General features: G+C 47.9%; 1 protein-coding gene and 1 pseudogene across 5 annotated transcripts; one reads left to right on the plus strand and one right to left on the minus strand.

The window, feature by feature from the left end:
* Nucleotides 1–1130: 1130 nt before the first annotated feature.
* Nucleotides 1131–56829, minus strand: STEAP3 (STEAP3 metalloreductase). 5 transcript variants are annotated; one of them, XM_060177993.1, is made up of 6 exons: nt 56660–56737; nt 42302–42388; nt 26539–27038; nt 22976–23503; nt 13250–13414; nt 1131–3976 (listed from the first exon to the last, which is right to left on the minus strand). In XM_060177993.1, exons 2-6 carry the CDS (start codon nt 42360–42362, stop codon nt 3695–3697), a joined length of 1536 nt encoding a protein of 511 aa, XP_060033976.1. In that variant the 5' UTR covers nt 42363–42388; nt 56660–56737; the 3' UTR covers nt 1131–3694. The 5 variants fall into 5 exon arrangements, with proteins under 5 accessions (XP_060033976.1, XP_016044375.1, XP_007524819.2 ...); XM_016188889.2 differs by lacking the exon at nt 56660–56737 and adding an exon at nt 51066–51149; XM_007524757.3 differs by lacking the exon at nt 42302–42388 and having other exon boundaries at nt 56660–56829.
* Nucleotides 13706–13806, plus strand: LOC132534496 (U6 spliceosomal RNA; annotated as a pseudogene).
* Nucleotides 56830–71008: the final 14179 nt, after the last annotated feature.

The raw sequence follows: 71008 nt of genomic DNA on the forward strand, positions 1-71008 counted from the left end.
GTCTATGGAAGTAACTATTCCTGCTGCCCTTGACTGCTCTCCTTCTCCTCAGGACCCAGCATGCTGCTTCTCTCAGCACCTGAACACATGTAGCCAAGCTCTGGTAACTAGCTTAGACTCAAGGCCCAGCCATCACGACTTTGCCCCTTTGCCTATTTTGCATACTTAACTAACCACTATGTGATAAACCTTCCATTTGTTTAACCCCCAGCTCAAAGCCGTAAGCACTGTGGCAGGCTGTGGATCCCATGGGTTCTGTTCTCCCTCTGCACTGTGGGCAATTTGGAGAGGACGCACAAGGAGCCAGGGACCTGGGCAGGACTCACTTTACTGTTGGCATGTAGTCTACAGCAGCAAAGACCAACACAGCCTTCTAGCCCCTTCATCCTTGGAGTGTACAGAGATGAACGCCATCTGTGTCTCCTATTAGCAATGTGGAGTCAGACTTCACCCCAGACCCATATTTTAGAATTTTTTTTATAATTTCTTTTTGCTTTTTAAAAAATATTTATTTCCTTTTTGTTGCCCTTGTTGTTTTTATTGTTGTTGTAGTTATTGTTGTTGTTGATGTCGTCATTGTTGGATAGGACAGAGAGAAATGGAAAGAGGAGGGGAAGACAGAGAGGGGGAGAGAAAGATAGACACCTGCAGACCTGCTTCACCACCTGTGAAGCAACTCCCCTGCAGGTGGGGAGCCGGGGGCTTGAACCGGGATCCTTACGCTGGTCCTTGCACTTGGCTACCGCCCAACTCCCCAGACCCATATTTTAGAAATCAAGTTTTAGAAGCTTTGCACTCACTTATACTCAAGGTCACAGCCTCCTTCAGACTACAGAGCAACCACCACCTCCCTCTCAGGCCTTCCAGGCCCTCTATGCACCTGGGGTTGGCTTTCCTCCCCCCGCCCCCCAGATGCCTGAATTCCGCTCTCCCCCACCCCCATGCCTGAACCTTCTCTCTAGTCCTCTCTGGCCTGTTGGTGCAACTGCCCTTTCTCATAGGTGAGTACTAGTCTGGACCATCCTGTGCCTCCTCCATTCACCCTGACACTATGGGCTCCATTCAGAAAGTTCATGGAGCCAGTGCCCGGTAGGCAGGTGACTGGCACAACCAAAATTAAGAGTCAGGCATTTGTGGTAGTCTTGGTGTTTATTTTCATTGCTTTCTAGATGAGTATTACACAGTAAAAACAAAATGCACAGAAAGGCTCTTTCAATGGCATGAGTTCTTTTTTTTTTTAGTACTATTTTTTTATTAGGGAATTAATGTTTTACATTCAACAGTAAGTACAATAGTTTGTACATGCATAACATTCCCCAGATTCCCATCAATGGCATGAGTTCTAAACACTGACCTCAGATGGTGGCATTTAGGATTTCCAGAGCATGTTGGCTCTTAGGCACTTTTGTAGCCAAGGCACGGAGCATTTACTGGGCTAGAGGGAAGAGATTCACTCTGGCAGGGGCACTGCTGCCAGCCACCTGGTGAGGTAGGAAGAGCAACAGCAAACACTGGGTCAAGGCAGCACATGTCTCATCCACTGCCCATCCAGTTGCCAGGCCCTCTGCTTTCCCTGCCTGCTCCTGTCATCCACCTCTCAATCCTTCCCCTCTGGAGATGCGCCTGCAACAGGAGGTATGTGGGGGAGAGGGTGGAGCGGGGCGGGTTGGCATGCATCCTGGACTTTGTGTGTCAGCATCTTTGGTACAGAGCCATCCCCGGGCCCAGGGAATGGTGGAGAAAAAGAGCAGCCAATATCAACTGGGGTGTTGACCTTTAATGGGTCCTGGTTGTCTATGTTCTGTTTCCTACCAGCCAGAAAGGGAGGAACACTCATTTTCCCCAAGCAAATGCTAAAGACTCTGCCTTGCTAGCCTCTCTGAGGTCCAATTTAGGAGCCAGAATTCTGCACTCAGCTTCGGAGGATGGTCGGAAAACATCACCAGGAAGCTCAGACATATGCCTGCACTTCCTTGCCCTCCACCAGCCACTGGCCTAATGGGATATTCTTACACTGCCCTCCCCATCACCCCGCTCCTTTCTTTCTCACTAAAAGACCCAAATGTGCTCTGCAGACATGAGCTCATGAAGAGCTGGACGAGCCCTGCTAGTCTCGCCATCAAGTCCACCCTCGCCAGGTCACTCTTCTGTTCTGTCCTGAGGTGCCCTATCATCCCGGTGCTCTAAGAAATGGGTGTGGTCAGCACCTTTGTGTCCCCTGAGGCCTTCTTTTCAGAGGAGCTTCACCCCCGGAGTTGAGAGCAGCTTCCTGTGTGTGAGGATGATCACTCACTCCAGTTCCAGAGCCAGGGACTGGGGGGGCTCAGTCCCAACTATTTCTCACGGGGGAAGTAAGAGCTGGGTCCACAGGAGGTGGTGAGGGGTGGCCACGTGGCCCAGGATGCATGTGCTGGACCCTGGCTGGAGGCCAGCTTCCTGTGCTTTGGGGTGGCAGCAATTCAGGTTTCTGGCTTTAGCAGGAAAGACCCTCCCAGCTATTTTGAAGCCTAACCCTTGGTTAGGAGCCTGGAGCCAGAAAGACAGGTTCTCTGCCCAGGGACAGCAGAGGACTCTGGGAGAGGTGTCCAGTGCTCTTCCACAGGGCCAGCTTAGTGGAGACAGTCCTCTAGTCACCCCCCCGGAGGCCCCCAGAGGGTCTGCTGTGAGGCTGTGTGTGCATTGGGTCCTGCTGACTTTCAGAGGCTCTGCTCCAGGCTTTTCAGGGAGACACTCAAACTAATGATGTAAAAAGGTGAGAAGGCACCGTGGTTTCAAGGACGGTCACCACCAACTTAAAGGAGGGAAAGAAAGTGCCCTTGTTCTCTACACAGGTTCATTAGTAACTCCTCAGAGGAGGTAACTTCACACTCCTCCTGCCAGAGGATCAATTTGCAGCTGCCTCGGAGACTTCTTGCTTTCAGGGAAAAACAGTCTCCAGGCTCAGGGAGGATTAGGGGAGGAACTGCAGCCCACACCCTCCCCCCAAACATGGTAAGCACATACTGTTAGTTGTCCTTTACTCTGCCTGACCTCCTACTGCTGAAGATGGACAGGGGGAGGGGGCTGCACCTGCTGCTCACTGGGGACCCTGCAATCTCAGGTACCCCTAAAGGGAGCTCCAGGAAGAGCTGTTGTCCCCTACCACCTTACAACCCAGCTCAGCTGGGGAAAGTGGCAGGAAAGGACGGGTATGCACAAAAGAAGTAGCTAAGGGACAAGCCTCTTACTGCCTTTTCTTTTGATGATGTGGGAATTGAACCTGAGACTTTAGAGCCTCAGGCATGAGACTATGTTTGCATAACCATTATGCTATCTACCCCCACCCTCTCACTGCCTTTGCTGTGCAAACAGTGGGTGTCTGTTTCTGCAAAAGCTCCAGTCCTGTGGGTGCTGTTCTCCCAACACCTGGGACTGGCTTGTATATCTGTAATCTGAAATCTCGGGGACCCAACTTCTTAAGGGCAAATCCTGTTAGAGACAGGAACATACATGGACATACACATTACACACACACACACACACACACACACACACACACACACACACACGCCATTCCAAAAGGCACAGCGGACTCTTGTGTCTCAGGCGTTGGGATATTAAAGAGCCCATGTGCACGCAGTCACAGCACACTGCGTGACCAGGACAAGACACCTGTCTGCTCCAGTTTGCAGGGCAGGCTTAGACCCTGCCTTCCTCACACGTGACTTGTCTTCTGAGCCAGGGCCTGGCTGGCTGGCAGTGTGAACTTGACATCACCGTCTTTCTCCCAGCCCCTCCGGATCTTGGAGAGTCTCCGGCTGAAGCAGGGCAGGAAGAACAGGGCTTTAGCCAGGATGATGGTGCAGGGCACCAGCAGCGTAAGTGTGAAGGTGGGAGGCAGGTAGAATTTGTAGCGGCTCTCCTCAAAGGCACGGGTCCAGCCATAGGTGAGTGTGTGCAGCGTGCTCAGCACCAGCGCCACGAAGCCCAGAGTGGACTGCGGGAGAGAAGGATGCAGTGAGGGCCAGTGTGATCACAGCTGGACACAGTGGTTCGAGCTGACACTCCTCTCTGCTGGCTTGGCTGAGGGGAAAGGGGGTGGGGGACAACTTTATTTAGTCTTCAGGGCTCTGAGCTCAAATGGCAGTCCTAGCTCCACTATCTCTCACTCTCTTTTATTTTTTTTATTGGATAGAGACAGAGAGAAATTGAGAGAGGAAGGGGGATAGAGAGATAACTGCAGCCCTGTTCCTCCACTCATGAAGCTTCCCCCCTGCAGGTGGCGACCCCAGGGGCTTGAACCTAGGTCCTTGCACACTGTCATGTGAGCACTTAACCCTGTGTGCCACCGCCTGGCTCCTCACCACTGTCTCCATGACCCTATTACTCACTACTCAACTTCTCTGAGCTCAGTCTCAAGAGAAAAATAGGAAGACAGCTTCTCCTACCCTAAAGGTGGATAAAGACTGATTGATGGGGCCAGGGAGATAGCACAGAGGTAGTGCCTGAAGTCCCAGAGGTCCCCGGTTCAATCCTTAGAACCTACCATAAGTCAGAGCCCTGGTCTGTTTCTTCCTTTCATGAAGATAAATGAAAACTAGTTTGATTCATGAAGACTTGATAAAATAACAGTGCTTTTCCCTTCAAACATTCATACCTCTAGTGACTGACAGATGACTTTATTTATTTTTGAAAGATTGATTTGCTTATGAGATGACGGGAAGGCAGAAAGGAAGAGAGGTCAGAACATGGCTTTAGAATATGCATTGCTGGGGATCAAACCAGGGTCCTTACTCATGCAAGTTTTACATTCTGCCCACTGAGCAGAGTGCTGGCTACTGCTTGAGGACTTTAGATGACACTAAATTCAAAATTCTTTAAGTGGCCTGGCAAGAGGTGCAGTAGCTAAGGTATTGGAGCCTTAAGCATGAGATCCTGAATTCAGGTCCTGGGATGGTACGTGGCAGAGGGGCACTCTGGTGCTCCCCCCACTTTAGTTAATAAATAGACACCCCCCTTTTTAAAGAAAGTAGTTTAAAACCAATTTACTAAGTCTGTGTATGTTGTAATATATATTACAGTCACAAGTGCCTCCAAGAAAACTTAATTCATAATTTCAGAGAATATTTGTCCACAAACCTGATTGAAAAAAAATGAGTTGGGACCAGGCAGTGGTGCACCTGGCTAAGAGCTCACATCACAGTGTAAAAGGACCCAGGCTCAAGCCCCCAGTCCCCACCTGCAGGGGGAAAGCCTCACAAGTAGTGAAGCAGGGCTGAAGGTAACTGTCTCTCTCCTCTCTCAATTTCTGGCTGTCTCTATCCAATAAGTAAAGATAATTAGAATAATAATAACAGGTCTTTTAAAGTTTTTTAAAAAATGAGTTGATTTAAAGAATCTGAATACAGAGAAGGCCAGAAAAAAAAATACCTTACTTGCATAGTGTGATGCTTTATTTTGTGTGAGACTCAGCTTTGAGCCTGACCCCCACGTATGGGAGGGTGCTTTAGTGTTTTGGTCTCTGTACCTTTCTGTGTCTTTGTCTTTATCTAAATAATAATAATAATGATCACAGAGTGAAAGGTTACAAAGCTTACTTGGTATGTGGATTTGGCACTCACAGTGAAGGTGACTGGAAAGGTCTTTATGAGATACCTGCACACACACTCTGAGTTGTCAACACCTTAGATGGAAATCTGACCAGGATTACTCTCCCACTTAGAAGGAGATTAATGGGATTGGGTGGTGGCACACCTGTCTGAGTACACATGTTACCATATGCAAGAACCCAGGACAAGCCCCTGCCCCCAGCTGCAGGGGAGAAACTTCACAAACGGTGAAGCAGAGCTGCAGGTGTCTCTCCCTTCTTTTCCCCTCTCAATTCCTCTTTGCCCTGTCATATTAAAAAAAAAAAAAAGAGGAAAAAAAACACATAACTTTCAGTGGAAACTGAGACAAGAAATTAGTTGGGAAGCACTACTTTGAGAAGCTCCAGAGTTCTTTACATAGAAGGTGTGGTGGGAGTCAGGCGATAGCGCAGTGGGTTAAGCGCAAGTGGTGCAAAGCGCAAGGACTGGCATAAGGATCCTAGTTCAAGCCCCCGGCTCCCCACCTGTAAGGAGTCACTTCACAAGAGGTGAAGCAGGTCTGCAGGTGTCTATCTTTCTCTCCCCCTCTGTCTTCCCCTTCTCTCTCCATTTCTCTCTGTCCTATCTAACAATAACAACAATAAATCTCTCTGTCCTATCTAACAACAATAACAACAATAAAAAAGGCAACAAAAGGGAAAATAAATAATTAAAAAACTACTAAAAAAAAAAGAAGAAGAAGAAGGTATGGTGTGGATGAGGAGTGAGGCATTCCAGAGCCCAGAGTGGGTGCTAGTCTCCACTGACACTGTGATCTTGGGCCAGTGCCTCTTCAGTCTCCTGAGAAGTAAGCGATTCCAAAAGCTGAAGCTAGAGACTGGAGGAAGAGCTGCCTTAGACTAGCCTGCTCCACACCCCAGACAGGGAAGATGGAGAACAGAGGGTGCCCAGGGCCGGGGCTCTATGGGGAGAAAAGGATTGTGGGAAGTTTGGACTGAATTCTATAAGGACCAGGAGTCACTCCCTGAGAGCGACAACCCATGGCACAATGAACATGTAGGCATTTCTCCAAAGGGACATGGAAAGAGCTGAGTTTCAGAGGTTGGATTTGAACTTTCCACAGAAAGCCTGCAGTTGGGCCTCCTGGATTCCCTTTTGTCCCAGCTTGTCAGCATCCATCCTGGGGCTTAGCTGGAAGAAGCCGGCTCCCCTAAGACGTGTTTTCTAAATGGATCTTGCTCTGCCACTCAGGGTACCTTGCTCGTACCCATTCGAGCACAAACACCAGGACAATGAACCTCACCAAAAGCTTCCAGAAAACTGAACAGAACTTCCAGTAAACCATGGGAGAATATGATCTGTAAGAACTGCTTATAATACTTAAAAACAAAAATAGAAAAGCAACACTAAGAAGCATTTTCCCTTCCTTCCTTCCTTCTCCTTCCTTCCTTCCTTCCTTCCTTCCTTCCTTCCTTCCTTCCTTCCTTCCTTCTCCTTCCTTCCTTCCTTCCTTCCTTCCTTCCTTCCTTCCTTCCTTCCTTCCTTCCTTCCTTTCCCACCAGGGTGATTATTGCTGGGGCTCGGTGCCTGCACGACAAACCCACCACTTCCAGAGGGCATTTTTTCACTTTTTGTTCCTTTCTATTTTTATTTGACAGGACAGAGAGAGAGATTGAGAGGGGAAAGAGAGAGAGATAGATAGATAGATAGATAGATAAAGGTAGACACTTGTAGCCCTGCTTTACCACTTGCTTTCCCCTTGCAGGTGGGGACCAGGGGCTTGAACCTTGGTCTTTGTGCATTGTAACACGTGCGCTCAATCAGATGCGCTGCCACTCATCCCTGGGAAGCTTCTTTAGCGTTTGTCTACCTACCTGAAATAATGGTAGAGGAAGCTCAGACCCTAGTCTGTTCTTTTTTTTTTTTTTTTGGTACTTTTTAAAAAAAATTATTTATTCTCTTTTGTTGCCCATGCTTTATTGTTGTAGTTAATGATGTCGTTGTTGTTGGATAGGACAGTGAGAAATGGAGAGAGGAGGGGAAGACAGAGTGGAGAAGAGAAAGACAGACACCTGCAGACCTACTTTACCACCTGTGAAGCGACTCCCCTACAGGTGGGGAGCTGGGGTCTCGAACCCGGATCCTTACGCTGGTCCTTGTGCTTTGTGCCACCTATGCTTAACCTGCTGTGCTACCTCCCGACTCCCCCTAGTTTGTTTTTAAGATTTAATTATTAGTTAAAGAGGGAGTGAGAAAAGGAGAGAAAAATCAGAGTATAACTCTGGCACATTGGAGGCTGAGGATTGAACACAGAACCTCATGCTTGTAAGTCCATCCTTCTAGCTCCTGTGCCACCCCCTAGCTTTCTGTGACTCCAGATTTGAAAGCAAAGGTCCACAACCTCTTTTTGACACAGTAATTGAACCTTAGTAGAGGTCACAATAACCTAGCTGGTTTTTGTTTGTTTTGTTTTTGTTTTTACCAGAGCATCACTCAGCTCTGGTTTATGGTGGTGTGGGAGATCGAACCTGGAAACTTTGGAGCCTCAGTCAGGAGAACCTCTTTGTATAACCATTATGCTATCTACCCCTTACTGTTTCATTCATTCATTCATTCATTCATTCATTCATTCATTCACTCATTCATTCACTCATTCTTCCTTCCTTTCTTCTTTCTTTCTTTCTTTCTTTCTCTCTTTCCTTTTTTTCCCCCCTAACAAACCTGTATATGATAAAAAGGATTCTAGCCTAGGGGGAGGGGGCCCAGAAGGAGCAGAGTCCCTTTTCCTCTGGTCTCCTTTAGCTACTGTGGGCTTTTTATTATTATTTTTTTTTTAATTGTCCTGCAGGAGAGAGGGTTTTAGGAAAACAACCTCATTGGAATCATTCATGCTTCTGCTGGGATGGAAAAGTCACAGGCCCTTCATTTGCAACTGGTCTTTGGCTGTCAGCCCTGTCTGGGAGCCATGAACCCCAGCTGGAGGCCTCTGCAAAGGATGAGGGTCTCAGGCTGAGAGCAGCATCTCCAGGCTCTCCTGGTGCAAGCCCCACACACCCTACTATCCTGGGGACAGCAGCCCAGATCTGTGAGTCAGATACTGGAGTCTCAGGGCATGTCACTGACAACTGTGCCAAGGCATTCTGGAGCCACCAGGACTGGGTTCCTGGCCCAAGCAGGTTCTCATAACTACAGGAGCTGGGAATGTCCCCTGAAACCCACTGAGCCCCCCTCAGTGGGGTTTTGTTCAAGAAATGGAGGTCCAAGTCCACTCTGTATGAATAGCCTGGGCAGAGAGGCCTAAGCACTTACTTTTCCAGCTGCATTTAGAATGTTCTGGGTCTGCTCACTAGAGGCTGTATGTATGTATCAACGATGGACTTCTAGACACTATCATGTGTCCCTCCCTACCCCAAACCAAATTATCCATGTTTCTGGGGTGCTGATATTTTTCCATGCTTCCCAAGTGACTGTAAGGGCTTGGCAGACTTGAAAGTCACCATCCCAGACTGATAAACTTTCAGGAATGAAAGACAGTCCAATCATTTCAGCAAACTCCTGGAAATCCATCTAAGTAGGAGGAGCAATGGATGGAGCAGGGCAGCTGGTTGGAGACATCAGGATGGTTATCAGCCTTGTGAATGTTTTTTCCTGGGGGCTGAGAGTTAGGGAGTCCAGGAGACTGCACACTTTATTGTGCACAAAGACTCAGGTTCGAGTCCCTTGACACCACATGGGAGCACCTGTGTGGGAAAGCTTCATAAGCTCTGTCTATCATTTTTCCCTCTCTGTCCCTCACCCTCTATCAAAAAAGGGGATCCCACAGATGCAGAACCCCAATATAACCCTGGGGGCAAAATTATTGATGATTAATTAGTGACAAGGAACTTCCCCCTCGTTTTTCTTGTATTGTGTCAACGAACATATTTTATCTTCTTTGACTGTTGCTCAGTACATGCTTCCATGATCCTAAGTATAAGTGTAATGAGTTCAGTCCTCCCTTCAGGGTCCTTTTTCCTCTTGAAAAATTAAAACTCTATACCCATTAAACAACAAGTCCCCCCCTCTCCCCCAGCCCCAGAACATAGCATCCCACCTTCTGTCTATGCATTTGATCATCTGGGTACTTCATACAGGTGGGATCTTACAATATCGTATAGTATCCTATGGTGACTGTACTATTTCACTTAGCACAATGCCCTCAAGGTCCATTTGTGTATGCCAAAATTTCCTTCATTTTTTAAAAATGTATTTGTTAGTGAGACAGAGAAAGAGTGAGATTGACAGCATTACTGTGGTAGGTTCAATGCCAGGGATTGAACTCAGAACCTCATGCTTGCAAGTACAACATTCTGTACCACCTGCACCACCTCTTGGGCTACTAGAATTTCCTGCCTCCTTAGCTGAATAATCCTTTGTTATGTGGCTATGTTGGTCATTCATATGTTGATGCACACTTGTTTTGCTTCCATGTTTTAGCTATGGTGAAGGGTGCTGGTATGAACATGGGTGTAAAAATACCTCAGGAACCTTTTTTCAGTCCTTTTGGGGATGTGCCCAGAAATCATATCTCTGGGACATATGGAAGTTTGTTGTCTTTTTAATGGACCAAGGAACTGTTTTCCATAGCAGCTTCTCCATTTTACATCCCCACTCATAGTACACTGGGGACTCAGTCCCTCCTCATCCTTACCAGCGCCTGTTTTTTTCTGTGTTTCTATGATTGTACCTCATTATTGTTCTGATTTCACCTTCCTGACGACTGGTGATGTTTATGACCTTTTTGTTGACCATTCATATCTTCTGAGAAGTTTTTATTAAGGTGGAGCAGGGCTGCAGGTGTCTCCCTGTCTTTATCCCTCTTGATCTCCCCTCCCTCTGGCTTTCTCTCTGTCTCTCTCCAATTAACTGATTAAAATAAATAAACTATTAAAAAGAAGTAGTATAGAGGTGAAAGACAACTCTCAAATGGTTTCGCTTATTTACGGAACATAGGTAACTGAAACACATGAACTTAAAAAAAAAAAAAAAAAGGTAAGTATTTTCTTTTTACAAAGATGGTCATGGCGCCGGTGGTAGTGCACCTGGTTGAATGCACATTGTGCAAGGACCCAAGTTCGAGCCCCTTGGTCCCCACCTGAAGGGGGATAGCTTTGCAGTATTGCAGGTGTCTCTCTTGCCCTCTATCTCCCCCTACCCTCTCAAGTCCTACTCAGACTGATATCAAGCTCCAGCAATGAGTACCCACTGCCACCAGCATGCCCTACCCTAGACCATTCTGGTGCCCGAGGTTGGTGTCCGGAGCTCTCTGGCTGCCGCCTGCCAAGTTCAGAGATGGGGGGGTTGGCAGCATATTTGGAGAAAGTAGGAAAATGCTGTCATAGCCTCAGAACCCTACAGTGCTTTTCACAATCTTTCACGTGGGTCATGGCACCCTGGCAGAGCATCAGCTCCCTTTCACAGGGGTGTAAGGTGAGGCTTGGGGAGCTGCTTAGATCTGCTCTGGGTTATAGAGCAGGGGGTCGGTCCGGGGAGGGTGAGCGGGGGTGGGGTATCCCCCCACCCTTCTCAGTTCCTCCTCCTTCTCAGCACTCTGGGAAGATTCAACATTTGCTTTTGTGGACAGAATGCGGGTACTTGACTTCCACAAGTAAAACCCTGACTTTCCACCTACTTTGCACCTTCCTTCTCCCCCCCCCCCCAGCTTGCAGTGCAAAAGGACTTTCATATTTGTATTTCAGCTCTTCAGTATGCAAAGCAGAGCACGGCTCTGATGGCCCAGCCAGCTTTTGCTAACAAAATCAAATCCTCAGGCTTTCCCAGGGCGGCCAGAGCTGGCTTGTAATCTACCGCTGCTTAAGGGGGCAACTTTCCGGTGAGGGGAGCAACCTGCGGCCCGTTTTAATTGAGGATAAACCATGCACCCCAAGATACTCCAGACAGAACAGAAAAACCCTAGATTTGGATGTGTGACACAGGAGGCTTAGTGGCAGATAAATAAACTTCTCTTTCTCCCCCTCTGCTGCTGCTGTGTGTCAGCCCTGAGTCTCCTCTGGAATGAGCGGGGCCCTGAGAGTCAGGTCCACTTAAACAGACGAGACGCAACCTGACTGTGTCACTGTAAGGCATGGAAGTGTTGCCAATCAGGAGCAATTAATTTGGATTACATAAAGTGTGCTGCTTTGTCCCTGTCCCTCTTCGCATGCTGTGCCGCGTCTGCATTCACAGAGAAGACAGACAAGGGTTTTCGTTGACAGTGGGGGTGGAGGTGATGGCTGTTCTCTGCCTGAATCCAACATCCACAGCTGAACCCAGTGAGTCAGCAACCAGCCAGGGAGATGATTCAACCCGCCAACTCGGGGGGCTGACCACATCCTCTGTGCCAACAACAGTGGGAGATGCCAAAGGAAAGTGACAAATGTGCCTGTCTTCCTTGTCCTTCCCTTTGACATATGACTCTGTCCCTGTGACATCACAGGGCCTGGCACAATGTCTGGCACATAGCAAGTGCTTAATAAATACTCACTGAACTAATAAATGCAAAAAGAATCCCCCCCCACACACACACATATACTAGTAGCATTTCTGGATTTTTTTTTTTTCCACCAGGGACTAGGACTCAGTGGCAGCACTACAAATCTCCCCCCCTTTTTTAAAGACAAGACGGAGAGAAATTGAGAGAGGAGAAGATACAGATAGGGGAGAGAAAGATAGACACCTGCAGACCTGCTTCACACTTGTGAAGTGAACCCCCTGAAGGTGGGGAGCCGGGGCTCGAACCAGGATCCTTGAACTGGTCCCTGCACTTCACACTATGTGCAATTAATGCCACTGCCCGATCCTCCAGTTGCGTTTCCCTAAGTGTTTTCCATGGGGCATAGACAGCTGTTATATGGTGTGTTCTGACTAGCCTGGAAAACACCATCATTTTGTTAGAGGCCTCATTAGACTTGCTGATGTGCCAAAGTGTATTAGGACTCTCCTTAAAGACAGCAGACCTCTCCTCAAGTTCATTTAACTATAGACTCCCTAGAGATTACCATTTCATCCCCTGTAAGCTGGCAAACCTTGTGCTCTTGTGAATCAGTGTTAAAGGAAGCAACAAAGTCAAGGTGGGGAGGCAGGTGCTAGGGGCTGGCAGGCCTACCGGCTCCTCAGCTGATGCCCAGTGAGATGCCCCGGGGCTGGACACTAGCGTTTTGTGTGGAAAGCTCAAGAATTGGAGAAACAGAACACTTCGTACAGGCTCCCATTCTCTCTCTCTTCCTTTCTTTTTCTCTCTCTTTTTTAACTTGATTTTAAAAAAATTACCTTTATTTATTTATTGGATACAGACAACCAGAAATTGAGAGGGAAGGGGAGATAGAGAGGGAGAGAGACAGAGAGACACCTGCAGCCCTGCTTCACCACTCGCAAAGCTCCCCACCTACAGGTGAGGACTGTGGGAGTGAACCCGGGTCCTTGTCCATATTAACACGTGGGCTCAACCAGGTGCTCCACCAGCCGGCCCCCAGGTTCCCATTTTCTCATGTGCCCATAGCTGGCTTCCCCCCATGTCAGGAGGACTAGCTTGTCCCCAGGCAGCTCCTGGATCAGGAGCCGAGGGCCAGTTCACAGAGGGGACAGTGGTTGCCCAGGCGAGGGGGTCAGGCCAAGCCGAGGCTGCCAGCTGACAGGCCTCTTACCTGCACAAAGCTGAACTCCTTCCAGTTGAGCGAATTGGCAATGGATGGCAGGGAGGTGACAGCCAGCAGGGACAACGTGCCAAAGGCCAGCAAGCCCAGGGAGATGTAGATCTCCATCCGCCAGACTTCCTCCTCGACCCAGAGGTGACTGTTGTTGGCCAAGACCTGACACGGGTAGAAAGGAAGCCATGAATATGGTCCTTGGCCAAGGTGGGTGCCTGTGGTGTGGCTGAGTGACTTCTAGGATATGTGAAACATGGTACTGATTATGTCTCAGGCTCATTTGAAGTATTTGTCAAGTATCAGCTCATGGGCAGTCCTGGGAGTGGCACAGAGGTAGAATTTCTGACTTAGAAGCATGAAGCTCCAAGTTTGGTCCCTGGCATTGCATGTTCTCTCTCTTGAAAAAATAAAGTAAATTTCTTTCTTTCTTTTTAAGAAAATATTTTAGCTTTAGTACTCACTTTGGCAGCACATATACTAAAATTGGAACGATACAGAGAAGATTAGCATGGGCCCTGTGCAAGGATGAAATTCGTGAAGCGTTCCATATTTTTTGTTCCAGTGTTATTTTTAGATGTCATGGACCAGTTATATACCCAAAGTTAATAAAATGATACCAGAAAAAATATATTAGCTTTATTTTTTATATAAAAAATAGAAATTGAGAGGGAAGGGGGATAGAGGGGAGAGAGAGAGAGAGAAAGAGAGAGAGGGAGATCTGCAATACTACTTCACCACTCATGAAGCTTCCTCCTCCCTGAAGATGGGGACCAGGGGCTTGAACCTGGGTCCTTGTGCTTGATAACACATGCACTTAACCAGGTGCACCACAGCCCAGCCCCTAAAAATAAAATACATTTCTTTTACCTGGGGGTAGGATGCTGTAAAAGGACCTCGGTTGCAGGTAAGCATCCTGCAGAGAACTTTCATAGGGAGATGAGAAATTGCACCCATGTGGGGGCCAGGCGGTGACGCACCTGCTTGAGTGCACACATTACAGTGAGCAAGGACCCGGGTTCAAGCTCTTGGTCCCCACCTACAGGGAGGAAGCTTCGAGAGTGGTAAAGCAGGGCTGCAGGTGTCTCTCTCCCTCTCTCTCTCCTCCTCCTCTTTCCACCTCTCTATGCCTCTATCCAATAATCAGTAAATGAAAATGAAAAGATAATTGCACCCATGTGTCAATGACTACACTGTAAACCATTAACCCTCTAATAAAAAGGAAGATAAAAAAATAAATCTCTTACATCATTATTATTATTATTAACCAAAGCACTGTTCAGCTCTGGCTTATGGTGATGCTGGGAATTGAAACTCTGGCAGACATGTATCAGCTCTTCTAATCCTAACCACCCCTTGAATTCAAGAAGACAAGGCTCTGGTCTCCGATATATATATGCAGGAAGCGAGGTGCACAGATCAGGTCAAGCCCCCTCCACACACACACAGTCGCACAGAGCCATACATGTCAATGGCAGAGCCAGCGGATAGGCTCCAAGTGGTCAGACCCCCAGGGCACAGGCTCACAAATCTGCACGGTCAGTCAACAGGCATGGTCACGTGAGAGTATGGCGGTTGAGAAGTCAACAAGACGTTTATTTTCTCATTGTGTTTGATATATATTTTTTTAATGAGTTCACTGCTCAGCTCTGGCTAATGGTGGTACCAGGGATTGAACCTGGGACATCAGAGCCTCAGGCATGAAAGCTTTTTGTGTTAGGTTTGGTGATATCTCCCCAAGCTTTATAAGCTCTTTGACCTCGTCGCAAAGGCTTATAAAGGTCTCCACATTTGGAAAAGGGGAATCGCTCTCCTAACTCAGAGGCCCTTCAGCTGAGGGGCTTGTCCTTCTGCCTCCCCATTCGAGCCTGTCTCACCTGCTTCTTTGCCCCTCTGGGCCCCCAAACTACCCTGTCACTGGCTCACACTGGTGATAGATAGCCATGCACAAACACTGACCCCTCAGCATCTCCTGATTCAACGTCCTCAGAGTGAGTCTTGCCACTCTGCTCTCCATTTCAGTTTGAAACATACAGCTTTGCTCAAGCAGACACTGACAGCCATCCGCTCCCCAAGGGGGATCAGCAAGCATCTGCAAAACACCTACTGAGTGTGAGGCCCTGGACTGCAGAAAGCAAAAACCCCTGCCCTCACAGAGCTCATGGATGTCCCCCACGCTGAGCTTCAGGGGGACTCCTAAGTCCAGGAGCCCCTGTGAACCAGAAGTTTCTACCCCTTCACTCCCATCTGGAGTATCTGCCACTGAGTCCACCCCCCGCCTCCCTTCCCTGGCACACACGCAGAAAGAACTCTTATCACGTCCTTCCATTAGCATCACCATTTCCTAATTAGAGCAGGAAGTGGACTTCCTGGAAGTCAAGGTGTTCTCTGAGAAGTGCCATGCAATGCGGCACTCTAATTCTTTGTGCAGAACAAGGAGTGGCATTTCCATTAGGGAATGTGACTGTGCTTTCGTAGGCAGGTCTCTACCTCACAAAACAGAATGACTCATATAGGGTTTTGAAAACAATTTCAGCAGGAAAAAAAATAACACTAATAACCCAAGCCTGATTACCAGATATGATAGGTAATCAAAGTGAATCTCTATGGGCTGAGCAAAAATGGTCGAAAAGCTTATACAAACTCAGAGAAACTGAGAAAATGCTGCCCATTGGAAATTTGGCCTACAATTTGAGGGAAATGACACCTCCTTCCCATCTGAAGCCGAGAGACTCCCTCTTATGTCTTGGCATCATAACAGGAGCAGGGGAGGCTGGAGGTTAGCTTGTTCACTCAGCTGAGCTCACCCTTGGCCAGAGCAGGGTTCAGATCCCCAGCTACCACAAGGGGGAGGTGTGCAGTGGTATCTCTTTTCTCTCCCTTTTTTTTTTCTTACTCCCTCTCGAGGGAAAAAAAAGTTCAATCAGACCCTAAGATCATACAGAAATAAAGCCGCAATGAAGCCCTGGTGACAAAAAAGAAAAAAAAAAAAAGAAAAAGTCACAAAAGGACCAGGGATCTGAGGACATTGATGTATAATTGTTAATAGCTCCAACCTTGGGCCTCCATTTCTCCATCAAGAGAGATGGATGAGACCCTGACTCAGACCTGGGGTTTTTGCTTGCTGACCAAGCCAATGTCAGCATTAACTAGGAAGGTGCAACCCTGCACAAGACAGAGGTGTCCTGCCTGCATAACTGAGCCCAAAGAAGTCTTACACCCTCGCAGTGTTCACAACGGCTGCTAAATAAGTCCTCTTCTTGCTGCAAGGGGTTTGTTGTTCAAATACATTTAATTAGTCATTCCTTTTTTTTAAATTTTAAATCTTTATTTAGTTATTTATTATTGAATAGAGCTTGAGAGAGAGCTTTAGAAGGAGAGAGAGAGGGAAGAGAGAGAGAGAGAGACACCTGCAGCCCTGCTTCACCACTTGTGAAGCTTTCCCCCTGCAGGTGGGGACCAGGGGCTTGAACTGGGGTCCTTGCACACTGTAGTGTATGCACTTAACCAGGTGCACCACTGCCTAGCCCCCACTTCATTAGTCATTCCTATCTGTACTTGGTTCCGATCAGGCACTTAAGGTTACAAGCCAGAGTTTGGATGATGATATACACATGCCACGTTTGCTTGCAAAATGTCTCTGTTTTTTTCCCCTTTAAGATTCCCACCTGCAGTGATGCTGGAAGGGTTGGAGGTGAGGTGAGGGGTTGGAGTGAGGTTCAGAGGCATGTGTGCCAGAAGCTGGCTGCTGGCCAGTTTTGATAGCCTGTGAGACTCTTGCTTAAGTGAACAAAACACAGGGCTATGCTCAGGGCTCCCCAGTGACCAGTGGGACGCAGGGTGAATTGGGCCTTAGGTCTGACAGCTCTGCTGCCGCAGCAGGTACCTTAAGGAAAAGGGGGTGGGGGTGCATCACAGGGGATGGGCTTTGACATTCCTGGGTGGGACTCCCTCCCTCCCTCCCCCTGTAGCTTGCAGGCTAGACACTGAAGAACCCAGGGACACTGGCCTTTCTACGTGCATGAGATGAGTTCAGGTGGACCAAACCCAGAGGAGGCAGCAGGCTGTGCAGGGGGCAGTCTGGCTTTGGTGCAGTGAGACAAGGACCCTGAGGAAGGAGACTGATGCTGGGAAGGGGGAGGGAGAAGGGTCCTGGTACAAAATGGTGAAGTGAACCTAAATTGGGCTGAGAGTGTATTGCAGACACCTGTTGTGGGGAGATGAGAAACCGTACCCAGGTGCCAGCACTGTGCTGTGAACTATTAACCCCCCAATAAAATGATTAGATAAAAAGGGGGGAGGGGGCTTGCAGTGGGCCTGATAATGCCACAAGGAGGCGGTCATGAGCCCTTGGGCGGTCCCTTCCCTGGTTAATAGCATGTCCCCATTTATCTCTATTTATTTGCTTATTTATTTACCTATTCTAATCATTTTATTGGCGGCAATAAAGGCTTACAGGTGAGTTGCTGACACATGGGTACAATTTCTATCTCTCCGTGAGGTGTCTGCAGGACTCTCATCACCAACTTAAGGCCTGAAATAAGGAGCATGTGACTAGAACCCAGTAGGTGGTCGATATAATAGATGATCATTACTGTGTATTTTTTTTAGCTCATTATATTTTTTGAAAGGCTATTTTATGAAAGATAGAGAAAGAAAGATCAGAGCACACTCAATTCTAATATATGTGGGGTTGGCAGTTGAACCTGGGGTGGCATACATGCAAGTCATAGGATGTACTGCTATCTTCCCAGCTCTGGTGCCGGAGTTCTGAGGGGCATTTCTTGCCCCCCAGTTCATCCTCTTAAGAAATGCTTGAAGGGAGTCAGGCAGTAGCGCAGTGGGTTAAGTGCAGGTGGCGCAAAGTGCAAGGACCGGCAGAAGGATCCTGGTTTGAGCCCCCAGCTCCCCACCTGCAGGGGAGTCACTTCATAAGGGGTGAAGCAGGTCTGCAGGTGTCTATCTTTCTCTCACCCTCTCTGTCTTCCCCTCCTCTCTCCATTTCTCTGTCCTATCCAACAATGACATCAATAACAACAACAATAGAACAAGGGCAACAAAAGGGAATAAATACATAAATAAATAAATATTAAAATAATCTTTAAAAAATAAATGCTTCAGATTGGCTGTGTGGAGGTCAATTTAAGGGCAGGGGGGTAGATAGCATAATGGTTATGCAAAGAGACTCTCATGCCTGAGACTCCAAAGTCCCAGGTTCAACCCCTACACCACCATAAACCAGAGCTGAGCAGTGCTTTGGTAAAAAGAAAAGAATTAGTCACTAAATGTGAATTGACCTGGAAAGACAGCATAATGGTTATGCAAAAGACTTTCATGCCTGAGGCTCTGAGGTCCCCAGCTCAATTCGCTGCACTACTGTAAAGCAGAGCTGAGGTACTTTGGTCTCTGTATTTCTTTCTCTCACTAAAATAATTTTTTTTTATTACAAAAAAGAAAGAAAGACTATGAACTGGGAGTCTATATTAGGCACTATAGACTTCAAAGGGCAGGATAGATCAATTTATGAATGTCTCAAAACAGACAGAATACAAATGAGTGATTACAAAGAAATAAATGAGAAAAATTCTGAAAGAACAGAAAAAACACAATAGATTCAAGAGACAGAAAAGGCAGACCTGGTAGTGGGCTAGGGATATAGGCTGGGGGAACTTGCCACAGGAGAGGTTTTGAGGAAGCAGTAGTAGAGCTTGGCATGCTGTGAGGGTGTCTGGGTGAAGAATCTGGGCTGAGGTGAACGGGCTCTACCTATTCAGAGGTCAGTATGGGCGTGGAGTGTGTCAGGAGAAGTGGGTGGATGAAGCTACGGAGAGATGGTGGGGGGGAATGATTAGCCGGAAGATGCTGAAGAGTCACAAAATAAATACTTGTCAGCAGTGGCCTATGACCAGGTGGGATATTTAGCTTGGACAGCCAGGACTAGACATGGAATGGGCCAGTGAAGTAAGTCACTTGGACTGTGTGCATGTGACCCAGGTCTCCAGTCCTCTCTGCGTTGAAAGAAGCTTCAGTGCTCTGGTTACTCAAATCTCTCTGTCTCTCTGTCTCTATTAAAAGAAAGACTAGATACGGAGTATGGGTGGAGAAAAGTGGATGGGGGTTAAACACTGCCTTTGATCTTGGTCTTTGGCTTTGAAATATTTTTGTAGCCATCTACACGAGCAACTTAGAAAGTGGTCTATACTAGGGGCCAGGAGGTGGCGCACCTGGTTAAGCGCACACATTACAGTGCACAAGGACCCAGCATCAAGCCCCTGCAGGAGGAAAGCTTCATGAGTGGTGAAGCAGGGCTGCAGGTGTCTCTCTGTGTCCCTCCCTCTCTACCTGTCCCTCCCATCTCAATTTCTCTCTGTCTCTACCCAATAATAATAAATAAATAAAAGAAAGTGGTATACAAGTATCAGTTAACTGCTGGTAACAACAAACATGGTTTTTAGGTTTTCTCTCTAGCCAGGGCATAACTCTGTCTCCATATCTGTGGACTCAAGGGGTTGAAGGAAACCTTGGAGAACTTTCTGTGCCCAGGCTGATGTGGTCTCTTTCCCAAAGACCCAGCAGAGTGGTGAGTCCTGCTTGCCTGGAGTCTGGCTGGGAAAGCACATGGCAGGCCCAGCCAATAGGGTCTGAATGAAGACACAGTTCAGATGTCCAGTTTCAGAATCCAAGGCTGTGGCTGGCCCATGAACATCTGCTTGATTGCCTCTAGCTTTGGACAACTCATCCCCTCTGGGATGCTGTGCTCTGTACTGCCACCTTCTAACCAACCTGGGCTCCAACAGACCCATGTCCTCCTGGCTGTGCCCTCCAGAACTCAGCAGAACACACCAAAGCCCCTTTGTCTGAAGCCTCTCACTGACAGTGATTCCTCCTGAGGGAGTGATGGTTGCCTGGCAACCTCCACTGGGCCAGCAGCCCTGAAGGGCTTTGGCACACAGGGAAAATTAACTACCCACACCCCTCTGTGCCCTCTCTTAGATTTGCATAGTGGTGAAGGTGGGTTAACAAAACACTGAGGAGATCCTCAGTAGGGCAGAGAATGTGGAGAAAGGTGGTCGGAGCCTGGGAGGGTGGTAAGGAGGGTTCTGTTGGCACAGGGTCTTGCCTGAGCTCTAGCGGGGAGGGGGCACCTCCTTCCTCCTGCCCACTGTCTGAAATATCTACCACCCAGATCTACCACCTCCTGGGCAGCAAACATTGCTTGAGTTCCTGAGGAGCCATGCTGATGCCCCTGCTGAACAGGCTGACTCAGCTTAGAAGGAAATAGCATCAAAGAGCATCAAAAACATGAATGCTGTAAGAGAGACCTTGACAGACACCTCAGTGTCCTAAAAGCAAGAAGGGCTGTGATTTGTTGCAAGTCAAAGTCTTTTAGGGCTCAGTGCTGGAGGACAAAAGTGAGGTCAACACAACAGCTAGAGGATAAGACTGTCTCAGTTCTCCTGTGGCTCCTGGGCCTGGCAGACTAGGTAGTCAGTGAACAGGCGACCTGAGAGGTCTGGGGTCATTAACTCACATCAGGACAGGAGGTCTCGAAACTTTACATCAGGCTCAACCTGACGCTGTTGACTGGCTACGGAAGAAGGGCAAACGCTAGAAGAAGAAGGACTTGCTTCCTTGTAGAAAGCATATGGGGGGGGGGGTAGGTAGCTTAATAGTTATGCAAATAGACTCTAATGCCTGAGGCTCCAAGGTTCCAGGTTCAATCCCCTAAATGCTTTAACAACAACAACAACAATGAAAGAAAGAAAGAAAGAAAGAAAGAAAGAAAGAAAGAAAGAAAGAAAGAAAGGAAGGAAGGAAGGAAGGAAGAATATGGGTGTGAGCACAGAGAGCACCCAGCAAGGGTTCCCCTGGCCACCCTTTAAGCTACACCCCTGGAACTAGGGAATCCGCATAATGGTTGTGCAAAAGACTTTTCTGCCTGAAGGTGGGTTAACAAAACACTGAGGAGATCCTCAGTAGGGCAGGTTCCGAGGTCCCAGGTTCAAGCTCCAGCATCACCATAAGTCACAGCTGAGCAGTGGGGAACCGGCAGTGGTACACCCGGTTAAGCACAATAGTGCAAGGCTCAAGGACCCTTGTAAGGATTCGGGTCCAAGCCCCCAGCTCCCCAACTGTAGAGGGGACACCTCACAAGCAGTGAAGCAGGTCTGCAGGTATTTTTTTCTTTCCCCCACTCTGTCCTCCTCCTCTTTCAATTTCTCTGCCCTTTCCAATAAAATGGGAAAAAATGGCCTCCGGGAGCAGTGGGGCACCCAGCACCAGCCATAACCCTGGAAGCAAAAAAAAAAAAAAAAGATAAAGCATTGGGGAGCTTGCCAGAGTGTGGTACTTGCTTCTTCAGAGCTGAGCAGTGCTTTACTTTAAAAAAAAAAAAAAAAAAAAAGCAGCGTGTTAAGCACAGGTGGCAAGCACAAGGACCTGCGTAAGAATCCTGGTTCGAGCTCTGGCTCCCCACCTGTAGCGGAGTCGCTTCACAAGTGGTGAAGCAGGTCTGCAGGTGTCTATAATTCTTTACCCCTCTCTGTCTTCCCCTCCTCTCTCCATTTCTCTCTGTCCTATCCAACAACAACAATAAAACAACAAGGGCAACAAAAGGGAATAAGTAAAATAAATACTTAAAAAAATAATTAAGTGAGGGTGGGATTGGGGTAGCGGTAGTGCATCCAATTAAGTGCACATATCATCATGTGCAAAGATCCTAGTTCAAGGCCCCATGTCCCACCTGCAGGTGAAGCAGGTCTGCAGGTGTCTATCTTTTTCTCCCTCTGTCCCCTCTCCTGTTAATTTCTGTCAAATAAGAAATAGAAAGAAAGAGAAATAAGGGAGTCCGGCAGTAGTGCAATGGGTTAAGTGCAGGTGGCGCAAAGCACAAGGACCGGCGTAAGAATCCCGGTACAAGCCCCTGGCTCCCCACCTGCAGGGGAGTCACTTCACAGGTGGTGAAGCAGGTCTACAGGTGTCTGTCTTTCTCTCCCCTTCTCTGTCTTTCCCTCCTCTCTCCATTTCTCTCTGTCCTATCCAACAACGACATCAATAACAACAACAATAATAACTACAACAATAAAACAACAAAGGCTACAAAAGGGAATAAATAAATTAATAAATATTTTTTTAAAAAGAGAAATAAATAAGTGGATTGGCAAAATAGCTCACTTAGTGCAGTGCTTTGCCATATGTGCTATGCAGTTTGAGCCTGGCCCTCTCTGCACTGAAGGAAGTTTTGGTTCTGTAGTGTCTCTCTCTCTCTCTCTCTTTTTAATTAAGATTTTTTAATTCTCATTATTTATTGGATAGCTAGAAATCAAGAGGAAAGAGGGTGATAGAGAGGGAGAGAGACAGAGCCCTGCTTCACCACTCACAAAGTTTTCCCCCTGCAGGTGGGGACCAAAGGCTCAAACCACGGGTCCTTGTGCACTGTGACATGTGCGCTCAACCAGGTGTGTCACCACCTGGCCCTGGTCTCTTTCACTCTCTTTCTAAATGAATAAACAAACCTGTACCCCACTGCTTTATTTTATTTCTTTATTTATTTCTGCTTAGTACTCCCAGCCAACTAAATACTCCCTCTTAGTCCTGTTTGGCGAAGTCTCCCAGGCCTAGATTGTGGCCTTTTTTGTGCCCTTTCATTTATTTAAATTGTGGACAGCAGCACCTGGGCTGCCCCCACACACTGTCCAGTGCCTGGGGTGCTGAGCTGGCTCTTACCTGCTTGACGGCGAGGTTGACCAGGTCGTAGCGGTGTGAGCGGCGCAGCGGCAGGCAGAGGCTGTAGAGGACATGCAGGGCCGCGCAGAAGAAGCTGAGCAGGCCGATCTGCTTGCGGTGCTGCAACCAGTGGTCCAGCCAGTCCGGGAAGCGTCTGTACTTGGTACCCCGCTGCAGCTGCAGGGCGGCGGCCAGCACGCCGGGCAGGTAGACCAGTGACAACAGCACGAAGGCCACGCATGGCAGCGAGGTGTTGACCACGGACACCGGGAGCTTGTAGAACTTGTTCTTGTTCTCCTGCACATAGGGCTGTAGCACGTCCCGAGTGAAGTTGTAGGCATAGAAGAAGACGAACAGCCCTAGAGCCAGGAGAGCCGGCACCTTCCAGTCCGGAAGCAGGCGCAGCGGCATGGCCTCCACCTCCCGGGCCGAGGCTAAGGACCCCATATCCACCGGCGTGAATCCCATGCTGCGGGCCATCAGCGAGATAGTGTGCTTGGCTTCTGGATGGTTACTGCAGATGGGCACCTGGTGGGGGATGGAGGACAGGGGGGAGCTTTGAGGCAGCACAGGTAGGCAGATCCTCAAGGGTGACATTACTCATGGAGCCACAGTAGAGACTGAGGTACAGTGAGCTGCCACTTAGTCGTCTGGGGTGGGGGTGGGGGGAGCAGAAAGTGGTCCTGACTCCCAGGATGGGGGGGTCTTACTGGGGCCCTCCCCGGCATGCCAGGCAAGGCCCACCACCCAAGGAGAGTGTTAAGAGGCCTAGCCCTACCGTAAACCAAGACAGACACAGACAGAGTAACTGTTCAGAGATTGAATCACACAAGACACACACACACACACACACACACACACACACACACACACACACACACACGGAATCTCAGTGCTGAGAGGTTCACTAGCTGGGACCGCTCCCTGAGCTAGGAACCCCGGGCAACTCTGAGTCCCTCGATTTTATATTCTCAAGGGATGGGGGTTAACCAAGCAAGATGTACACTTTAATCTTTAAGGAAAACAGATGCACATTACATTCTAATCTTTTTAGCTTGAGCAGAGCAAAGGGCACATTCCACCCTAATCTTTATCTAAACCATACATTCCAATCTCTAGCTATGGTGACAGTCCTTTATCTCAGAAAAGCAGGTATACAGAAGCAAAATGAGTGGGTAAAGTTGAGCGGGTATTTTAAAAATTCAAGCAGTCACATAAACACTTATTTTGTAATATTATTCTTGCAGGTTCAAACAAGTTATCTATGGCTGCCCAGATGGCTTGGGCATCTTTTCTAGGGAAACTTCCACTATCTCCTTTCTTGGTAAGCAAGTCCCTGAGGAAAAGAGAGTGGGGGCTCTCGCAGTGGAAGAGCTCCTGCTCTCAGAGAGCACCCTGGGGCTCACCTAACAGTGGTTCATCTCCCTCAGGCTCCACAATCAGGATACCCCCACCCCCACCCAGGCAATCCTCAGGGGCCCTGGAGTCCATGCTTGAAGGACTGGGAGCTCTCTTGTCCCAATTGCTGGAGGTCACTGAGTTTTGCACAGGACCCTGAATGTGCTGCTCAGCCCTCGAAGGCTCTCAGCCAACATGTGTGACCTCGCATCAGCCAGCACCAGCCCTGTAGTCCACACCTCCCCACCGTGTGCCTCCCCGCAGGCCACAGTGTGATCTCTGGATGTTCCACAGGCCTTGCTGTCCTGCAAGGCTGGTTATCACCTGGCATACACTGGGTTTCTCTCATGTGATCACCTGGCCCTGGCACAAGCCAGATGGCACATCTAGTGTCCCAATTTTTCCAGTGAGGAAGCCAAGGTCTTGGAGCATTGTTTCTCACCTCTGTGCCTCTAGAGGCATGCTGTTTGTCCTCTCACTCCGGGCTGTCCTATAACTCCCTGTGCCTGACAAGAGGCAGAGCTGGGCCAAGACTGACTGACGTCAGGATCCTCCTCAGTCAGCCAGCACTTACCCACGACTCCTGGCCTGTCCACACACAGGAGTCCCATGGGGAAGGCTGCACAGAATGTCTTGTCTAAGAGAAAAACTAACTACCTGCACTCTCCTATGCCCTCAGCAGCCCACACCTGCTTGGTATGAAACTGATCAGAGGCAGCGTCTGGGCTGGAATCCTTTCTTCAGGCACAGGCAGGAGGCTCCTTGGCACACTGTCTTGGTAAAACAAAACAAAATAAAACAAAACAACAACAAAACAAGAAAAACAACTTCTTCAGCCAAGGAACCAAGTGAGGAGATAGCACAAAGGTGTGTGCAACAGACTTTCATGCCAGAGACTCAGAGGTCCCAGGTTCAGTTCCTGGCACCACCATAAGCCAGAGCTGAACAGTGCTCTGGTTAAACTAAACACGCAATTGGGAGTTGAGCGGTAGTGTAGCAGGTTAAGCACAGGTGTTGTGAAGTGCAAGGGCCAGCGTAAGGATCCCGGTTCGAGCCCCCAGCTCCTACCCGCAAGGGAGCCGCTTCACAGGCGGTGTCTGTCTTTCTCTCCCCCTCTGCCTTCCCCTCCTCTCTCCATTTCTCTCTGTCCTATCCAACAACAACGACATCAACAACAACAATAATAACAACAGTAAAACAACAAGTTCTTGGAGTGAATGGGATAAAGGTCAAGATATATCTCCTTCCTCAGGGTTTGACTCATAATTGTGTTCCCTCTCCCTCTCTCTCTCTCTCCCTCCTCTCTCTCTCTCTCTCTCCCTCCTCTCTCTCTCTCTCCTCTCTCCCCTCTCTCTCCTCTCTCTCCCCTCTCTCTCCTCTCTCCCCTCTCTCCCCTCTCTCCCCTCTCTCCCCTCTCTCCTCTCTCTCTCTCTCTCTCTCTCTCCCTCTCTCTCTCTCTCATTTTTGCTTTTGTTCCAGTACTCTTGTTTCCAGAGTACTGCTCAGCTCTGGCTTAAGGTGGAACAGGGAATTGAACCAGGAAACTTCAAGAGCCTTAGGCACGAAAGCAGTTTGCATAACCATTATGCTGTCTACCCAGCCCAACCTTCCTCTTTCTAAGTCTCATTCTGAAAATCACTGTCTTTCCTCCACTTAAGTCCAGTTAGTTCCAGCAGTCCATCAACCTTTTCCTCCCTGCCCTCCTCAGACACCAAGTCACCATAGAAGAAGGTGGATTTTACATTCCTATGAACTGTACTGAAATCCTAGTTTAGTGGCTGTGATTTCCTTGCTGTGAATAACTGGACGGAAAGGTTCTTAGTGTCCTGCTCTGTGAGATGGGGCTTTGTGAAGCCATGAGAGAAGCTGTGATAGCACATACAGAGCCCAGCACTTGGAAAGCACATGTGTAATTGAGCCATTTATTTTATTTTAACATTATTTTGACAGAATAGAGAGACATTGAGAGGGGGGAGATAGAGAGAGAAAGACAGAGAGAGACACCTGCACTTGTGAAGCTTTCCCCCTGCAGGTGGGGACTGGGGGCTTGAACCTGGATCACTGTGCATGCTAATACAAGTACTTAACCAGGTGCGCCACCATCCGGCCCCTAAGTGAGCCATTTGCATGTATTGTTGTGATCCTTGTTGAGCTGGGGCACCTACCTGCCTGTTCCCATCCCTTGGGCCAGACTGCATGGTCCAGGCGGAGATGACATTGAAGGCCTTGACCACAGTGGAGGTGGGGAAGAGGGAGGCCAGGTACTCAGCATTGGACTGGTGGTACTGCAAGTGTTCCTGTTCAGTGGGGTTGCTCACATCCACCAGGATCTTGCCGGTGAGCTGGTCCCTGAGGCTGCACAGCGAGGAGTAGTGCTCTCTGAACATGGCCACCAAGATGACCTCAGGGCAGGCCACCGCCTCCTCCTGCGAGGTGACTTGTGCCGCTGCGGGGAAGAGCCCGGCTGTGCGTTTGGGGTTTCGGCTTCCCACCAGCACACAGAAGCCGGAACCCACCAGACGAGTGGCTAAGGAGTGGGCGAAGTCCCCACTGCCCAGGATGCCCACTTTGGGGGCCTCACTGGGGACCTCAGCTAAGCTGTAGTTGCTGTCCACCAGGTGGTGGCTGATGAGCGGCTTGTCCATCTCTCCTGGCATCTTGGCGACTAGAAGAGAAGACAGGAATCCCATCAGTGCAGGCTCTTGGGCTGCCTGGTGCCGCTGCCTCCCTCCCTCTTTTCTTATAGCTGCATGAGAGTGGACATCCATCCAGCTGCCCTGAGGCTTCTGAACTGTGCCAGTACAGAGGGTGGGGAGGTGGCGAGAGTAAGCCCAGTAGTGAGACCCAATCCCTTCTTGGGGAGCACAAGGATTCAGAAAGCTGAGGGAGAGGGTGTGGGGTAGATAGCACAATGGTTATGCAAAGAGACTCATGACTGAGGCTCCAGAGTCCCAGGTTCTGTCCCCTGAACCATAGTGCCCTGTGGTGTGGGACGCTTGTTTTCAGAAGGATTTAGTCAACAGGCAGAGTTAAGAGTTCAGGGGTGACCATTCAGCCCCAGCCTCACAGTCACCTCACTGGCTGTGGTTATTATTCTCTGCTGATTGGGAAGGGTGGCGGAGTCCCTGCTACTGTGTGCTTTCACATTTTAGCCTGCAGCCTCTGATGCTCTTCCTGGCAGGGATGCCGAGGGGTCTCCTCCCAGATGACTTTGGATCTCACCATCCATCCCACAGCCCCAACAGGGCTGTTGCTTGGTGCTGACCAGGTGAAGGAACACTAAGATCCTCCTGTCATGGCAGGGCTGGAACGAGACATGACAGTGTGTAGGGCACTGAGATAGGACAGACACTCTGGGATCTTCTTCCCAGGCCTGAGATGTGAATGGACATAGACGACACCCTGGATGTGGGCCAGGAGTTGATAGGAAACTGTGATGGAAAAGGTTATGGAGCTGGAGTGCAGAGTCCCCTTATCTTCATCGGATCATTTCTCCCCCGCTGGGAGTATGGATCAAAGTTGTTTATGGGAAGCGGAAGTTAGGAGTTCTGGCTTCTGTAGCTGCTTCTTCACTGAGCATGGGCATTGACAGGTGGATCCATAACCCCAGCCGGAAACAGCAAATCTCTGTTACAAGTTGGTGACCATTTAAATAGAAGCTTTTCACAACTGGAGGTCATGCCACAGCTAGAGCTGAGATCCTGAGCTCAATCCCTGGCATCACATGTGCCAAAGTCTCCATCAGCACCCAGAGAGAGAGAAGGAAAAGGAGGGGGCATATGGAGGTAGCTACGATGTTTTAAGTGGCTTACAGGGGAAGAGAGGATTGAATCAGAAAAAAAGGGGGGGCGACTATGTATAAATGTGGACAGATAGTTGTAGAGAAGATGGTTGGCCCATGTCTACAACTTCAGGGGAACTGTGGTGGACTGCAGTGGAGAGAGTGAAGATTCAGAACTCTGGTGGTGGGAATGGTGTGGATTCAAACCCCTGTCGATATGTAATTCTGTAATAAAAATAAATAAAAGAGATTTGCTGTTTCCTTCAAACGGGAGCATGAACAACAGGCCACAGTAGCACTGGTAGTGCGGGGGAGCTGGCACTGGTGATGACTGTCATCATCCTGCACACACTTAACTCTGAAAGAGTTCTCTAGATGCTATTTAAATTCATTATTGAAACAATGGTCGGCAGCCTCTGGATCTAAATATACAGAATGAACGTGAACAGTTGCGAAGGAGAGAAAGACTGCAATCCAATCAGGAGAGGGGACTTGGAGATCCTGCTTTCAAAATGAATAGATCATCGCAACTGAAAACAGACAGCAATACAATACCAGAGAGGAACTTCTATGCCCACTTTCAACAATGCATGAATCATTCAGACAGAAAGTCAGTACAGAAACATCGGACTTGAAGTGCGTGTTAGACCAGAGGAATCCAGCAGACTCACACCAACCAAACCCCCCCACCAGCAGAAGTATATACCTTCTCCCCATCTGTGTGGAACTTTCTCCAGGACAGACCACATGCTGCATCACAAACTTAAGATTAAAATCCCATTGTGTGTCTATTTTGGCCTCAATGCTGTGAAACTGGAAATCTATTACAGAGGAAAACTGGAAAATATACAAATACTTGAAAAAAATTAATTATCTTTATTTATTGGATAGACAACTAGAAATCAAGAGGGGAGGGGGAGATAGAGAGGCACAGAGAAAGAGAGACACCTACAGCCCTGCTTCACCACTTGTGAAGCTTCCCCCTGCAGGTGGGGACCAGGGGCTCAAACCTGGGTCCTTGACCACTGTAACATGTGTGCCCAACTATGTTACACCAATCAGCCCTGAAATATTTTTTAAATTATCTTTATTTATTTATTGGATAGAGACAGCTAGAAATAGAAAGGGGAGGGAGGAAATAAGGAACGGCTGGGGGGAGGGGTTGGGCTGATTAAGTTCAGGTGGCGCAAAGCGCAAGGACCAGCGTTAAGTATCCTGGTTCGAGCCCCTGGCTCCCTACCTGCAGAGGCGTCGTTTCACAAGTGGTGAAGCAGGTCTGCAGGTGTCTATCTTTCTGTCCCCTCTCTGTCTTCCCCTCCTCTCTCCATTTCTCTCTGTCCTATCCAGCAACAACGACATCAATAACAACAATAATAATAACCACACCAATGATAGAAACAACAAGGGCAAAAAAAAGGAAAATAAATAAATAAATATTTTTTTTAAAAAAGAGGGGCCAGGCAGCGGCACACCTGGATAAGCGCATACATTACAATGTGTAAGGACCCGGGTTCAAGTCCCTGGTCCCCATGTGCAGGGGGGAAGTGCAATCATGACAGTGCACAAGGGCCTAGGTTCAAGCCTCTGGTCCCCACCTGCAGGGGGAAAGCTTTATGAGTGGTGAAGCGGGGCTGCGGGTGTTTCTCTGTTTTTTTCCCCTCTATCTCTCCCGCCTCTCTCGATTTCTGTCTCTATCTAATAATAAGTAGATGATGAAATAAGGAGATACCAAGGGTTGAGCTATCTCAGCAGGTAAAGGAGCTGCCTTGCGATGTGCCTGGCCCGGGTGTGGATCGCAGCACCACCAGGGAGGACTGTCGCACTGGGGAAGCTCTGGCGCTGCTAGCTAGCTTCCCCTTTTTCTCTGTCTCTCCTGAATGATAAAGTTGGCTTGGGAATGGTGGGATCTCACATGAGTGAGGCCCAGGCTGCCTCAAAACAAAATAAGAAAAAAAAAAAAAGGAAGCAAAAAGCATGTTAAAACAAATGAAAATAGAAATAACACACCACAGTTTCTCTCTCTCTCCTTCTCTCTCTGTAGACATAGTCCTAAGCAGTTCTTGGGCAGTGTTCACATCTCAAAATCCTGCCCTCTCAGGGCCCAGGACAAGGCCTGCTGTGGGTCTGGAGGGCAGACGTGCCCCTGCTGCCCTTCTGTCCTCAGGGCCTGCGGTGAGAGAGAACTAACCCACACGCAGCAGCTCAACAGACTATCTGGCTGCACACGGACCCCTCCATCTCCTCCTGCCAAACGGTGGTCAGAATGACCATAGGCTGGTGTGCAGGAACTGGCATATAGCATGGGTCCTGGTGGCCTCTGGGTTTCTGCCCAGGCTCACTTACCACCTGCCCTGCAGGCTGTGGCATGGGCCATGACGGTGGCTGGGAGCCACGCCTGGCTAAGGGCCTTCCTGCCGGCTCTCGCCGGCTCAGGTCACTAATGTTGAGGAGCTGGTCACCGTCCAGACCCAAGCATCCCGGGCAAGTTAAGGTCATGGAAGGCTCACTGTGGGAGTCGGGTATGAGGAGGGGCTGGCTGTATGGAGCAGGGACAAGCTATAGGCTCCCTGGGCGGGGGTGTCTTTTACCTCCACATGCAGAGAGAGACTGAGCTGAGGATTCTGGCCTAAGCTGACTTTGGAGACTGGCACACTTACCTTAGACATTTTAGCTTGAACATTTTTTTAAAAAAGATTTTTCTTTTTCTTTTTTTTTTTTTTTTTAATATTTATTTTATTTATTCCCTTTTGTTGCCCTTGTTGTTTTATTGTTGTAGTTATTATTGTTGTTGTCGTTGTTGGATAGGACAGAGAGAAATGGAGAGAGGAGGGGAAGACAGAGAGGAGGAGAGAAAGATAGACACCTGCAGACCTGCTTCACCGCCTGTGAAGCGACTCCCCTGCAGGTGGGGAGCCGGGGCTCGAACCGGGATCCTTATGCCGGTCCTTGTGCTTTGCGCCACCTGCGCTTAGCCCGCTGCACTACAGCCCGACTCCCTAAAAAAGATTTTTCTCATGTGTTATATATGAGAAAGAAATAGAATTTGTCACGTGACAGAGACGAGCCAGAGAATCACTCCAGTGCATGTGGCATGTGGGATCACACCGGCAGCCACAGGCATGACGTTATGATGCTCTACTAATTGAGCTATTTCCCCGGGTGCTTTATCCTGAAATTTCATCCAGCCAGTAAAATTAAATGGAGGGGTGGGGGGTGGAGCTCCTGTTACTATACTTTCATCTATAGGTTGAAGACTTGACAGTGTAATCTGACCCTAAAGCCATAGAATAGATTACATATAAGCAAATTGAGTGTAAATTGATAAGGTTGAAACTTAAATGCAAAAAGAAAGCCAAAATATTTTTATTATTTCTTTCTTTATTAATTTTTAAAAATTAAAAAAATATTTATTTATTTATTTTCCTTTTTGTTGCCCTTGTTGTTATATCAACAAAATGTTATGGTTATTATTATTGTTGTTATTAATGTCATTGTTGCCGGATAGGACAGAGAGAAATGGAGAGAGGAGGAGAAGACAGAGAGGGGGAGAGAAAGATAGACACCTGCAGACCTGCTTCACCACTTATGAAGTGACCCCCCTCAGGTGGGGAGCCGGGGACTCAAACCAGGATCCTTATGCTGGTCCTTGATCCTCAAGTTTTGAGCTGTGTGCACTTAACCTACTGCGCTACAGCCCGACCCCCCTATTTATTAATTTTTATCAAAATGCTTAGCTCTGGTTTACAGTGGTACTGGGAATTGAACATGAAACGTTTGGTGCCTCAGGCATGGGAGTCTTTTTGCATAACCACCATGCCATCCCTGGGCAGGCCCATTCCCACCCTAAGACCTGTGCCCAAAGGGAATGACAGGCCCAAAGTATCCTCAGAAGCAGGTGCTAACCTCAGACAGGGACAGCCGGGCAGTTTCACGCAGGAGACACTTGAGATGAGCCTTGAAGGATGTGAGTGAGTGAATGAATAAATGAATAAATAAGTAAGGCCGTAAGGTGGCACACTGGGTAGACCACAAAACTTGCATGCTTGAGGTCCTGAATTTGAACCATCGAGTATGCCAGAGTGATGCCCTAGTGTTCTCATTCTCTCTCTCTCTCTCCATCATATACATATGGTGAAGGATGTGAGAGTGACCAGGAAAAGGCAACACAACAGGAAGGACAGACTGAGTGAAGGTGTGAGGATTTGAAAGAGTATAATGTACCCCTGGGAAAGTCCACCAGGGCTTAGCAAGCTCCAAAAAAAAATTCTAATTCGGGAGTCGGGCTGTAGCGCAGCGGGTTAAGCGCAGGTGGCGCAAAGCACAAGGACCGGCATAAGGATCCCGGTTCGAACCCCGGCTCCCCACCTGCAGGGGAGTCCCTTCACAGGCGGTGAAGCAGGTCTGCAGGTGTCTATCTTTCTCTCTTCCTCTCTGTCTTCCCCTCCTCTCTCCATTTCTCTCTGTCCTATCCAACAACGACATCAACAATAATAACTACAACAACAAAAAAACAAGGGCAACAAAAGGGAACAAATAAATAAAATAAATAAAAATTAAAAAAAAAACTCAAATTCAGGAGTCAGGCGGTAGCACAGTGGGTTAAGCGCACGTGGAGCGAAGCTCAAGGACCAAAGCTCAAGGTTCAAGCCCCCAGCTCCCCACCTGCAGCGGAGTTGCTTCACAGGTGGTGAAAAGCAGGTCTGTAGGTGTCTATCTTTCTCACTCCCTTTCTGTCTTCCCCTCCTCTCTCCATTTCTCTCTGTCCTATCTAACAACAACAACATCAATCACAACAACAACAATAACTACAACAATAAAACAATAAGGGCAACAAAAGGAAATATAAATAAGTAAATAAACAAAATCTTTAAAAAAATTCCAATTCTTGCATAGGGCTGGGGAAAATAGCTCAGCTTGTTAGCGCACCATGTTAGTATGTCTGAGGCCTCAGCATCCCAGGTTCAATCCTTAGCACCACCATATGTCAGAGCTGAGCAGTGCTCTGGTCTGTCATTAAAATAAATAAATCATGAAAAATAGTCTTGCACAGAACTCTTTTAGCAATCCTATGAAATGGATAGGCAGGAAGAATACAGCTAGGGCTGAGTAGTGCTCTGGTAAAACAAACAACCCAACCAACCTTAAGTACTGACATAGGGCCACAAAAGTTTCACACACTGCTGAAGGGACTGTGAAAGGATGAGGCCATTATGGGAAAGGCATCAGTAGCAACTCAAAGGGTTAGATGCATTGTCCAAGTAAGTGCCCAGCCATCCCACTTTAAGGTATAGACAAAAAGAAACACGTGTGTCTGCACAGAAACATATACCTCAATGTCTCCAGTATTCTCATTCATAGTACTCTCAAAGTGGCAACAGCCCAAATGTCCAGTCAGTGACACATGGATAGGACAAAGGTGGTATATCCATATATTGGAGTATTACTTAACAATAGGCATAAATAAAGTGCCACAGCATGAACTTCAAAAGCATCATATTGGGGCCAGGTTGTGGCACACCTGGTTGAGTGCACATGTTACAGTGCACAAGGACCCAGGTATGAGCCTCTGGTCCCCACCTGCAGGGGAAGCTTTATGAGCGGTGAAGCAGGGCTGCAGGTGTTTCTGTCACTTTCCTTCTCTATCTTCCCCTTCCCTCTCGATTTCTGACTTTTCTCTAGCCAATAAATAAATACATAAAGTTAACAATTTTATTTTATTTTTTAAGTATTTTATTTACTTTATTCTTGAGAGAGATGCAGAAAGAGAAAGACACAGAGGCAAATTCCAGAGCACTGCATAGATAACAATTTTTAAAAAGCACCATATTGAGTAGGAAAAGCCAGTATATAGACCTTGGCAGCCTGTGACTGCTTGCCTGGCATGGAGACTGGGAAAGCAGCTATGCCAGCAAAAGCTACAGGACCCATGGGGAAGGGAAGAAGAGGCTGGTGAGATAGTCCACCAGACAGTGAGCGTGCTTTGCCATGCACTGCCCAGCACTGCATGGGGACCACGATGTTAGGATAGTGGGGCACTAAAGGCCCAGAGGGAGAGGCTGCATCCATAGCCACTAAATATGGCGCAAAGTATGTCGGGAAATTGTGAGGATGTGGTTGAGCTTGTCAGGGTTTGACCTGAGGAGTGCATGTATCCTGTCAGTCTCTTTCTCTACCGAGAGGTTGAGTAAGAAGGCACAGGAGTAACCCCAAAGGTGTGCCTCGTCTTATCAGACTCCCTGCCTTACAAAGCACCCCCATTCCTGATATTATAGCCATTAGATAAAAAGAAAGGGGGAGATGTTGGGAAATTGTGAGGAGCCTCACAAAACATCCAGCATTCCTGATACTACGGCCTATCTACATAATCATTGTTTTGCCTGAAAGATCCCCACCCATTCCATTCCTTTGATCTATCTTCTTTCTACCCGCAAGACCCTTCCTGCCTGCAGGGTATTATTAATTCTACCAGTTAAAACTCTCACAACAGTTGCTAAGGAAGTTTCTACCCTTGCAGGCCCCTTTTGCCTTTCTCCGCCCCTTACCTAGTGATTTCTGTTTCCGACTTGCCACTTCTGGGTCTGCCCTTTAAAAAGCAATATATACATTGCATTGCCTCATGCCACGTGTTTGGTTCCTGAGTCATCTCCCTCATGTCACTGAGTGAGTAGCAGCCCAGGCTGGCTCCAGTCACATTCTCTCCAGACCAGAGAGTATGCTCCCAAGAAGAGGCACCCCCATGCTAGCCTGGAAAAGTAAGGCAAGTAAAGTCAGGAGCACAAAGGAACGTTTAATGTAGCAGCCAGGGAGAAGCCAGGGAGAAACCCCAGTTAGGACAGAGAGCCCGTCTTGGGGGAGCTAAGAAGCCCAAGGTGACTAATCCTCCCCAGTACTCTGCCCCACTAGAGAAAGAAAGAGACAGGCCGGGAGTATGGATCAACTTGCCAACGCCCATGTTCATCAGAGAAGCAATTACAGAAGCAAGATCTTCCACCTTCTGCACCCCACAATGTTCCTGGGTCCATACTCCCAGAGGGATAAAGAATAGGAAAGCTATTAAGGGAAGGGATTGGATATGGAGCTCTGGGGGGTGGGCATTGTGTGGAAATGTACCTCTCTTATCCTATAGTCTTGTCAATATTTCCATTTTATAAATAAAAAATTAAAATAATAAAAAATAATTTAAAAAAAAGAAGCTCAAGGTGGGATCAGTCCTTATATAAGGACATGTGGCTGAAGACGAACACAGCTGCCAGGTTCCTAGGTGGGGCACTGAGTTCAATTCAATCCCCTTTTGTCCACCAAACACATCCTGTTCTTAAGTAGACAGAGGATGAGTCTTGGGAGCTCGCCCGGCTAGGCCAGGCCACTGCAGCTCCCTGAGGATAGCCACCAGAATGTGGACAAATCTGAATTTACTCAGGATCCATGACCTTAATTAAGCACTTGTTAGGCCAGCTAAAATGCAGGGTTGGAGGTAGCCAGTGTCACATCACACTTCATTCATGCTATTGTCTTACTGAATTTCCTTGGCAAGGACATTTCCTCCCAGAGCAATGGAATGGAATTGCTCTTTAAAAAAATTAATTGGGAGTCGAGCTGTAGCACAGCGGGTTAAGCGCAGGTGGCGCAAAGCACAAGGACCGGCATAAGGATCCCGGTTCGAACCCCGGCTCCCCACCTGCAGGGGAGTCGCTTCACAGGCGGTGAAGCAGGTCTGCAGGTGTCTCTCTTTCTCTCCTCCTCTCTGTCTTCCCCTCCTCTCTCCATTTCTCTCTGTCCTATCCAACAACGACAACAACAATAATAACTACAACAATAAAACAACAAGGGCAACAAAAGGGAATAAATAAATATTAAAAAATTAATTAACCAAGGCTGGGAGAGATAGCATAATGGTTATGCAAAAGACTTTCATGCCCCAGACTCAGAAGTAATAAGTTCAGTCCTCCACACTACTATAAGCCAGAGCTGAACAGTGGTCTGGTATAAAAACCAAACCAAAACAAAACAAAAATATAATTAATGAGAGAGAGAGAGAGAGGGAGAGAGAGAGAGAGAGATGGAGAGAGAGAACATCACTCTGGCACACGTTATTGGGGATTGAACTCAGGACCCCATGGTTTAGCCACTGGATCATCCCCCAGGCTGCTGGAGTGGAGTTACTTTGATAACAGGTGGTAAGGATTATGAGATAAGCAGCTGGCCACATCTACACCTGCTAAATTCTTTCAATTTTCATTTTGTTCCTTTCTGTCTAGGATTAAAAAAAAAAAATCTTTTGTCTGTTTTTCAAAACAGCAATTGACATTGAAATGTTTCTGTAAACAGAAGTAGATGTAAAGCAGAAATAGATGGGCAGCTAAATCAATACCCAGTGTTATAGGCTGAATGGAAAAATCCTGAAAATGTTGTAAAATGTATTGTGGTAATGGCCTGAAGACATATATACATTTCCCACAATGGGAGATTGTGGGAAACAATGGGAGAAAAAGATGCCTGGGGACTCTGGGAGTGGGGAGAAGCAGTGGGTGGTGGAGCAGGGAGTGGGGTTAGCAGGAAGAGACTGGCAGTAGTGTTGCCACCAGGGTGATTAGGGGCTGGGGCAGTGGTTTCCCTGAGCCCTGTGGCTGCTGACATCCAGCCCCCTGCCAGGACAGGCCTCATGTTGGGGTCTCCAGGTCACTTTTCTTCCCCAGGCGCCCTGCCCTCTGGATCAGACCTTCTCCACCACCCCTCCAACAGTGTCCTCCTACCTGCTGATGGTACAGTGGACCCCTGCCCCAGGGGCTTAGGGCACTGACCCCTCAGCACAATCAAAAATCCTACACTGGCTGAATGTATGAAAATTGAACTTGTGGCTGAAAAAAGAAAAAAAAAAAAAAAACCCTGCCAAGTTCATACCCAGACTGTTTGTGGGTTAATTATTGTCTCTCTTTCCTCTCTCTCTCTCTCTCTCTCTCTCTCTCTTTTCTGGACTCTAAGTTCCTCAAGGGTGAGAACCACGTCAAACACACTTTTGCAATCCCGGCACTCATCAGGTGAGCCTTGAGCTGAGTCTGAATCATCTAAAGAACTTATGAAGACACATTACTAGGCGCTGCCCACCAGAGTCGCAGATGCTGCCACACTCTGGAAACCACGGGAGCGGCTGCTTTGAAACAGCCTGCACAAGGGAGACGAGAGTAAACAGATCTCTTCCATGGTAGAACTCCAGAACTCCAAGGGAGCTCCCTCCAACTCGAGGGAGCCCTGATATCGGTGCTCCTGCCCTTGTGCTCCTCTTGGTCTTGAGGTTGGGAACACTTGCCCCACCCCTGTGCTCACCTTAGCTGCCCTGAAGTGGAACCTGGTGAAAGAGTATTCAAGATAGTTGGCAAAATAGCTCCCTTGGACAGCGGGCTGCTTTGCTGTGTGTTCAGCCCATATTCGAATCCAGCCCCAAGCACATTGAAGGAAGCTGTGGTTACTTTCCCACTGTCTGTCTGTCTGTCAGATATATATTCTAATCTAGCTTTCTAGTCCTATTCTTAACTCTGACACCATCTTCCCAGACAATATTTTCAGTCCACCTGCATGCTAACTCTCAGGCTCAGGCAAAAAATTACTAAAAAGTCAAAGGCCACTTGGAAAATACCTTTTTAAAATTCCCAGCTTCCTCCCACAAGAAGACCCCTAATTTCATTTGTCACTTCCCACCTTTGGGTGCCTGTTTATTGAACAACTTGCTTTATATCTTACCACCTTGCAGCCACCAAGTTGCAGACACTACTACTATGACCCCATCCTGACTTCCCTGGGCAGATGACCTCAACAATGTGTCCTGGAACCTCACCTCTCCAGAGCCCTGCCCCACTAGGGAAAGAGAGGAACATGCTGGGGGTATGGGTATGCCAAAGTCCATGTTCAACATAGAAGCAATTACAGAAGCCAGACCTCCCACCTTCTGCACACCCAAAAAATCCTTGGTCCATACTCCTGAGAGATAAAGAATAAGTAAGTGTGGTCTGGGAGGTAGTGCAGTGGATAAAGCACTAGACTCTCAAGCATGAGGTTCTGAGTTCAAGCCCCAGCAGCACATATACCAGAGTGACGTCTGGTTCTCTCTCTCTTTCTCTCTCTCTCTCCTCTTATCTTTCTCATTAATAATTAAAAAAAATAAAAATAAATAGGGAAGCTTCCAATGGAGGGGATAGGACACCGAATTCTGATGTTAGGAACTGTGTGGAATTGTAGCCCTATTATCGGACAATTTTGTTAATCACTATTAAATCACTAATAAAAAATAGAAAAAAACAAAGAAGCAAACAAAAAATAAAATAAATGTATGTAATAATAAAATAAAAATAAAACAAACAGAAAAAGTGGGCAGGACCATGGCAGCATTGTTGACTTAGTCAGTGGGGGAAAAGAAGGTGACTCTTTGTGACCCTTCTGCTCCTGCCTGTGTCACCCATGGTGGGGGGGGGGTCCCCAAGAGCCTCCAGCACCTGCCAGGGGACCCAGAGAAACCCAGCTTTCTGGATGACCAGGCATTTCAGATGCCCAGCTGTACATATGGGACTCGTGGTTATCACATGTTGACTGCCAGATTCAGAGGAACCACTCACCGCAGCCTCCTATAATGCACGTGGGCAGAGAGGTGGTCATTGGTGCTTCAGAATCAGCACCCAGGCGGGGCCTTGAAGCAGGGAAAACACCCAAGTATGGGGTTGCAAGGTTGCACAACTTCAGGAGGCACCATTTCCAGGGCCATGCATGTGACGAGTGCCCCCCAGAGCTGTGCAGTATGCAAACCTGCATGGTCTCAAAGGATGCTTGGCCCTGGTTTAGGCTCCTCTCAGAAATGTGGGGCCAGGGGGTGGCACACATGGTTGAGTGCACACACTACAGTGCACAAAGACCTGAGCTCAAGGCCCTGGTCCCCACCTGCAGAGGGAAAGCTTCACAAGTGGTGAAGCAGTATTACAGATATCTCTCTCTCTCTCTCCCTCTCCCTCTCCCTCTCCCTCTCCCTCTCCCTCTCCCTCTCCCTCTCCCTCTCCCTCTCCCTCTCCCTCTCCCTCTCCCTCTCCCTCTCTTTCTCCTCCCTGACCCCCATCTCCCCCTCCCTATCAATTTCTCTCTGTCCTTATCCAAAATAAATAGGAATAAAAATAAAAAGGAATGACCTCATTTGCTAGTGCCTGAGTCCCTACTGTGTACCCAGCATGGAGCAAGGCACTGAGGCTATGAAGGTGGCCCAAATGCAGCCTGGCTTGGGCAAGGGGGGGGGTGTCTTAAATTTAAAAAAAAAAAACTTTATTCATTGATTCAAGAGTCAGAAATCGAGAGGGTAGGGGGGTTGGGGGAGATAGTGAGGAAGAGAGAGAGAGACAGAGCACCAGCGGCTAAGCACTGCTTTACCACTCACAAAGCTTTCCCCCTGCAGGTGGGGACTGGGGGCTGGAACACCACCTTAGTGCATTATTATAATGTGCACTCAACCAGGTGCACCACTACTGGGTCCCCTTTGGAGGGTTTCTGAAAGGAAAAAGGCTGGTTATATCTTGCAGCAAGGAGAAAGTGCTCAGGAGAGGGCATACCCAGGCAGTGGAAGAGCCACAGAGGGCAAGGAGCTGGCTGGAGGCTGCCAGTTTGGTCTGCAGCCTCAGCATCTGGGGCTGAGTGACATCTTGCTTCCCAGGGACAGGATCTGCAAATCTCAGGACCAGGTAGAACCCATGGGCTGGGGTAGCACCCCTACCACACACACACACACACACACACACACACACACATACACACACACACACACACACACACACACACACATCCTTATCATGATGTAGGTTTGCACACTCAAGAGATGGGCCTCCCTACTCCTGGGCAGAGGAAGAGACAGAGGCAGCTCTGGCCAAAGCTTTCAATCTGCCTCATGTGACCTGACTCCCAGGCTCAGGGCCACATTTCCCCCTGCTTTGCCCAGATTTCTTTTCCAGGAAACTGCTCATGTGGGCGGTGCTCTACTGTACTGAAGGACGCTTTGATGCTGTGGTCTCTTCCTCTCTCTGCCTCTCTTTATTAAAAATAAAATTAAATAAATAAGCTCTTTCCTTCTAAAATTCAAGGTTTAGACAAAAAGCACACCTCCTCTTTGAAGCCCTCACCCTACTCATGATTAATCTCTCTCCTCCAGCACTCCCCCCCCCCCAAGCTTTCTGGAACTAGCGCACAGGCAGGCTTCTCCCCTTAGACGTCCAAGAGGTTGGTTGCAGTGTTATCCCTAGTTCCTCCCATGCCCCCATAATCTCTATTACTTCACCCCACAAGTTGACTTTATTATTAAAATTAACACCCTTAGCCATGAATAACTTGCATTTCTCAGCAAAATAAAATGAGTAAAAAGTTCTGTGAAATTGCCCATTTTGTGGATCTGAAAGAGGCAGTTGAAATGACAAAGCATGCCAGCTGTAATGCAAACAGAAGTGGCTAGCAGGAAGCCTCCTAATTCCCCTTCTTCCAGCCAGTTGCAGGCCTCCAGAAGCCAAGCCCTTGAGAAAGCCTGGCCTTCCCTGCAGAGAGTGCTGGGAAGCAGCTGCCCAGCTTGGGCAAGTCCAACAGTCAGTAGTCAAGTGAAGAGATGCCACTGCCAGGTGAGGTCAGCCTCACGCAGTGGGCAGATTCTCTCACCGTGAGTGTGTGACGTGTGGACGCTGACTGCTTGCACTGTGCAGATGAGAAAACTAAGGTCCAGACAGGTTAGGACTTCTCTCAGACCCTTGCCTTGGGCCTCATGTCCTGCTCATCTTGTGCTGAGGCTGTCTCCAGGGTGGGAAGGGCAGCTATTCTGCTGTGAGGAATAGTGGTCACCTGGCCTGCTTCCTCCTTCTGGGCTCTCTCCCACAACCCCCTGGATGAGCCAAACTCAAACTTTCCAGGAGCTCATTCTCAGCTGCCCCTGCAAATTGGAGGTTAACCTCTATCCAACATCTTAAGCCACAGCACCAGAGTACCCAGGCCCTTCTCCCTCTTCTCAACCAAGGGGTACAGGGGGCGGGCAGAAGCGATTCCCTGCCCCTCTTACACACACACACACACACACACACACACACACACACACACACACACATACTTGACCTGAAGGGAGACAAGATAAAGAAAGTCCTCTTCAAATCAGAGTTTAAAAGCTTGGCTAGAGCTACACACGTCTTAATGGGCGCATTGCTCATCTCTCTGTGAATATTTTCCTTTTCTGATGGACTCTTAGAAACATTTTACTGTTACTTTTTTTTTTATATAAGACTGCCTGGAACTGTTATTTAGCCATCATAAAAAATCATTATATTTTTAAAAGGGAGGCTGAGAATTTTCTACAAAAGAGAGTATAACAATCCAGACATACACACAAACATGCCCAAGCCAGTGGGCACACACAGTGGAGCAGACATAAAAGAGGCATTTATCATCACACTGCTTTGCAAAATAGAAGGGAACAAATAATTTACAGGTTGTTTGTTTATTTGTTTTTTAAAAAGCTAGATTTTTCCAAGCCTCCTAGAAAAATCCAGTTTGATGGTTGATGACAATTCTACGATCAGGCATCCCAGAAGTGACTAAAAAAAAAACCAGAAATAAATAAAATTTAAACTGCCCATGGCCTGCCTTCCACTGAAATAGACATGAGCATCTTAAAAACAAACAAAACAAGGGGCCAGGGGCTGGTGCACCTGGTTAAACACACACTTCAGAGTGCACAAGGACCCAGGTTCAAGCTCCTGGACCCCACCTGCAGGGGGGAAGCTTCACAAGTGGTGAAGCAGGTTATTTCTCTGTGTCTTTCTTCTCTCTTCCTGCTCCCCTCTCAATTTTTTCCTGTCTCTATCCAATAATTAAAGAAAGAAAGAAAGGGAAAAAGAAAGCCCAGAGCCCACAAAGCTGTTACTCTAACTGAATACACAGTGTGATAAATAATTGAACCTTTCCCACTTAACATGCAGATATTAATATCTGGGCAAGAATTCATCATTCTGGGCTTTTGGTTGCTGGTTCCCAAACTGAGGTGGTACACCTTGGGTCCTTCCTCCCCCACCCCTCCTCTCCCCAGATGTGGGGATGAAGTTCAGTCGGACCCCTGTGGCCCCTTGGACCTGTGCCCTGACCTGACTTACCATCAACAAGCTGGCTCATGAGGTCCGGAGTCCCTTGAAAGCCCATGGTGGCCTGGGACATCCTTTTTGCTCAGGTTTCCTTTGGACCTGCAGGCAGCCTGGCTTTAGTTCTAAAGATAGGACTCCAGCCCGCAGAAGCTGAGGGGTCTGGAAGAGTCTAGAGAGCTGGGGACTGCGCAATGGGGACTGGGCCAGGAGTGGGGCTGGTGCTTGGTTACAGAGTGCGCTGCTGGCTTAATACTTCCGTTTGGGGAGGAAGCCTCACAAGTAATCGTTAGCAGCTTAGACTCCAGTCTCTGTTACATGAGCTGAGAGGCAGGATAGTCAGCAGAATCCAGGATGTGTAAAGTGAATAAATGCTTAATCACAAATAATAGGAAAGTTAAAATGAGTAAATGTCATACCATGCAAGGCAGACTGCCTTGCTGTGTTTGTGTGTGTGTGTGTGTGTGAGAGAGAGAGAGATGTATGGTGTTTGTGAGAGAGCAAGAGAGAAACTTACTCTTCAGGATACAAAACTAAATATACAGCTGTAGAAAGCAATGATTGATCGACTTCCGTGGGGTAATTGATTGCAATCACAGCAGCCGTCATTGGCTTAGTGCTAATTCTTTCAGCCTTTTATGCCAACAAATGTTTCCTGGTTATATTTACTTGCTGGGTGGTGCCCACAGTGGGGAGAAAGACAGACAAGCCAGACCCACTAGTAGAAGGTAGCACTACTAGGAAGGCAAAGGATGCATTGACTTTGCCAGTGGACCTTTGACCCCAGAGACCACCCCAAACAGTCTGCGGGGAGGTCAGAGTGTCTGGGTGGACTTTGTGCCACTGAAGTAAATTGTACCACACCTTTCTGAAAGACAAGACTATGTGAGTGCTTTCAAGTTCTTGGAAAAATTGAATGATCTAATGATCTTGGAAAACAATATTTGAGTCATCCTGGGCACTTGACAACACACCATGACCACCAGCAACCAGAGCAGGGCCCTCCTAGCACTCTATCTGCTGTGGTCACTTTCCTGTCTCTTTTGCTAGTGACTCCTCCAATGAGCAGGGGTGATCTTGGGTCTCCTTGAAGCCCTGCCGAGAGCAGTACTTACCATGGACTGACTTTCTCTTCCTTAGCTCATCTTTCACTACCCTTCCTTTCAGTCCTCACGTTTTCAGCATTATTGCCTTCATCTTAGCCTTTTTTCTTTTTTGTCTCTAGGATGATTGCTGGGGCTGGGTGCTAACACTACAAATCCATTGCTCCTGGTGGCCATTTTTTCCCATTTTATTGGATAGAACAGAGAGAAATTTAGAAAGGAAGAGGAGATATAGAGGGAAAGAGAAAGATAGACACCTGCAGACCCGCTTCACCACTTGTGAAGCATTCCCCCCCTAGAGATGGGGAGCTGGGGGCTCAAACCCAGATCCTTGTGAGGGTCCTTTCACTTAGTACTATGTGTGCCTAACTGGGTGTGCCACCACCAGGCCGCACTCCTTGCAGTCTTCCTTATTGTTATTGTCACTGGGGATTCACTTCCAGGATGACTTTTTCCAGGATGGTGGGGGTGTGGGTGGGAGAGAGGGAGACAGAAGCTTCTCCCATTGTGCAGGGTTGTGGAGGGAGGTTGGGCTGGAACCTGGGTTATGTTCATGAAAGAGGAGCACTATCCAAGTGAACTGTTTTTGCCAGTCCTAATGCATCATCCTAATCCTCATCATCATTGTCATCATGAGAGGAGAGGAGAGAGCCAGAGCATAACATCTCTCCAGCACATGTGATGCTGGGGATTGACATCAGGACCTCACACTTGAAAATCCAATGTTCTAGCCACTGTACCATCTCCCAGCCTACTCCAGCTGCAATCCTGACAACCTGCTGGCCTTCAATCTCCTTTCCTGAAATGCCAGCCTGAGACAGTGAAGGCACCTCTCTGGTGGCCACAGCCCTGAGTCAGACATCTCTCATCTCCCCCCTCTGCGGTCTTGGCAGGTGGGCTAGTTACACAGACCTGCGTGGGAACATGGGTTCCTCCAGGCACCTGTGCAGGTTGCCGAAGGTCTCCGGTCTGACAATGAATTGCACAGCCTTGGACACAACCCAACTCACAACTGCTCTGTTCACCCACTTCCTGTGGCACATGCAATCCTGGACTATTCTCCCTCAGCTGCCGGGTGATGTCTATGTGTCACTCCTCAGCTCCCCAGTTACACAATCAGCTCCCCACCCCACCTCTGGGCAGGGACCCGCCTGACCTCTACTCACACCCTTGGAGCTCAAAACACGCTCTGCTGCTGGGACACAGGTAGATTCCTGATGGGTCCATGGGACCTGGGAGGTGGCCTCAAGGGTAGGTAGACACTGACACCAGGTCACTGGGGAGTTCAGGCCGTGGGTGTCTGGGCAGCCCCGGGCCCAGAGTCCCCTAGTTCAGTACAGGAGGTGGGCTCAGCAGTTGATTCCAGTCAGCACTCTGATTGGCCTCAGTGCCCCAGGAGAAGCTGCAATGCCAGGAACTATATTTGCATGTGACAGCGATTCCTCCAGACTGAGCAGACAGGAAATCAAGAGCACCAGGGATTCCTAGCAGGGTGCAGGCCAGGGGTGACTCCCTGGGGTTCTCACAGAGTCAGCCCCTCCCCTTCCTGCCTTGGCCAATCCTGGGAAACCCTTCTCTCTGCACTACACACCCTGCCTGCCCCATGTTATGTTTGGAAGTGTCACTTCAAAGGTTAGAGGAAGACCACAAGCAGGCAGGTCTGAACTAAGCACAGGTACTCTCAGGCCTCCATTCCAGGGACACCAAGAGGGCAGGCTTTCTGGAGGGGTGTACCCACCCCCTACCACTGGCCTTGGTTGCTCCCTGCCCTTCCAGTTCATAGGGCCACTGGTCTTGAGTCAATTCCACCCTGGTGGCTAAGTAGGCGCTCCCCCCCAACACCTTCCAGACACATTTCAGGGACCCCTCCCTCAGTCCAAGGGGAGGCAAGCTCTCTCACCCTCTCCTCCACACCTTGGTGTTCACACTCCAAGCTTCACAAGTAGGAAGAGGTATCTCTCCACGGACCCAGTCGCTGGATGAGAAACCCAGTGTCCACATGGTGATAAGTGTAAGCACCTGGCTGAGTGCTCCACTCCACCACAGAAACCCTGGCAGGCCTATTTGTTGGGTCCCCCAATTCCTTTATGTTTGCTTGTGACTGAATTGGGGACTTGGGGGCTACAGTTTCTTTGAACAGTTTCTGTTCTATCACCTAATACAAGGGACCAAGCTGGTCAGGGTGGGGAGCCATCACTGCAGTTTACACACAGATTTTCATGCCTGAGGCTTGGAGGTCCCAGCTCAATCCCTGGTACCACCTGAAACCAGAGTTGAGCAGTGCTCTAGATAAACAAACAAGGTAGGGTCCATTTCTCTAGAAGTTCTGATTTAACCGATCTGGTGTGCCAGCTCGACATTAAGATCTTACTAAAAAAGAAGGAAAGGAAGAAAAAAAGGAAGGAAGGAAGGAAGGAAGGAAGGGCTGGTTCCTGCGATCCCATCTGGCTCTCACTAAGCAGAAGCTGGGTGAGGATAAGCTGTCACCTGATGGCAGAGCAGTGAGTGCTCACCTGTGCTCACTAGTGGCTAGCTCTACCCAGTGACTTAAGAGGACAGATTGACTGGGAAGAGCTGAATATCAGGCACCAGTGTTCACAGTGGAGGAGGGAGACCTGTTCTGGGAGACAGTGTAGGACAGGGAAGTGACAGTGCAGGAGGTCTGATTCACTGGCAGTCACCAGGACCTCACCTGACAACTGCACAATACCTCTGCGGCAGGGGTGGGGGGAATGTTCTAGCTTTCATTAGCTGTGGGGGCTGGACCTCAAAGACACCTTGACTTTCCTTTCCTGCATTCAGAAATAAGCAGAGGGTGCTATTGGTCAGGTGTTGAGCACCTGTTTAGTGAATGACTGCTGACTGAGTACGTGCTGGCACAGGGTTTGGACAAGCAGATTGAGTTAGTGGTCGGGAGCTTCAAGTTTGGGGTGGGATGAATGGATTGGACTTTCTTGTGTTTTGGAAGAGGTGATATGGTTGGCAAGATAATATTATCTACCCATGAGAGGCAGAAGAATCACCACCATCTGAAAGGTGGTGCGGTGGATATGGTATTGGGCTGCAAAGCATGAAGTCCTGAGTTCAATTCCCACATCATATGTTCCAGAGTTATATCCCCCACACCTCTCTCTAATAGTCTTTAATTACTGGATAGAGACTGTCAGAAATCCAGAGGGAAGGGGAGAGATAGAGAGGAAGAGAGACACCTGCAGCACTGCTTCATCACTTGCAAAGCTTTCCACCTTCAGGTGGGGTTCGAGGGCTCGAACCTGGGTCCTGGTCATTGTAACATGTGCACTCAACCAGGTGTGCCAACCCCCCCATCATTAATAAACAAGTAAATAAATTGGGCTGGGCAGTGACATACCTGGTTGAGTGCAACTATTACTATGAACGAAAACCTGGTCAAGCCCCTAGTCTCCACTTGCAGGGAGGCAAGTTTCAAAAATGGTGATGCAGGGAGTCGGGCGGTGGCGCAGTGGGTTAAGCGCAGGTGGTGCAAAGCACAAGGACCATCATAAGGATCCCGGTTCGAGCCCCCGGCTCCCCACCTGCAGGGGAGTCACTTCACAAGCGGTGAAGCAGGTCTGCAGGTGTCTGTCTTTCTCTCCCCCTCTCTGTCTTCCCCTCCTCTCTCCCTTTCTCTCTGTCCTATCCAACAACAATGACATCAATAACCATAACAATGTTAAAGAACAAGGACAACAAAAGGGAAAATAAATAAATATTTAAAAAAATTTTTTTAAAAATGGTGAGGCAGTGCTGCAGGTGTGTGTCTCTCCTTCTCTCAATTTCTCTCTGTCCTATCAAAAGTAAATAAATGTTTTAAAAGATTAGAAAGTGGGAGGGTGGAGTCAAGATGGCAGCTTGAGGATAACACCTGGCTGACTTTCCACAAAAACAAACAAACAAACAAAACAATTGCTTTAAACCTGGGAATTCCAAGCAAAAGCAGGAATTCCAGGCCCGTAGGAGAGAAACTATAGAGGAAGGGACAAAAAGAAACCATGCTGGAACATTATAACTCATCTGTAAATTGGCAAAAAGGACAAAGAAGGACAAAGGAGAACAGAGCAGTGCCACCAAGTTGCAGATGCTACCATGACACCACCTTGACTTCCCTGGGCAGATGACCTCACAAATATGTCCTGGAACCTCACCTCTCCAGAGACCTTACCCTACTAGGGAAAGATAGAAACATACTGGAGGTAAGGATCCACCTGCCAATGCTCATGTCCAGCAGAGAAGCAATTACAGAAGCCAGAGCTTCCACCTTTTGCACCCCATAAAGATCTTTGGCCCATACTCCCAGAGGGATAAAGAATAGGGAAGCTTCCAATGGAGGGATGGGACATGGAACTCTGGAGGTGGGAACTGTGTGGAATTGTACCCCTCTTGTCCCACAATCTTGTCAATCATTATTAAATCACTAATTAAAAAATGACATTGGGGGTTGGGCGGTAGCGCAGTGGGTTGAGCACACGTGGCGCAAAGTGCAAGGACCAGCGGAAGGATCCCAGTTTGAGTCCCCAACTCCCCACCTGCAGGGGAGTCGCTTCACAGGTGGTGAAGCACGTCTGCAGGTGTATGTCTTTCTCTCCCCTCTCTGTCTTCCCCTCCTCTCTCCATTTCTATCTGTCCTATCCAACAACCAATGACATCAACAATAACAATAATAACCACAACGAGGCTACAACAACAAGGGCAACAAAAGGGGAAAAAATGGCCTCCAGGAGCAGTGGATTCATGGTGCAGGCACTGAGCCCCAGAAATAACCCTGGAGGCAAAAAAATGACAACAACTTACAGATTTTTTTTTAAAAGTCAAAAGGCTCAAGCATGCTCACACATACACCATGCTGGATCCTGGCATGAGGGAAGAGGGCAGGTCAGTGACAACAGTCATTTCAGGCTTAATGTCAAGGATGTGAAGGGCTGATGTGCAGAGGTCTAGGGATGCCAGAAGGGCCAGCTAGACAGGGAGGTGGCCCTGGTAGCTAGGCTAGATGGGGATGAGAGCCATTGTTGCAGCTAAATGTTCAAAAGTCACTTTGTAAACTACCTGCATGTCCCCTGTCCCCATCCACTGTCTACCACTTTCCAAGCCCTCTGAAATCAGATGGGGTTGGTGAGGGGAGGATAAAGAAGCACAATTTCTCCAGCTCCCAGGAAGGAGAAAGGAGTCAGTCTGGCGTTAGGTTTTTAATAGCTACTTAAATGGGCAAGTTTCCTTCTTTTAAACCATGAGGTCCATTCCTGGTCATTTCATGGAGTGCTTGATTTATACAGCTCAAGCCACACCGACCAGGAAGACTTGACTACAGTGCTTGCTGGGGATTGCAGGTAGGCAGGGGTGGATCTGGGCTCAGCAGGGCCTGGGGAGCCTGGACATCACTACTGTCCTGCTTCCCTCCTTGCCACAACCTGCCCAGCACACACTCCGTACCTCTCAGCCTGCTTTTGTCATTGGCAGGTGGGACAGGAAATGAAGAAGAGACTTCTCTTCCCAGACTAGGCAGTGTTGGCCATGACACTGAGCAGAGAGTCCTCAGACCTGGGCCTGAATCCATCTTTGACCACAGAGAAGGCAGTCCTGGAGTTCACTCCATGGGCCTTAGTTGCCTTCTCCAGTGAACTGAGGGGTTCACACTAGATGGGAAAGAAGCCTGGAAGGTCTCCTGCTCATGAACCCTCAAGCCTTGTCCCAGTTTTGTAAGTCGATCCAGTACCAAGCCCTTAGCAAAGTTTCACAGATGGAGAAAAGGGGGGGAGGGTTAAGGGCTTGACCAAGGCAAAGAGCTGAGATTTCGACCTGCACTCCAAAGCCAGGTGCTGTCTCCTGTACTCTCTCTGTTGTAATTACCTTCCTATTGTCACTCAGCTGTGCAGTTTTCTTCTGGTTTTTTTTTTTAATTTTTAAAAATTATTTATTTATTTATTCCCTTTTGTTCCCCTTGTTGCTGTTTTTATTTTTTATTGCTACCAAGGTTATCACTAGGGCACGGTGCCAGCACTATGAATCCACTGCTGCGGGGGTACATTTTCCCACCGCCCCCCCATTCCTATTTGATAGAACAGAGAGCAATAGAGAGGGGAGGGGGAAATAGGGAGGGGAAGATAGAAAAAGTGAGAAAAAGAGAGACACCTGCCATCCTGCTTCACTGTTCATGAAATGTTCCCCCCTGCAGGTCGGGACCAGGGCCTGAACCACTGGGTCCTTGTGCATGATAATAAGTGCACTCAACTGGATGTGCAGCTTTGAACTTGGGTCACCCGCTTTCACTCCTTAATGACTGGAAGCCCCACCCAGTAATCTGGCCTCTGATAAATCCAAGGGGAGGGTGCACCTGTGGTCGGGAGACAGCCCTGCTGTCTCCCGCCAGCTCTGCGCCAGTGTCACCCTCCCAGGTTACCTGGTTGTGGCTTCCTGTCCACAATTCAAAGCAGTGACCCCACTCTGCTCCCTTGGGGAGCCCCACAGAGTTTGTTCATCCACCAGACACTGATTAAGTGGCATCTGGCCCTCTGTGGGCAGCTGGGACATGGGGATGAGAAAGTTTCCTGGATGGTACTGGCTGGGTCAGGAGGATTCACCTGGCAGATTCGGATTTGGTGGGCTGTGGACAGAACCTGGACATTTATATGTGTATCCAGCCTTGCCTGCCTGTCCCCCTCCTGTACCCCCCAAGATTGCATTCTTTGGTCGGAGGTAATTCTCTAAGAGCACCGTCTTCCCTACAAGGATGCTCCTCCGAGCCTACTAGTAAATTAAGTCTGGGTGCACAAGCTACTTCCGGAACTTGCTACCTGTGCATCTTTGCAAAATAGCCAGACTCCGAGACTCAGATTCCCCATCCTTAAGGAGACAAAAATGGTTCCTTCTGGCCTCAAAGATTGGGATATTGTATACAAAGCAAGCGGCCTGGCACCTGGCAAAAGCACAATAAACGCTTCCTAGAAAGTATATAGTCACTACTTTGCGGGGCGTGCCTGGCCCCCACTCTGTCCCCTCTCACGGAGGCAGCCCCACATGTCTCAGTGGCCTCTGCCAGGCTCACTGCCCCAGACTCCTCCTCCTGGCCCCAAATGACACGTTAGGCTCACAGGCCCCTTCATCTGCCCAGTGACCAAAGTTCCAACCACACCTCTCTAGGCACCCTGCCCCCAAATTTCAGGGAAATGAGCAGGAAGGTTCACTGCCAGGTGAGAGCAGGGAGGGCATGCCCATTCCAGGCAGTTGTAATGGGGGGGGGGGCAACCGGCGCAGAAGATTCCCCCCCCAGCTCCCGGCCATCCCAGAATTCCAGACTGGGACTGAGACGCCCTGGGGACCTCGCCGGGTCCTCTGCACCCTGAGAGCAAGACGCTTGATCAAGTCTATCCAGGGTTTACGGCGCACATGGTCCTGCACACCTAACACGCAGCTCCCGCCCGGCCCTGGAAATGGAAGACAGATCCGTCACAGAGTTTGGGGGACCCAGGCCTGGGGTTCACAGCCTCGGGGAGCAAGTGTCTGGGTCTCAGTCACCCGAATCGCCAGCAGACGGCCAGCTTCGCCCGGTCTCAGCGTGCCTAGGGCCCTAGGCGCAACCAGGCAGCAGCGGGAGGGGGTCCCGGGAGGCCACACCTTCACCTCCTGGGGCCCACGCTAGCAACTAGCGAGAGGTCACTCACCTCTCCGGCCCGCGGCTCGGGGTTGCGGCGACAGCAGAGGGTCCTTGGCGGAGGCGACTGCTCCGCCGGAGGCTCCTCCCCTCCTTGCGGAGCCCCGCCCGGCAGTGGGGACGGACCTGCCGGGGAGTTGGCCGCCAGCCAGCCTGCTGCTGCTTATCCGGCAGGAGCACATCCTTAGGGGCGGCAATCGGGGCGCCGCAGGGTGCTAGCTCCTCGGGGTGAGGGTAGGGGGCTTGGCACTGAAGCCCCGGGGCGACAAACGACCCAGAGCCCGGGTACTATATTCCAAGCTAGCTGTGCGGGGTCTCGCCCCCAAGGTGTGCAAACACCTTACTAAACTTTCCTTTAACCTGAGTGACACCTTCAGTTCACGTCCCATTTATAACCCACTGGCTATAACTGACTTAGAAAGTGAGTTCCAACCTTCTTCTTTCCAGCCATTGAAGCAGGCCGTAGAGACCCCTCTTTTACAAAGTTGGAATCAGTGGTCCTGCTCCTATTTTCTTCCCACCCTTGCGACAGACAGAATCCAAGCCCCTGCCCTGTGGATTCAGGCTAAGGGCTGAGAGCTAATGGAAGAGTCCTGGGCCCCAGAAGCTGCTGGGGAGCTGGACTTCTCCCTGGCTGGACTTAGGGGCTCCAAAAAGGATCCTCTGTCTCCTATCACTTCTCACTGTCCCAACCCCCCCCCCCCAGGCTTGTGGGCATCATACAGTGGGTATAGGTGAAAGTATCTTTTGAGAACCTTTAAATTAATTAATTGATTGTTTTTTTAAAGCCAGGGCCTTGCGCATGTGCAGTTTCACCACCCCTGGGCTGCTTCCACCCCCCCCCCTTTTATTAAACAAGACAGAGAAATTCAGAAGGAAGGGGGTTAGAGAGGGAGAAAGATAAATACCTGCAGGTATGTTTCACCACTAGTGAAGTGTCTACCCTGCAGGTGGCGATGAGGGGCTCAAACACCAGTCTTTGTGTGTGTCTTTTCACATAGTACTAAGTGTACTAAACCGATGTGCCACACCCGCCCCCTGGGCTGCCTTTTCATTCAGATAGAGAAAGGGAAAGACACCACAGCACCAGGGGGAGCTCTCCTGTGGTGTAGGACTCCCACATGGTATCAAGACTTGAACCGGAATCATGGCAGGCTAGTGCCCTATTCAGTAGACTGCTTCTCCTGCTGTCCTTGGATACCTCTTTTCCAGGTGTGTATCTGCATCTGAAGCCCTCTCTGACATCATCACATTCTCACCTTCCCAAGCAAGAACAGGGGGACCCCATAGCCATCTCACTTACTATTCAGTTACAACTCAGTTCCGGGAGGTGACTAGGATCAACTGACCACAACTCAGCTTTTTCTAGAATATTCCCAGAGAGGGCAGATTCCACCAGACCTTCTAGTTCAAATGTCTCTCTGAAGCTAGTTTGCTCAGGGGAGATAAGCTCTAAGGTGGGGTTATCTGAACTGAGAAGCCTGAGGCAGAGGGGTTGGGTCTCAGGAATGGCCTCACGGGTGGATCCTGAAGAGCACAGGGTGAAGAGAAACAGTTGTGAGCATTCTGTGACTGGCTTCTTCCTGGCCTTCCTGCCTTGCTGAACAACGCTCCTGTGAGTATTCCATAGGTTTCTTCCAATTAAATACCAACCCTCCCCATCTCTCTTTTCCAGCAGGCCCAACTCCCTGATTCTCCACATTCTCCTCCAAGGACACTCTGCTGCACCCTGTCACAGTGCAGTACCCTTCCCGAGTGACTCCATCCAGTTAGTGCTCAAGGAAGCCTGCCATGAGCTGCTCCAGTGTTCCAAGTGCTGGGGGCACGGTGCCCAATGTCTGGTCCCTGTCCTTGGATGGCCTGTTCCTTCTGCAGTGAGTTGCCAATTTGGGGGAGACTCAAGAAGTTCCTAGTCATCTTTGGCATCCTTAGCATGGTGTCCTACACACAGCAGGTGCTTTTTAAATACCTCATCTGGGGGACTGTGGTGGTGGCTCAGCAGGAGAGTACAAGCCTTGCATGTGTGAGGCCCTAGGTTATAGCCCTGTACTGGGACCTCGCTCCTAAATAGAGCAGTAAATAAATCTCTGCCTGGCTGCTCTGGGTGTCTTTTCTGTAACTCTAAAGAGTGAGCAATGGAGGAACATTTTGAAAATATCCCTGGATCTCTTGAGCATCCTTCCAAAGAGACCTGCTGGGTCTCTGTGGGAATCGTAAGGAGATGGAGAGAGAGAAGAAGTCTGGACTGATGGAGGCCTATAGAGGAATGTCCTTGGGAACTATAAACACACAGAGGAAATCCAGGTGACTGAAGGCATGAGGAGAAAAGAACTGGATGGCCTGTTGAGGTCCCAGAAGAGTGCTAGAAGGAGCACTGCCTTCACTTCTGGTGTCTTGAGTATAAGCATGTCCCCACTCCCATCTCTGCCATCCACCCCTTCCCAGAGGAAGTCTGGTTTGAGAGCTCAGTAAATGCCTCTTGAGTATGCCTGAGCCCTTTCTGATGCAGGAGGATCACTTACTCCCTGTTTGAACACCTCCTCTGTGCCAGACACCTGCCTTTGGGCAGTTTGAAGCTACATCCATTGCCTCACTCTCCCCGCTCAGTCTCACCACCCTGCTACAGGGTTTGATGCTCCCTGTCTCCATGTTCACAGAGCAGCGCAGGATGCTGAGCCAGTCTTGCATGGTGCTGGAACTATACGGCCCGAGTCTCTGTCCCTGCTCTATACCTCCCTACTTTTGGAACTGAACAGTGGACTTACTGCTTTCCTTTCAGTCTCCTTCTAGAGCATGAGCCTTGCAAAGAGAACAGCTCTTTAAACTCAGGGGAATGAGATGCTGGGTCTCCACTGTGTTTTAATAGCAGCCCACACAGGAATATGAAGACTGTTCTAGGGCAGGTGATAAGTAAGGAGAAGATGGGATGTGACTGGGAGTAGAGCACAGGAGCAGCTGTGTTTTCTGTCCCCTGGCACAGAGTAGGGAGATAATGAAACAGCATGAGAACAGGCCTGTCAGAAAGTATATGTGTGCTCCAGGAGGTGGCACAAGGGATAAAGCACTGGACTCTCAAGCATGAGGTCCTGAGTTCAATCCCTGACAGCACATGTACCAGAGTAATTAATGTCTGGTTCTTTTTTTTCTCTCTCTCTCTTCCTATCCCTGTCATTAATAATAAAATTAAAAAAATATTTTTAAAAAGTTATGTGCATTAAAGTTTGGTGAATTCATGTCTATAATACCAAGCTGGAAGCAGACCCTTTCTTGAACACATGAGCCAGGGCAGATCAGAAGGATTACATGGGCTTGCACTCACTCTCACCTGACTACCCTTATTTATTTACTTGGTGCCGGGAGCTGGCTCAGCCAGTTAGAGTGCACATTTGTGAGTAGTGGAGCAGTGCTATGATGTTTCCCTTGTCTCTTTGTTTTTCTCTCTTTCTCTCTCTCATCCTTTATCAATAATAGTAATGATAATTGTAATGATAAGGATAACAATGAGAGAGTTGGGCAGTGGTGCACTCAAGCACACATAGCACATATTATCATATGCAAGGATCCGGGTTCAAGTCCCTGCTCCTCACCTTCTGGGAGGAAGCTTCACAAGCAGTGAAGCAGGTCTGCAGGTGTCTATATTTCTCTCTCCCTCTCTATCTCTCCTTCCCTCTCAATTTCTCTCTGATCAAATAAAAATAAAGTAGAAAAGAAAAAAAGTTTCTACTGGGAGCAATGGCATCTACTGGCATCATGAAAAAGAGGACACCAGCGATAACCCTAGTGACAAAAAAAAATGCATCTGAAGCTCTGTCACCTACACGTTGGTGTGCCTGCTTTGTCATGCACTTGATCCTGGTCTGAGTCTGGCCTTTACTGCACTGGAGGTGCTGTGACATCTTTTCTGTCTCCCTCTGTCTGTCTTTTTCTATCTGGAAAAAGATTGTCTTGGAGTGGTGTAGCCCAGGCCACTGACATATACAAGAAAGAACAAAGAAAAGATACATCCTTTGCTTGCTCTTTTTTATTTGCCTCCAGGGTTTCTGCTGGGGCTCAGTGCCTGCACTACAAATCCACTGCTATTGGTGGCCATTTATTTCCTTTTTTTTTTCCCTTTTGTTTGTTTGTTTGTTGTTGTTGGATAAGATAGAAGTTGAGAGAGGAGGGGGAGGCCAAGAGGGGGAAAGAAAGGTAGACCTGTAGGCCTGCTTCACCGCTTGTGAAGTGACCCCCTCCATAGGTGGAGAGCTGGGGTCTTGAACTGGGATCCTTACACTGGTCCTTGTGCTTGGCACTGTTTGCACTTAACTTGGTGCACTGCCACCTGACCCCTACCCTTTGCTTTTCAAAGGTCCTTGTGAAGCTGCTCCTGAATTCCTGGCTTGACCTGCTCATTCTATAAATATGGAATAAAAGATGCTGTCCCTCACAACACTCAATGCCTAGTACAAAAAGCTCCAAGAACAGAATGTCAGACCAGTAGACTTACTCCTTTCCAGTAGCTGATCTTATCTCTCTTCTTACCTTGATTGCTAATAATCTCTGGCTCTATTATCCCCATTAAATATAGTTCAGTTCTACTTTATTCCTCTCCCAGCCCATGATTTTCTGTGTCTAGTTAATTATTAACCAGACTGCTAGGCTTTCCCAAGTTGCTTTTGAAAAAAGTCAATTGTGTAAGCAAAGCAAGCGGCGGTATTTGAGTGCTACAGAGGCAAGCCCTTCCTTCCCCGGGACAGGCTCCCAGTGAGAAGACAGAGGGGCTGGGAGAGAATTCCAGATCTTAGATCCCTGCTGGGTTGGGGTCAGGTGGGGGGTTATCTAGTTGAGTGTACATGTTACCAAACACATGGACCTTAGTTCAAGCCCCCAGACCCCACTTGCAGGGGGCAGGGTAGCTTAGTGAATGGTAGAGAAATCCTGTGGGCATCTCCCTTTCTCCCTCCCTCTGTCATCCCTTCTTTCTCAGTTTTTCTGTCTCTATACAAAAATAAATAAAAGGAAGATACGCAAGAAAGGAAAGGAATAAAGAAGAAAGGTGGTGGGGGTGTTGTACAATTGTACTGTATCTTATAATCTTATAAATCACTATTAAACCATTAATAAAAATCAAAAAAATAAAATGTATAAATATAGGCTGGGGGTATGGATCAGCCTGCCAACATCCATATTCAGTGGAGAACCAATTACAGAAGCCAGACCTTCCACCTCCATAGATCTTTGGTCCATATTCCCAGAAGGATAAAGAATAGGGAAGCCTCCAGTGGAGGGGATGGGACACGGAACTCTGATGTTGGGAACTATGTGGAATTGTATTCCTGTTATCTCACAATTTTGTTACTCATTATTAAATCACTAATAAAAATTAATATATACATATTGAGAGAAAGAAAGAAAGAGAAAGAAAGAAAGAAAGGAAGAAGGAAAGAAAGAAAGAAAGAAAGAAAGAAAGAAAGAAAGAAAGAAAGAAAGAAAGAAAGATAGATTCCAATCAAGAATCTGAGCAAAGGAAACCTGGCCAGCTAGGGGCCACTTTGGTGAAAGTGTGCTAAGGGCTCACACTGCGTCCCTCCCTGCTTCTTCCCTGCCCATCAGTGCCCATCTCACCAGACTGAGGGTCCAAGTTGCCGCCGCCCTCCATGCCAAGGGGTCGTTCAGGGCCCTGGGCAGGGGTTCCATTCACCAGGCACCAAGCTGCCATCTCCTGTAATAAAGTTCTTGCTGTGGCTGGGTCCCCAGGCTGGGTGGGCAGAGCTCACAGCACAGCACTGCCTGCAAGGGAGGGTGAAGAGAGAGTGGGCTGAGGTAGCTCAAGGACAGGCTTGGGACAACCCTGGAGGGGGGTCAGTGGCCTCTGGGTCATTAGCAAACAAAGCCAGGGCACCAGCAGAGATAAGGCCTGGGATGTATTTCAACCTACCTGGATCTGTTTGCCACACCTTGGGTCCTAAGGAAGGTGTGGGAAGAGAGGTGACATTTGCTCTAGTCCCACCTTGAGGCAAACACTCTTGTATTTACATCTTTTCCTGAAACCCACCTAGAATCTCTGAGATGAGTGGATTCAGCTCCATTTTTAAGAGAGCAAAGTGATTTGCTTAGCATCGTAGGGGAGCAAAACTCTACCATCCCCAACATGTGTTTGACAAAAGGTTCCTTTCATTGATAGGGTCCTGAAAACATGGAAGTTGCCTTTGAAAACAGTATTTTTGTAAAACGTCTGTAAGGAAGAGTGTTCCCTCACTGTCCCTGGGATATGATCTCCTTATCTCTGATTCAGAGTAGAAGACAGGACACACATCTGTATGCCTGTGTTTACTGCACCTTCCTGAGAATCTCCACAACTGCCCTTCCCCATTTCCTTTCCAATAACTCTATCTTAGCTGAGTTACTCAGAAGATGACATCTGGAGGCAGGGTCGGGGGTAGTGGTGGCACAGCTGGTAGAACACAAGAGTTACTATGCATAAAGGCATGAGTTCAAGCCTCCAGGCAGTCCTCACCTGCAGGGGGGAGGTTTCATGAGCAGAGAAGCAGGGCAGCAAGTGTCTTTCTCTCTCTCTCTCTATCTTCCTCCCTCCTTTCTCAATTTCTCTCTGTCTCTATCCAAAACAATAAATAAATAAAATATAATATAGCCTCTCAGGCCAAGAGGTAGCCCATCAAATTGGAGCATAGGAGCTGTGTGCCTGAGGGCCTAGGCTGGATTCCATAGCATTGCCCTATGACAGAGATGAGCTGTAGGTACTTTGATTTCTCGCTCATAAAGTGAGTCAATAAATGTTTAAAAATCATGAAGTGTTTGAATCTCCAGCACTACCCTGTACCAGAGCTGAGGTCTCTGTATATGTTGCTCACAAACTACTACTACTATGTCTCCTTCCATATATATATATATTGAAAATGTATTTATTTATTTATTTATTCCTTTTGGTTGCTTGTGTTGTTTTTTATTGTTGTAGTTATTGACATCGTCATTGTTGGATAGGACAGAGAGAAATGGAGAGAGGAGGGGAAGACAGAGAGGGGGAGAGAAAGATAGACACCTGCAGACCTGCTTCACCGCCTATGAAGTTACTCCCCTGCAGGTGGGGAGCTGGGGGCTCGAATTGGGATCCTTCTGCTGGTCCTTGTGCTTTGCACCACGTGCACTTAACTCCCTTCCCCTTTCCCTTCCCTTCCCTTCCCCTCCCCTCCCCTCCCCCTCCCACTTCTTCTCCTTCTCCTTCTTCTACTTCTTCTTCTTCTTCTTCTTCTTCTTCTTCTTCTTCTTCTTCTTCTTCTTCTTCTTCTTCTTCTTCTTCTTCTTCTCCTTCTTTTTCTCCTTCTCCTCCTCCTTCTTCATCTTCTTCTTTTACCAGAGCACTGCTCAGCTCTGGCTTATAGTTGTGCAGGGGATTGAACCTGGGTATTTGAAGCATAAGGCATGAGAGTCTCTTTGTATATCATTATACTAGCCCCCCACCTACTCATAAATTTCTTAATTTTCCTCTTATCTAGCTGCATGAATAAATAGATTAATAAACAGATAAATTAAATAAGCAAATAAATAGTATAAAGCAACCTGTGAGGTGGCACAGTGAATAAAGCTTTGAACTCTCAAACATGAGGTTCCAAGTTTGATGCCCAGTGATGCTCTGGTCATTAATAAATAGATTAATAAATAGATTTCTTTTTAAAAATATTTATTTATTTATTCCCTTTTGTTGCCCTTGTTTTATTGTTGTAGTTATTACTGTTGTTGTTGTTTTTGATGTCGTTGTTGTTGGATAGGACAAAGAGAAATCAAGAGAGGATGGGAAGACAGTGAGTGGGAGAGAAAGATAGACACCTGTAGACCTGCTTCACCACTTGTGAAGTGACTCCCCTGCAGGTGGGGAACTGGGGGCTAATAAATAGATTTCTTTTTTTTAAAATAAATAGATTTCTAATGATAACAATAAAATAAATAAAGATGGTCCCTCTAACCATGGGATAAGTCACCCAATTGGCTTTGTCATGGCACGTGTACAGGAGGTGCGTGTTACTCACAGACTTCTTAATGTTTCTCTTATCCACCTGCCCGATTATTTGTCCAGTCTCTGAAGAAACCAGAGGGTACAGGATGGTTTCCTTTGTATCCCAGTAGCATCATGAAGGAATAGGAGGCTGGGGTGAGCTATGTTTTATAATCTATTTAGGGGACAGAATAAGTCTTAGTCTTGGGTGTCAGGACCCCTTTGCCTAGGACCAGATCTGTCTGTCTGTTTATCTTTATTCCTACAGGGGTTATCACTGGAGCTTGGTATCTACACAACAATTCCACCCCTCCTGGAAGTCTTTTTTTTTTTTTTTTTTTCTTGGATAGAGCTGTGGTGACCCCAGCAGGAGTTTGGGACTATTAGCATACAAATGACGGCACCCTGAGGAGGTGCTTCAGAGAAGGGAATGTATAAAAGCAAGGGGCTTTGAGCACGTGGGCCTCTTTGGCTGCTGCTTCTTCTCCTGGTCAGAAGCTTCTTCTGGTCAGGTGCGCGCCATGGCTACTTCTCCCGGGAACTGAACATGTGTGACTCTGCTAGCTGGTAAACTTTTAGACTCCTCTGCCATGAGGTAGAGCATGAGCAACCTTTACCAGATCTAGTAATTGTTTATCTTATGGAACTAAACCTTTGATAACGATATTCAGACCTTATCGTACTCTTAACCTTTGATTATAAATGCTTATTTTGCCTTTTACCTGTTTCACCCTAATAAACCTTGTATTGTTTAAACCAGTTCCCAGCTCCCCGCTGTAATTCCTTCTATGTGCCACAAGCAGCAGCCACAACCCCCAACCCCCTTTTTAAGTTAAATAACAACATAGAGCCAGATAGAAATTGAGAAGGAAGGGGGAGATAGAGAAAGAGACAGAGAGACACATAGCACAGCTTCACTGCTTGTGAAGCTTCCCCATTGCAGGTGGGGACCAGGGGCTTGAACCTAGGTCTTTTTGCATGGTAATATGTGGGCTCTACCAGGTACGCCACCTCCTGACCTTTAGAGCTGCACATCTAGTCAGAGTTCAAAGCAACTGCCTATATCTGGCCTCTGCCTGGAAGTTAAAAGGGGATTCACAAAGGCTAAGGTCCAGTTCCTTGTCTGCAAAGTGCAGGATGGGAAGTGACTGCAGAATGCATGCCCACTTAATGACTTTGACCTCTGGAGAAAACAAGGCTTTTGAAGTTGCCAGGACCTAGGCTGGCATCCCGAGACTCAGTTTTCTCACCTATAGAATGGGGGTGATAACAACAGGATGAATAAACTAGATGCGGGTAGAACAATTAGGTATATGTATTTTTCTTTTTGTTTATGAATGGACAGATATAGAGAGAAACTGAGAGGGAAGGGGGAGATGGAGAAGGAAAGGGACAGAGAGACACCTGAAGCCCTGTTTCACCATTTATGAAGCTTTCCCCCTGCAAGTGGGGGCCAGGGGCTTGAACCTGGGTCCTTGTGCACTGTAATGTGAGTGCTTAACCAAGTGTGCCACTGCCTGGCCCCAAACAATTAGGCTTAGACATCTCCAGTTCCCCTGCCAGCCCTCACTGCTTCTCTTTTGGTTCCCTGTCCTTCTCCACCAGTCAGTTCCCTGGGTTCTAGAAGAGGATGATAGGGGTTGGAAGGACAACAGTTTCTCTGCTGGGAAGACTGGGTGACTGCAATCTTCCTTCACTTCATTTACTAGATAGAGACAATGGAATCAGCAGGAAAGGGGGAAATAGGGAGGGAAAGAGACACCTACAGCACTGCTTCAGAACTAGTGAAGGGATTGAACCCAGGTGCTTTGAGCATGGTAAAGTGTGTGCTTTACCAGGTGCACCACGGCCTGGCCCCCTCTTTCTGCTACAGGTCCACCTGGCTTTATTAATTCTATCAATAGAAGCGGCTCTGTGAGGCCTGGAGCCTCCCCGGGGGCATGCTCACTCCCCACTTCTGGAGGAGAGACAGGTGAACGGATCCTCTGGGTTCCAGTTGCAGTTCTGTTGTAGCCACTGTGACCTTGGCCAAGGCCTTTGCCCTGCTGGGACTCTGTTTCCTCAGGTATAAGATTAGAGGGACTTCAAGTACTCTGAAGAGACTGAGGTTCCTGTACATGCCTGTGGAATGGAGACCTAGACCACGTGTGGACCCCAGGGCCGCCCATGCCTTATGTGAGCAGGCCCACTTTCCTGTTCGTAGGTGGAGACAGGTTGGATATGACCAAGACATTCAAAAAACCCTTCACATCTGAAGCTCTAATGGTTAAATTAGGTCTGATAACTAACTGTGCACTGAGTGGAAAGTGCCAAGACCCTGCCACCTTCAGTGAATGGGAATTCCTAGTGCCTTGCAACCAAGGTCATAGAGTAGCAAGAAACTTCTGAGGGGAGATTCAGTGCCAAGTGTGGGGAGGGGAGGCCCAGGCCCAGAAGAAACCATTTCTGTTTGGAATGTCCTCTTCACAGGAAGCCCAGGGGCTCACATGTCTGTTGGTGCTTCTTCCTTGGAGGTGCCAAATGAAATAAATGTGTGCGTGCGTGTGTGCGTGTGTGTGTGTGTGTGTGTGTGTGTGTGTGTGTGTGTGTGCATGAGTTATACAGAGCCTCCAAACTCCTGCGGTAGGACACAGGCTCTCCTAACATTGTATCCTTGGGTCATCATTCCATCCCTTCTTGCACTTAGAATATGTTTGGAAAATGTTTCTTTAAATGCACACATTACTGCTCTCAAGGATCTGGGTTCAAACTCCTGGACCCCACCTGCAGGAAGGAGAAGACTCATGATTGGTGGAGGAATGCTGAAGGTGCCTCTCTCTCTCTCTCTCTCTGTATGTCTCTTACTCTGTATCAAAATTGAAATGACTGTTGAGAACCATGGAGTTGTGCAGGCACCAAGCCCCTGGAATAACCCTACTGAGACCAAAAAAAAAAAGAAGAAAGAAAGAAAAGAAAAAATGTTTCTGTGAATATACAAAAACTTATCTTTAAGAAAGATTCTTGAAGTCCAGCTAGCTATTTGTGGGTTTTTGTTCTTTTTTTTGACTCCAGGGTTACTGCGGGGGCTCGGTGCCTGCACCACAAATTCGCTGCTCCTAGAGACCATTTTTTTCCCCTTTTGTTGCTCTTGTTGTTTCATCATTGCTGTGATTACTATTATTGTTGTGATTACTATTATTGTTGTGATTACTATCATTGTTGTGATTACTATTATTGTTGTGATTACTATTATTGTTGTGTGTGTGTGTGTGCATGAGTTATACAGAGCCTCCAAACTCCTGCAGTAGGACACAGGCTCTCTTGTGGATAAGACAGAGAGAAATCGAGAGAGGAGGGGAGACAGAGAGAGGTAGAGAAAGACAGACACCTGCAGCTTCACTGCTTGTGAAGCCACTCCCTGCAGGTAAGGAGCCAGGGGCTCGAACCCGGTTCCTTACACCTGTCCTTGGGCTTCACGCCACTTGCGCTTAACCTGATGTGCTACTGCCCGATTCCCTTTTTTTTTTTTCTTCAGCCTTCCTTGTCCTGGCAGACCGCACTCTGTGTGTAGCTGAGAGCAAGGTTTTCTTGCTGCAGAGAACAGATATTCTATTAGGAAACTTGCAGCAAGTGAAGCTGACCTTGCAGTGAGGACTGGGAGGAGGGCTTGCAGGTGGGTAGCAAGGACCCGTCTGGCCATGGGGAACATTGGCATGAATATTCACATGTGAGCACAAGAGTTCCTATGCACTGTGGGCTTCTTCCTCTCCCCTCCTGTCCACGTGGGCATCTTTCCCTCTCTATTATCCCTTATTTCTCAGTTTCTCTGTCTCTATACAAAAATAAATAAATAAATAAATAAATAAATAAATAGAAGGAAAACAAACAAGAAGGAAAGGAAAGGGAATAAAGGAAGAAAAGTGGTGGGAGTGATGTAGAACTGTCCCTCTATCATTTTATAGTCTTATAAATCACTATTAAGTCACTAATTAAAATTACAAAACAAATAAAATATACAATGCTGGGCTAGCATGGGGGTGCCTCTTCCCCGGGCATGTGCTCTCTGGGTTGGAGGGAACTCAACCAGACTCAGCTTGGGCTGCTACTCATTCAGCGATGGGAGACAGATGACTTAGGAACTCATGGCAGTGTGGTAATGCGAAAGGTCTATTGATCAGAGAGCCAATGCTTTTATAGGATAAAACCGGAAATGGCAAGTCAGAAACGGAAATGGTTAGGAAAGGGGGTGGAGAAAGACAAAAGCACGGTGGGAAGGTAGAAGCTTCTGTTGCAGGGGTTTTATCCTGCAGTCACAGCAGGTCTCAAGGTAGAAAGAAGATAGATCAATGGAATGGGTGGGGATCTTTCAGGCAAAACAATGATTATGTAGTAGGCCATAGTATCCGCAGTGGAGCAGGGGGGGCTGGCTAATGCCCGAAAATAAAATGTATAAATACAGAGTGGGGGTATGAATCGATTTATCAACACCCATGTCCAGAGGAGAAGCAATTACAGAAACCAGACCTCCCACCATCTGCTCCCCATAAAGAATTCTGGTCTACCCTTCCAGAGGGATAAAGAATAGGGAAGCTTCCAGTGGAGGGGAGGGGATATAGAACCCTGGTGGTGGGAACTGTATGGAATTGTACCCCTGATATCCTACAATCTTGTTCATTATTATTAAATCACTAATAGTCACTTTGGGTACAACAGGCATGGACTGAGGAGAGTTGTGGATTAGGCTGAGGTGGGCGTCTGCTAACAGAGGTGGGCGGGGTTCATTCCAATCTCTGAGGCTCACTGTACTCAAGGTCATAGCTCTTGGCTCTGCTGCAGACAATCAGGGATCCCATTCCCTCTCCCAAACAAGTGGAGGGAGGCTTCAGTAGTGCCCAGGGGGAAGAGCATGGCCCACACAGGGGTACAGGTGGCCCTATGATGTGATCATTGGCAACAAGGTGGCCAGGTCAGAAGCTGGGGACAAGGTTCACTTGGGAGTCATCTGAGGCAGTTTTCTGGGAGGGGAGATATTCTAGTCTCCGCCTCCTTCTACTATTTCTTCTTCTTCTTTCTCTCTCTTTTTTTTTTTTTTTTTTTTTTTGCCTCCAGAGTTATTACTGTGCCTCAGTGCCTGCACTACGAATCCACTGCTCCTGGAGGCCATTTTTTTCTCTTTTGTTGTCCTTATTGTTATGGTTGTAGTTGTTATTGTTGTTGGATAAGACAGAGAGAAATGGAGAGAGGAGGGGAAGACAGAGGGGGGTAGAGTAAGATAGACACCTGCCGACCTGCTTCAGTGCTCGTGAATCAACCTCCCTGCAGGTGGGGAGCTGGGGGCTCGAACTAGGGTCCTTATGACAGTTCTTGCACTTCACACCTTGGGCACTTAACCTACTGTGCTACCACCTGTCCCCCGAGATATTCAGCTTATGGTAGCGCTGGAGGTTGAACCAGGCACCTCAGATATGAACGTTTGTTATGCAAATGGCTGTGCTATATCCTAGGTCCTGAGGAATGCCCAGAAATGAGAGTGGCAGGGAGGCAGGTGCTGGGGGGGGGGGGGGCAGCTTTCTGGGTAGATAGTGGTAGTGGCTTGTGTTAGTGACAGAAACTGAGGAAACAAGCTTGCTTTCTTTTCAGGGCAGTTATAGGCTGATGAGTCCAGACACACATTTCCCATCCTGATCTCTGGCTGGGACCAGTCAAGCACAGAGTGGAGGAATAGCATGTGCTCAGGTCAGTGTGGGGATGACAGACAAATGGCCTGAGCTGGCAGAGACCAGAACCAGGTGATGGTGCCGGGTCATCACATCCAACTGACCATCTCCTGCCATCAATCTAGGACAGTGGGATTCCTTCCCAAGCAGCATTTCCTTTGGAATTTGACTGGAAACACACCTTTGCAATTCCCTCAGGCTTATGTGGGAACCAGGAACCTTGAGGGGATAAAATTAGATGGCAATTCCCACAGCAGAGGCTCAGGTCCTCAGTGAGGGCAGTGTGGTCAGCCTGGCTGGGGAGCAGTGCCAGTTCTCTTGCCCAAGTGCAATGGTGGAGCAGGAAGCCTAGCAGTTACGCAGGGCTGGAGGCCCTGTGTATTTTCTGGGCCATCAGGAGGCATGTGGCCACTGCAACAGTAACCACAGGCCTTGGTAATAATGCCCTTTGGGCAGGCAAGGCTTCCATGTACTCAAAAACATGTTGTGGACTGGAGAGCTGGGTGGGACAGAACCTTCTGTCTGTCTTTTGGGAAAGGACAGAGGAGACAGACAGAAGCCTGCCCCACACAGCTGTCCTCAGAGGTATCTGAGGCAGAGATCTTGAGAACTGTATGTCTCTTGAGTGGTTTCTACTTGAGTCTCAAGTCTCCCCCCCCCCCATTCCAGTACAAGACAATTTTGAACATATGAAAGTCAGAGGTGTTCCTTTTTTGCAAACACTAAGTCAGAAGAAAAAGAAATCCAGATATCAGTCCTGTTCACTATAGCAACAAAAGCAATAAACCCAACAAAAGAAAGACTGTACACTGAAAACTATGAGTCACTATTCAGGGAAATAGAAAAAGATTCCACGTTCATGGACTGGAAGAATAAACATCATCAAAATGTGAATATTCTCCCCCTCCTTTTTTTTTTTTAAATTTGGGGATTAATGTTTTATAGTCGACAGTAAATACAATAGTTTGTACATGCATAACATTTCCCAGTTCAAAATGAATATTCTACCCAGAGCCATATACAGATTTAATGCAATCCCCATCAAGGTCCCACCAAGTTTTTTTTTTTTTATGTATTCATAAGAGAATAGAACAGAGAATAGAGAATAGAACAAAAGTTACAAACTTTTTTTTTTTGTAACCTGAAAATATCTGGACTTGAGAAAAAGATTGTTCTCTTATGTAGAGAGACATGACTCTGAAGAGAGGCCCTCAGTGTCTGGTCAGCCCCCAAAGCTTTTACTTGAAAGCCTTAGCATTAAAATTTTTTATCTATCTATCTATCTATCTATCTATCTATCTATCTACCTATCTATCTATGTATTGAGAGACAGAGCACACAGAGAATTACTTCATTCTAGTATATATATATATAATCATAGGGAATTGAACCTGGGACCTCCCTCATACAAGTCCAGCACCCTATGCTCTGAGCTGGTTCAGAAGACTAGTCTCAAACACTCCCTGGGCCCAGCAGCAGGGCCAGAGGACACAGGATGTGAGAGGCTGGGGAACCCTGGCTCTCCTTTTTCCTCACTCTGAGTCTTCTTCCCTGCCACCCAGTAACTGAGCAGCTGCTGTGTGCCATGCTCTGTTCTCATGAGCTCTGAAGTCTTTGGTATCCTTGTAGAAAACCTTGCCCCCAGCCCATGTCTAAGATGTATTGAACAGAAAAGTAGACAACCTAGGTCTCGGAACACGGCAAAGTATGTGCTCACCAGGTGAGCCTGGCAACCACAGGAGAGCAGGTATCTGTGTAAAGGAAAGCTTCAAAAGCAGCGCTGTGCTGTCTCCCCTTCTTCTCTGTCTCTCTCCCTCTCTGTCTCTTACCCCCATCCACAGTGGGGGGGGGGGAATGTCTGCTGGGAGTGGTAGAATTGAGAAGACACAAATAGGGGGCCGGGAGGTGGTATGGCAGGTTAAGTGCACATGGCACAAAACACAAAGACCGGCATAAGGATCCTGGCTTGAACCCTTGGCTCCCCACCTGCAGGTGGTTCACTTCACAGGAGGTGAAACAGGTCTACAGGTGTCTGTCTTTCTCTTCCCCTCTCTGTCTTCCCCTCCTCTCTCTATTTCTCTCTGTCCTGTCCAACAACAACAATAATAATAACCACAACAATGATAAAACAAGGGCAACAAAAGAGAAAAAAATAGCCTCCAGGAACAGTGGAATCGTGTACCGAGCCCCAGCAATCACCCTGGAGGCAAAAAAAAAAAAAAAAGAAAGAAGAAAGAAAGAAAGAAAGATACAAATTACCAGCAGTAACTCTTGCGACTAAATAAATCAATAGAAACAGAAGCCAGAGAGATAGTTTACCTAGTAGAATACTTAGCTTGCTAGGATAAAATTCAGTGCTGTGGTGTCTATGGTGTCTATTCTTTTCTCTGTCTCTCTGCTTATCTTTTTTTTTTTTTTTTTAAGTCAGCTCTAAATGGTGAAATCTTTGTTCAGGAAGCCCTGCAAGGATGATAAGGAAAACAGGAAACAACAAGTCAAGCATGGTTACTCATGTCAAACCCACCCACCAAGACTCAGCATCTAATTATAGTCTCGGTCTCTTTCACAAGCACACTTTTTAGGGGCCGGGCGGTGGTGCTCCTGGTTAAGCACACACATTACTGTGCTCAAGGTCCAGGTTCAAGCCTCTGGTTCCACCTGCAGGAGGGAAGCTTCATGAGTAGTGAAGGCATTTCTTTGTCTCTTACCCTCTCTCTCCACTTACTTTCTCAACTTCTCTTCCAACAATAAATAAATAAAATAATAAGAAGTAAATAAATCTGCAGTGGGTTAAGTGCAGGTGCAGCAAAGCTCAAGAACCGGGGTAAGGATCCCGGTTCGAGCCTCTGGCTCCCCACCTTCAGGGGAGTCACTTCACAGGCGGTGAAGCAGGACTCCAGGTGTCTATCTTTCTCTCCCCCTCTCTGTCTTCCCCTCCTCTCTCCATTTCTCTCTATTCTATCCAGCAACGACGGCATCAATTAACAACAATAATAACTACAATAATACAACAAGGGTGACAAAAGGGAATAAATAAATATTTTTAAAAAACTCAAAAAAAGAAGTGAATAAATTGAAAGCACACTTTAAAAAGTATTTTTATTTATTTATCAATGAGAGGGATGGGGGGGAGAGAGAGAAAGAGAACCAGCTATCATTCTGGTACATGTGCTGCCAGGGACTGAACTCAGGACCTCATGCTTGAGAATCCAATGCTTTATCCACTGTGCCACCTCCTGGACCACAAAAGCACACTTTTAAACCCAGTCATCTGTAATTCCTTGGTCAGAGACAGTGAGGTGGACTTCCTTCCTTCCTTTGTCAAAAACATTTATCTTTGCACTTGTTGGCAACAATGCCCACCCTATTCTCACTACCCAAGTCTCCTCTTTTGCACCTTCTACTGCAGTGCCTCTGTTAGGTAGGTGAAATGCTGTTAATCAGCTCCTGCCATTATGATATGTAAGAATCTATTAATTTCTTCTCATGAAGAAAAGGCTCCATGTGCAAGTATCTGGGTTCAAGCCCCTGCACCCCATCGGGGGAAAACTTCACGAGTTGTGAAGAAATGCTGCAGATGTCTTTCTCCTTGTCTATCTTCTCCATCTCTCTCAATTTCTCTCTTCCCTATCAAAGAAAAAGAAAGGAAAGAAGGGAGGAAGAAAGGAAGAAGGAAGGGAGAAAGAAAAGAGAGAGAGAGATAGAAGAGAGAAAGAAAGAAAGAAAGAAAGAAAGAAAGAAAGAGAGAAAGAAATGGCCACTGGGACACTGATGTATTTGGCATGCAAGTGCAAAGCCCCAATAACCCTGGTGGCAGTCTAAACAATTTTAAATTAAAAAAAAAAAAAAAAAAAAAAAAACAGGCTTATTGGCCCAATGTTCTAGTGCATCTATAAAGTGGACTCTGCCAACAGCCTTGCATATTGCATCAGGCTGGGGCAGCAGCCTGTGATGGGTTACGGCCTTTCAGGATCCATAAGCCAAGGCCTGTTTAAGTGAGAAATGGATCAAGGACTATTCCAGCCCCAAGCCCTCCAAGACAACCCTGCCTCTCACAGTGTGGGCTGGGGCCGGATGCCTCCACTCTGCCTGTAGAGGTTCCCCTAAGGCTCTGGACATCTTTGATGTAGTCCCTGTAGTTAGTCCTAACTGCTCATCAGAGTTCTAAGAGTTTTCAGCTGAGAAGACCCTCCTTGGACCTTCCCAATTTAGACCTTTGGAGATTGCAGCCCAGGAGATGGTGTCCCAGACAGGCCTTAAAAACCTAAGGTCCTGAGTTTGACCCCTGGCATCAGACGTGCTTTCTCTATAGCCTATGAGAGCCTGCCAGTTTAGAGACCATAGCCATTGAGGGACAAGCCCCCAGAGGCCCAGTATGGGGTGGTGCCTCTCCAGGGGCCCCGGGGCAGAGGAGAAGCAGGCTGAGAAGGGCCTGTTCCTCTGGGTGCTGAGCCTCGCAGTCAGAGAGACTTGCTGTTGAAGAGGCTGGTCCCCACACTGCCTGTTCTGCCTCTCTCTGTGTCCTGCTGTCTCCTCTGAGGCTGGGCACCTCAGCATAGGGACAGAGGGGCCTGGCCGAAACCGTAAATGCACTTCCACTTAGAGGCAGCCCTAGCTCACCTGCTCAGCTGTGCCTTCACTTAGCAGTCAGCCAGCTCTTCCCCATGGTGCATGTGGGCGGCTATTTCTTTAACAAGGAGTAGAAACATGCAATTTCTGAAAGGCAGGCTACAATTTGAGCCACTTGTGCTAGGAGGAGGGTGGCATTCCTTTTAGGTGAGAGAGAGAAAGAGATCTTGACGACTTGCCTTTAAAGTTGCATTTTATCCTGAAAATCAAACTCCTTCTCCTTCCCCTTCCCTTTCCTCTCCTTCTCCTCCTCCCCCTCCTCCTCTTTAACCTCAAAAATTTAAAAATGGGGGTCAGGTGGTGGCACACCTGGTTGAGCACACATGTTACAATGCACAAGGATCCAGGTTCAAGCTCTTGGTCCCCAACTGCAGGGGAAAGCGTCACAAATGGTGAAGCAGTGCTGCAAGTGTCTCTCTGTCTCTTTCCTTCTCTATATCCCCCTTCCTCTCAATTTATGGCTGTCTCTATCAAATAAAGATAATAAAAAATTTTAAAACGTGGTAGAACTACAGTGAATCATTGTAATAGAATGTCGTTACTATATTGAATTATTAGCAAGAAATGCCATTCTATCCTGCATCATTCTTCTCAAACTATATGAAATAAGGTAGTACTTTCAATTAAAACAATGGCTAAGCAAACAGGCAGTGTTTTAAAGAGTTAAACTACAGTGACAGTATTTCCTGTGTGTAGTACCTGGCAGGCATTGTTCTAGAGAGCACTTTGCTTTGTCAAGATCCCTTCTGATCTCTCCCCTCACCTGGGGGCAGAAGGACAAGAGGCAAAGGGAGAGTAAATGTTTTGAATTTTATCTTATTGTTTTCATTTCTTTTTTTTGGGGGGGTGTCCTACATCTTATTTTGAATAATGCTTCCCCCACCCCCCAGAGTTAGGACTTCTTGTATTCACAGTTTCTCTGTTTCCAGTGGATGTGTCATTCACATAGACAGAAAAGGACGCATATACACAGAAAAAGAGATGAGAAGGAGAGACACCACAGTTCTGGAGCCTCCTCCAGTGCCATAGCCCCTCCCACAGGATGCTGGTGCTTAGATCTGGACTGTGTCTGACAGGACACACACCCTGCCCTGTGCTCTCTTTTCTTTTCTCTTTTCTTTTTTTTTCTTTTCTTTTCTTTTCTTTTCTTTTCTTTTCTTTTCTTTTTTCTTTTTTGCCTCCAGGGTTATTGGTAGTGCTTGGTATCTAATCCACTGCTCCTGGCAGCCATTTTGTCTATTTTATTGGGTAGAATAGAGAGAAATTGAGAGGGGAGAGGAAAGAGAGAGAGAGAGAGAGACAGACAGACCTGCTGACCTGCTGACCTGCTTCACCACTTGTGAAACATTCGCCCCCCCTGCAGATGGGGAGCTGGGGGCGCAAACCTGGATCCCTGCTTGGGTCCTTGCACTTGGTACTATGTGTGCTTAACCCGGTGCACATGCTGTGATCTGTTTTCTACCCCTACACTTTAAACCATGGGAGTTTTGAATTTCAGGAAATGTGGAAGAGAAGATTGAGGAACTTAAAACCAGATAAGAGGAAGTATGGCAAGCGGTCACTGAAATTGGAGAAGGTCTAAGAGCATTTATTTATTTATTTATTTATTTATTGGGGCTGGGTGGTGGCGCACCTGGT

This window comes from Erinaceus europaeus, chromosome 18, assembly GCF_950295315.1.
Source record: "Erinaceus europaeus chromosome 18, mEriEur2.1, whole genome shotgun sequence".
Lineage (NCBI taxonomy): Eukaryota > Metazoa > Chordata > Mammalia > Eulipotyphla > Erinaceidae > Erinaceus > Erinaceus europaeus.

Bases quoted from the DNA above. Each gene is read 5' to 3' on its own strand.
- STEAP3 (XM_007524757.3), bottom strand. From the start codon at position 56,753: ATGGCAGCTTGGTGCCTGGTGAATGGAACCCCTGCCCAGGGCCCTGAA. The intron at 23,504-26,538 runs GTAGGTGCCCCA...ATCCCCCACCAG, and splicing joins CAAGGGATGGGAACAGGCAG to GTGCCCATCTGCAGTAACCA. The intron at 3,977-13,249 runs GTAAGAGGCCTG...TCTCTCCCGCAG, and splicing joins AGGAGTTCAGCTTTGTGCAG to TCCACTCTGGGCTTCGTGGC.